The sequence below is a fragment of the Oncorhynchus gorbuscha genome, linkage group LG21 (assembly GCF_021184085.1).
Source record: "Oncorhynchus gorbuscha isolate QuinsamMale2020 ecotype Even-year linkage group LG21, OgorEven_v1.0, whole genome shotgun sequence".
Taxonomy (NCBI): domain Eukaryota; kingdom Metazoa; phylum Chordata; class Actinopteri; order Salmoniformes; family Salmonidae; genus Oncorhynchus; species Oncorhynchus gorbuscha.
The window spans coordinates 25,160,983-25,221,930 of record NC_060193.1 but is presented as its reverse complement, the minus strand read 5'-3'; the positions used below and the strand labels follow the sequence as shown (position 1 = coordinate 25,221,930).

General features: G+C 43.2%; 1 protein-coding gene across 2 annotated transcripts; it reads left to right on the top strand.

Annotated features, from left to right (window-relative positions):
* The first annotated feature begins 4,672 nt into the window (after positions 1-4,672).
* Positions 4,673-36,947, top strand: LOC124008167 (pre-mRNA-splicing factor ATP-dependent RNA helicase DHX15). 2 transcript variants are annotated; one of them, XM_046319234.1, is made up of 14 exons: positions 4,673-4,879; positions 7,021-7,324; positions 8,074-8,267; positions 8,564-8,723; positions 10,744-10,962; positions 17,057-17,224; positions 24,559-24,645; positions 25,121-25,270; positions 25,927-26,035; positions 29,409-29,600; positions 31,235-31,357; positions 32,192-32,382; positions 35,320-35,489; positions 35,906-36,947. In XM_046319234.1, exons 1-14 carry the CDS (start codon positions 4,872-4,874, stop codon positions 36,021-36,023), a joined length of 2,193 nt encoding a protein of 730 aa, XP_046175190.1. In that variant the 5' UTR covers positions 4,673-4,871; the 3' UTR covers positions 36,024-36,947. The 2 variants fall into 2 exon arrangements, with proteins under 2 accessions (XP_046175190.1, XP_046175191.1); XM_046319235.1 differs by lacking the exon at positions 4,673-4,879 and adding an exon at positions 4,910-4,983.
* The last annotated feature ends 24,001 nt before the right edge of the window (positions 36,948-60,948 follow it).

Sequence of the window (60,948 nt, the reverse complement as noted above, 5' to 3'; positions counted from 1 at the left end):
TACAGTGTATTCGGAAAGTATTCAGACCCCTTAGCTGCTTCCACATTTTGTTACGTTACAGCCTTATTCCAAAATGGATGAAGTTGTTTTTTTCTGTCATCAATCTACACGCAATTGATTTTTAGAAATGTTTGCACATTTATTATGAGACTCGAAATTGAGCTCATCCTGTTTCCATTTATCAACCTTGAGATGTTTCTACAACTTTATTGGATTCCACCTGTGGTAAATTCAATTGATTGGACATGATTTGGAAAGATACTACACACCTGTCTATATAAGGTCCCAGAGTTTACAGGGCATGTCAGAGCAAAAACTAAGCCATTAGGTTGAAGGAATTGTCTGTAGAGCTTCGAGACAGGATTGTGTCAAGGTACAGATCTTGGGAAGTGTACAAAAAATAGAGTGGCCAGATGGAAGCCACTCCTCAGTGAAAGGTACATGGCAGCCCGCTTGGAGTTTGCCAAAAGGCAGCTAAAGGACTCTCAGACCATGAAAAACGAGATAATTTGGTCTGAAGAAACCAAGATTGAACTCTGTAGTCTGAATGCCAAGTGTCACGTCTGTAGGAAACCTAGCACCATCCCTACAGTGAAGCATGTTGGTGGCAGCATGCTTTGGGGATGTTTTTCAGTGGCAGGGACTGGGAGACTAGTCAAGATCGAGGGAAACATTAACGGAGCAAAGTATAGAGCGATCCTTGATGAAAACCTGTGCCAGGGCACTCAGGACCTCAGACTGGGCCTAAGGTTCACATTCCAACAGGACAACGGCCCTAATTACACAGCCAAGACAACGCAGGAGTGGCTTCGGGGCAAGTCCCTAAATGTCCTTGAGTAGCACAGACGGAGCCCGGACTAGAACCCGATCAAACATCTCTCAGACCTTAAATTAGCTGTGCAGCGACACTTCCCATTCAACCTGACAGCGCTTGAGAGAATCTGCAGAGAAGAATGGCAGAAACTCTCCAAATACAGGTGTGCCAAGCTTGTAGCGTCATACTCAAGAAGACTCGATGCTGTAATCGCTGAGAAATCAATGATGTCACTCTTGCTACGAGCGATTCCCTGATCCACCTCTATGCAGACGACACCATTCTGTATACTTCTGGCCCTTCCTTGGACACTGTGCTAACTAACCTCCAAACGAGCTTCAATGCCATACAACACTTCTTCCGTGGCCTCCAACTGCTCTTAAACACTAGTAAAACCAAATGCATGCTTGTCAACCGTTCGCTGCCCTCACCCGCCCGCCTGACTAGCATCACCATCCTGGACGGTTCCGACCTAGAATATGTGGACAACTATAAATACCTAGGTGTCTGGCTAGACTGTAAACTCTCCTTCCAGACTCATATTAAACATCTCCAATCCAAAATCAAATCTAGAATTGGCTTTCTATTTCGCAACAAAGCCTCCTTCACTCACGCGGCCAAACTTACCCTAGTAAAATTAACTATCCTACCGATCCTCGACTTCGGCGATGTCATCTACAAAATAGCTTCCAACACTCTACTCAGCAAGCTGGAAGCAGTCTATCACAGTGCCATCCGTTTTGTTACCAAATCACCTTATACCACCCACCACTGCAACCTGTATGCTCTAATCGGCTGGCCCTCGCTACATATTCGTCGCTAGACCCACTGGCTCCAGGTCATCTATAAATCTATGCTAGGTAAAGCTCTGCCTTATCTCCGTTCACTGGTCATGATAACAACATCCACCCGTAGCACACGTTCCAGCAGGTATATCTCACTCACTCATCCCCAAAGCCAACATCTCATTTGGCCGCCTTTCCTTCCAGTTCTCTGCTGCCAGTGACTGGAACAAATTGCAAAAATCGCTGAAGTTTTCTGCTCTTTTGCACACCAGTATCTCTACTTGCACATCATCATCTGCTCATTTATCGCTCCAGTGTTAATCTGCTAAATTGTCATTTTGCTCCTATGGCCTATTTATTGCCTACCTCCTCATGCCTTTTGCACACACTGTATATAGACTTTATTTTCTCTACTGTGTCATTGACTTGTTTATTGTTTACTCCATGTGTAACTCTGTGTTGTTGTCTGTGTCACACTGCTTTGCTTTATCTTGGCCAGGTTGCAGTTGCAAATTAAAACTTGTTCTCAACTAGCCTACCTGGTTAAATAAAGGTGAAATAAAAAATACATAAATTGGCATACAGAGGCCCATTGTCAGCAACCATCACTCCTGTGTTCCAATGGCACGATGTGTTAGCTAATCCAAGTTTATCATTTTAAAAGGCTGATTGATCATTAGAAAACCCTTTTGCAGTTATGTTAGCACAGCTGAAAGCTGTTGTTCTGATTAAAGAAGCAACAAAACTGGCCTTCTTTAGACTAGTTGAGTTTCTGGAGCATCGGCATTTGTGGGTTCGATTACAGGCTCAAAATAGCCAGAAACAAATAACTTTCTTGTGAAACTCGTCAGTCTATTCTTGTTCTGATAAATGAAGGCTATTCCATGTGAGAAATTGCTAATAAGCTGAAGATCTCGTAGAGCGCTGTGTACTACTCCCTTCACAGAACAGCGCAAACTAGCTCTAACCAGAATAGAGTGGGAGGCCCCGGTGCACAACTGAGCAAGAGGGCAAGTACATTAGAGTGTCTAGTTTGAGAAACAGATGCCTCACAAGTCCTCAACTGGCAGTTTCATTAAATAGTACCCGCAAAACACCAGTCTCAATGTCAACAGCGAAGACACGACTCCGGGATATTGGCCTTCTAAGCAGAGTTGCAAAGAAAAAGCCATATCTCAGACTGGCAAATAAAAAGAAAAGATTAAGATGGGCAAAAGAATACAGACACTGGACAGAGTAAGATTGAAAAAAATGTTATGGACAGATTAATCTCAGTTTGAAGTGTTCGGATTAGTGAGATGCAGATAAGATGCTGGAGGCAATGTGATGGTCTGGGGGTCCTTTGGTGGTGGTCAAGTGGGAGATTTGTACAGGGTAAAAGGGATCTTAAAGAAGGAAGGCTGTCACTCCATTTTGCAACGCCGTGCCATACCCTGTGGATGGCTCTTAATTGTAGCCAATTTCCTCCTACAACAGGACAATGACCCAAAGCACAGCTTCAAACTATGCAAGAACTATTTAGGGAAGAAGCAGTCAGTTGGTATTCTGTCTATAATGGGTGGCCATAATAGTCACCGGATCTCAACCCTATTGAGCTGTTGTGGGAGCAGTTTGACCATAAGAAGTGCCCATCAAACCAATCTAACTTGTGGGAAGTGCTTCAGGAAGCATGGGGTGAAATCTCTTCAGATTATCTCAACAAATTGACAACTAGAATGCCAAAGGTCTGCAAGGCTGTAATTTCTGCAAATGGAGGATTCTTTGACGAAAGCAATATTTGAAGGACATTTATTTCAATTAAAAATCGTTATTTATTACCTTGTCAACGTCTTGACTATATTTCCTATTGATTTTGCGACTCATTTCATGTATGTTTTCATGGAAAAAAATAACATTTCGAAGTGACCCCAAACTTTTGAACGGTAGTGTATATAATTTTTTCTAAATGAGAAAATATTAGATCAACTTACTTCAGAATCGTTTTGTTAGTGACTTGCATTTTTTTTATATGAGCGCTATAGCATTTTCAGCTGAGCAAGATTAGCGGCAGCCAGGGAAAGTGGTTTCTGTGATAATACAGGGGGCAGTTACCCAGGGGTGGGAGGGGGGGGGGGGCTAGTTACCCTGTTCAATGTGCACATGGCATTTACCTCCTCTACTTTACTTGTTATTGATTCTATTCTGCGAGGTCAAAGTAAAAAAAATGTGGGTGGATGACTAAACAGCTGTGGTGCAGACTATGAACAAGTTGTAGATCTTGAAAATCTGAAATAATTATTTTAAACAATACCTGTTTACTGTCACTTGGCAATAATAATTATTCATAGCTTATACAGTTACTTGATGTTTCAAGTGCAGCTTTGCAATTCATTCATCTTGATGTTATTGAGAGGTTGTTTCCCTTCAGATTGCATGCTATTGTCCCTTTTCACATTGAAATAACAGGGCTATTCTTTCCTGTGTAGGTGTTGGTCCTCTGTCTGTCAGCAGCTCTGCTTGGCAGACCTATTTCACACACAATTGGACTGTTATTTAATTGCCTGTGAAAGAAAGGGAGAAAAAGACCTGATATTTTAAATTAGCCTTGGATAAAGAGCATCAGTAAAGCTTTGTTATAACGTTGACTTCTCCTTCCCTATCACCATCAATCCCTGGTTACAAGCAATGAGCCATTTGCCATTACAAAGCTTGTTAGGAATGTCCAGGCTGTGTAATTACCTGTGTCAACGGCAATGATTGTCTCCGGTGTCAGCTGATTCGTCACTACATAATCTTATAGGTTGAAACGTTTAAGAAATATCTTGGAAGGTGTATACATTGAAAATGTTGGTCAAATGTTCTTGAAAGATTGACATTGCTTTAAAAAACTCCTTTACACCCAGAATGTGCATAATGCTGTCTTGCAATAACAAACAATTTGACAGCCCTCTTCAAGTACATATTTTTCGTATAATGTTATTTATAAAATGTTTGGCTTTAGGATGAATTCTACAACTGAGTTTCACCATCGGATTCGGTCAATGTTGGTATTGCACATGGACCCTCTTTTTTTTATGTATTAGGGGGAGGCTGAGTTTGGTGCAAGCCACAACATCCCCCAGACAGCTAACAACTGACTCCACGTCCACGGCAGCAACTGTCCTTTACAGTTCCCCGTGGCGCAAATATTTAAGTCGCAATATTTTGCTAATATAGAAACGTTATTTAATGTATCTGGCTCGAAGAAACTCACGCTAAATTGCTGTTTTTCTGTCATTTACGCAGAGATATTAATGATGAGGTAAGTGCTTCCGGTCGCCATACTTGTGGTGCTTAACAATAGCAGCAGCACAGACAGAACAAGGACGGATTTCTAAATATATTTGGCAGAAGTGTGCAGAAATTGTATGGCATCGACCTACTTTTGTTCCTTATTGTGGATAGCTATTCATGTGTAAAACAAAAAATGTCGAAACGACATCGTTTGGGTGATTGTTATTCATCGAGTGAAAATAGAGTCTTCTGATGGGTGTGTATAGGGAATAATAGGGAGAGGATCCTTTGTTTTCGTGTTTGATGGGCACTGCAGTGCAGGAGTTTTTTTTGGGCTACAGCTAACGTCGCTCGCATGCTATCTTGCTAGATAAAATGTAAATGGCGAATGGACAAAACGTCCAGGGACGTGCATGCGGCGGTAAAGCATTCTAGCCTAGTTACGTTAGTTAGCTAGTCTTTTAAATAAACACGCAGTATAAGATAACATAGCTAGGAAGCTCCTAAACCAGGCTAATGTTACAGAACAGAACAGTGCAAAAGATGCATCATACATGCACGTGGGTAGCACCCTGCGCTTGGCCATAAGGTAGGTAGGTAACTTAGCTAGTTAGCATCCAGTCAGTAGTATTGCTAATGCTAACTAGACCGCTATCATGGCAAGTTAATCATGTTAACTAGTTATATTAGCTAACTATATTCTTTGTGTTTTTAAACATAAGTGGCTAGCTGCCATGCTTTAGGTTTGTTTTGGTTGAAACTACCCGAAAAGCCGTTTCTGTCCATTGGGTATGCCAGCAGCATTTACCACCCTGCATCCCACTGCTGGCTGGCTTCTGAAGCTATGCAGGGTTGGTCCCTGGATGGGAGACTAGATGCTGCTGGAAGTGGTGTTGGAGACCCAGTAGGAGGCACCCTTTCCCTGGTCTAAAAAATATCCCAATGCCCCAGGGCAGTGATTGGGGGCGTTAAACGGGTGTCTTGATTATTTTTGGCCACTAAAGATCCCATGGCACTTATTGTAAGAGTAGGGGTGTTAACCCCGGTGTCCTGGCTAAATGCCCAACTTGGCCTTCATAGCATCATGGCCACCAAATCACCCCCAGTTTACAATTGGCTCATTCATCCCCCTCTCCCCTGTAACTATTCCCAAGGTCATTGCTGTAAATGAGAATGGGTTCTCAGTCAACTTACCTGGTAAAATATGGGTTAAAGAAACAACACACTGTTAACTAGCTAAGTCACAGACTTTATACATTTCTATAATCATTTCTATAATCCCTAGCTATATAAAATGTCTCATTTTGTATATCATCTGATGATTCAGTTGTCAGAGGACATCAATATGGTGCTGAAACACATGGCCAACTTTGTCAGAACAAGATTCATTCATTAAGTCCTTCGCTATAATTGGGTACTGAAATGTCAACGTCCTAGGCCCATAAGAAGGGTCACCTGATGTGTGTATGTATGTACCCAAGCCGACATGATGTCCTAGGAAATAGTGTAGTTGCTCATGACACAGGCTACATTGCTAAGACCAGTTTTTGCTTTTTGCCAATTCTTCAAATGGAGTCTTCAACATTGGTCTCATCAAAGAATGAAATCAATACTTTGGTTTCTTTGGTGCAGACATGCATTGTAGCATAATAAAGATCTCGCGTCGCTACATTGCCACAACCCGTTTTAGCCTTTTGCCAGTTCATCAAATGGAGTCTTCAACATTGGTCTCATCAAAGAAGGAAATCCAATACTTTGGTTCTGGGGTCCAGACATGTGTTGTAGCATAATTAAAAGGAAATAAAGATATCACCCATTTGTAAAAGGAAAGTGTTCCCATTTTGACTTGATATTTTAGCCTATTCATTTCTTTATTAATGTGACCTTTGCATGCAACACTTGATTACATCCTTCTGCAGCGTGAAAGGGAAATTCGCAGTAACCTTTTCATGTTATTTGAGGAAAAGGACATGACATAGCCGAGCCGCGGCACATTGTAGAATCTGAGCCGTCCTATTTCTGTGTTGGTTGTTGGGTTCATTCCATTTTGGAATGGTGATGGGAAAAGAGAAGGGAATGGGGCCTGGCCGATATAAAAAAAAATAATAATAAAAAACAATAAGCTTTGTCTCGTCTGTCACACAACTCACATTCATGCCTCGACCACAGGCGAGACCGCGACAGGGACCGCGACGAGCGGTCGAAGGACAGGGACAGAGACCGGGATGCCAAGCTCTCTGGCATGGCCCTGAACCCGGCTGTTGGCAGCGCAGGCCTCTCCCACAAGCAGACGGCCATGCAGCAGCAGATCAACCCGTTCACCAACCTGCCCCACACGCCGCGTTACTACGAGATCCTGAAGAAGAGGCTGCAGCTGCCAGTGTGGGAGTACAAGGAGCGCTTCAACGACATCCTGGGACGCCACCAGAGTTTCGTGCTCGTCGGAGAGACGGGCTCCGGCAAGACCACGCAGGTAAGCAGGACAAGGGGTAGAGGCTTTACATTCATGTGGTGAGACGGAATGCATCTATTAAATGTTCTCCAAGCAATATATCATTGTATTCACGAACAAACAGTAACACAGCCGAGAAAAGCCAACTGATAACTCAATACTGTTTCCTATGAGATGCCTTGATGCCCTCACACACTTTCCCGTTATTTTCAAGTGAATCCTGCTGCTGTGACTCATCTCCTTTCTCCCCATCTTGATTTGTTGAAATGTTAAATGCAGAGTGTGTGTTTCCCTTCCCCGTAGCAAAGAGGTTGGTTGCCACTGACGGGCACTCATCCGAGCACAAGGCTAATCCGGCAGAAGAAACAGTTTCTAACTTTAGGCTGCTCTTAGCAGGTCCCCTCGTCTTTTGAACAGTGAGCGGGGTGATCCCCACCGGGAGTGCCTATCAGCAGAAAGCTGGCAGACTGTCTAATACAAGCTATCATCTCAACTTCTCTGGAGCTCGCAGTTGATTATCAGAGGGTGGAAATGATCGGGGATGGTGGCATGGGGTTTACAGACAGTAACTGGCCGTTTTATTCTTTGCTCTCCAAAACATCCATGCTATCATTAATTTTTTTGACTTAACGTTATCTCCAGTGCCATTTTATAATGCACTTTTGATTGATATTGGTTTGGTTGCTGATTTGTGGAAGGTCAAGGGATTCGAAAAGTGAGTGTGGTTGAGTAACTTCTTCCTCTCACTATCTCCCCCTCTCTCTCCTCAGATCCCCCAGTGGTGTGTGGACATGGTTAAGGGGTTGGGCGGACCTAAGAAGGCAGTGGCCTGTACCCAGCCCAGGAGGGTGGCAGCCATGAGCGTGGCCCAGAGGGTGGCCGACGAGATGGACGTCATGCTGGGTCAGGAGGTCGGTTACTCCATTCGATTCGAGGACTGCAGCTCGGCCAAGACCTTCCTCAAGTAAGTGCCAGTCTCTACTGAAGTTGAAAAGCCAAAGATCCTGTTTTATTTCACTGGGGTTCAGTGGGGCGCTTCGAAGGATATGTTTTCTGTTGAAAAATGTATTGCTATCTGAACATTTGGCATGTTCAGATAGTACCTCCCTATTTTTTGCTGTTAAAAAAAAAAGTTAAGATTTCAAATATTCTTTACAAGAGAGAACTGGCTGATTTGGCAGTACACAGTTAGCAGTTAAATTGTTCGAGGAAAATGTCCACTTTAAAGACTTAGCCGTTGTGTTTCCTCCCTCGGTGCAGGTACATGACAGACGGTATGTTGCTGCGGGAGGCCATGAACGACCCTCTGCTGGAGCGCTACGGCGTCGTCATCCTGGACGAGGCCCACGAGAGAACGCTTGCCACAGACATCCTCATGGGCGTCCTCAAAGAGGTGGTCCGACAGAGGTCAGACCTCAAGGTACACGTCAAATCCTCATACCCCTGGGTGCAATGTACTGAACCTTGCAGGTAGAGGTGTCCTGAACAGAGCTGACCTCAGAGGAGCATGTCAGTTCTATGGTGTGTTTCTATCTAGGTGTTTCCGAACTTTGTGCACCTCTTGAAAGTGATCTGATCCGTGCCAGGTGAATGCAACCCCGGCCTTGCCAAGTTTCCACTCGCCAGTCTACATTCCACAGCATCTCATAGAGTCGTGCCACAGAGTTTCTAAATCCAAAGGTGGGAAAAAAACGTTTTTATGGTTTGAGAAGTCAGTGAAAGAAGTGAACCATTCTTCCTTATTTGTTCATTTTCTCGATTTCTAAAGGCACAAGCCAGTGTCTCAAGTAGCTGAACCTGTCGTTACGACAACCTTGTGAAAGTGACAAACTGACACGTTTTCATTTGAATCAAAAGCAACTTTATATCGGAAGAGTGCGTTTGATTTCATGGCCGCAGTCCGACACAACCTGCAGACCTATGACGTGTTTCTGCGCATGAGCTTAGCTAACTAACGTCACCATGCCAACTAACGTCACTAACCCTAACCCTAACCCATTGTCCACAAGGGATCAGGGATTTCTATTGGAGAAGCAGTTTCTGTTGTGTTCTTTACTGCTTCTCAAAGCCCTGTACCGTCTGATCCTCATGTCTTCTCCTCAGCTCACTCTCCTAGACTCAAATCCTACCTCTGACCTAGTCCTCTATCCTTCATGACAGCCTGCCTCTCTGTGTGCACACACCTGGTTGTGTACACACACACTCAATTATTAACCCCCCCCCCTCCTAAAAAGCCTCAGTGTGGCAGTCTCTCCACGGGCTGACTGCTATGTGTCTATTGAGGAAAAGACAAACGTCAGCCATTCAGCTCAGAAATGCACGGCGAGTCTCCTCTGCGGCAGCACTGAGATTGCTGCCCGGGTCAGCCCATTTAAGAGAATCAGACAGGGATGGGTGGGGGTTCCGTTTTTATAGGCCGAATGTGCCGGACACAATTCTCATAAAACAGATGGGTAATGACTAGTTGTTGTCAGGGACGGCATCAAAGGTTACACACGTGTTCAGGGACTTTTAAATAAGGTCTAGGTTAGTGGCAATGATTGTACCGGCCCTGCTCATGTCCCTCTTCCCAGTCTCCCTCCTCTCCCAAATTTGAAGTGTAATTTGCCTTGATTAAGAGGAATTATAATGTCTTGTTATGCGTAAAGCGAAGTAGCGCATAGACCGTGGACCGAAATATTTGAGAGTGAAAATGGGAGAGCAGAATTTTAATGTGCTTAATGGGCCCTAGGGGAGAACATGGTGTGCCCGCGAGACTTATCCGGGCAGTGAGCGGTGTGATCCTCATGGGTCAGGGGCTCTGTCCTCCTGTGATATGTCCACCATTTTGTTTCCTCTCACTTGGCCAGGGTCTAATCTACACTCTCTTTCTGGCTCACGCCCGCTTCCTATTCTCCTGCATAGAGGGTATCTATTATGTTTCCTATTTCTTAAAAAAAAAAAACGCATTTTGCCTTGTTATTATGGGGTATTTGTGTGTAGATCGATGATCATTATTATTTATTTAGTCCAGGGGTCTGAATACTTTCCCAATGTATGTTCTACGTCCTAGGCCTTATCCATTTCATCAGTCACATGTATTAACTATCACTCTAAACTACCCTGTGGTGAGACTACACCAGACCCTACCATTCGTCAACTTCAAAATACTCCTATCTTAACCTTTATCTACCTACGCTATACTATCGCCGCTGTCCCCTGGTTATATGTAAGCTCCTCTCTTCACAGTATTGCTCCTGCTAAAAGCTGCTGTTTCGGGTTGCCCTTAGACACTGATCTAAGATAATGCTAATCAGAATCTGAACCATGAGGCCAAACTATAATCTAGAACTCTTATCAGTGTCTAGGGGCAACGAAATCCTATAGCATCATATAACCCCATCGGCAGCCATTTTCTCTTCCCAGTCCACCTCTCAACACCCTGTCCTTTGTCTCATCAGGTCATCGTCATGAGCGCCACGCTGGATGCCGGCAAGTTCCAGGTGTACTTTGACAGCTGTCCGCTGCTAACCATCCCGGGACGCACGCACCCGGTAGAGATCTTCTACACGCCGGAACCTGAGAGGGACTACCTGGAGGCAGCCATCCGCACTGTTATCCAGATCCACATGTGTGAAGAGGAGGAGGGCGACTGTCTGCTCTTCCTCACTGGACAAGAGGTAGGCCCTTTTCTGCCACCATTCCAGCTTTTTGCACACGCACAAACGAGATGATCAATGCTTAGATGAAGAGAGGTATTGAATGCATGTGTCCGTTCCTGTTTGGAACATTACCCTGGTAAGAGGGAAAAAAAGACAATGTCCCAGATTTTGCCTGCCCCATGAATCCTTGAAATTTCACTCCTAAAAATGTTGTATACTAATGTGTAATGGAGGGCGAGGTTTATGCCCATAATGATGAATTTGGTCACAGCTGGGCGGGCGCACGCCTGCCTGCCTTCCCCCAGAAACATCTGTCTGCCTCCCAGTTCACGAGTGGGAGAGGCAGCCTGTCTCAGGGCTCAGCAGTGCCACACTATTATTCTCACCATTCTCTCCCTACGTAATGTAACAGTTCGTGTAGCTTATGGTTGTGACATGGGAACTAATTAAGTGAGGTTTGTATGATTGTAACCCTAGACTGAGTTTAAAGGGATACTTGGACATTTTGGCAAGGAAACCCTTTATCTACATCCTCAGTCAGATTAACTTGTGGATACCAATTCTATGTCTGGGCTCCCAAGTGGTGCAGCGGTCAAAGACATTGCATCTCCGTGCAAGAGGCGTGACTACAGTCCCTGGTTCGAATCCAGGGTGAATCATATCCGGCCGTGATTGGGAGTCCCATAGGGAGGCGCCCAATTGGCCCAGCGTCGTCCGGGTTTGGCCGGGGGAAAGGCACTCACTCATTGTAAATAATAATTTGTTCTAAACTGACTTGCCTAGTTAAATGAAAAAAGATGTCTCTGTGTCCAGTTTAAATGACGCTAGAGGTAGTTTTGCGAGCCAAGGCTAACTAGCAATAGCACAATGACTGGAAGTCTATGGGAACAGTTAGTTAGAAATTGCGCTAACGCTACTTAGCAACTTCCTTCAAACTGCATGCAGAGAAATAGAAATGGTATGCACAAGTTCGTCTGACTCTGGGGAAGTAGGCTAGAAAATCTCTTAAGTATCCTTCGTGATCGAGCGTGAATGTTAATGTGCCTAGAGCTTCTCATTTTGAATGTATGGATTCCCTTACGTTAGCGCCACGTCATCATCCAGCGTAGCCATCATAAAAATAAATCATATCTGCCGAGGGCTCACCCAGTCAGATAATATGGCAGCCTATTCATTAACGGCAGTCATTTGTCATTCATCGGCAGGACGGCACTACCGCGCATCTACATCCGTTTTTATTTGCAGATGCCGGATCGATGCCTGGTTCGTTATGGTCGGGATAAAGTCACAGAGGAGCATTGTATTTGAAGTGGTATCCTTCAAGGGGCTGGTAGATTAGATTAGTGGTGTTCCAGCCACTCAGACAGCCAGGGAACAGCAATGGCCTCCCCTCGTTGAATGTGCAGAGGAGAAGAGAATATTTGCGGGAAATGCGTTAAACATTGATACGTCTCTTGCTGAGTATCCACCCCCATTGCCACCTCCCCTATAGCTCAATAACGCAGAACGCGTCAGGGTGTCAAGCTGCCGAGGCAAAGCAAGCAGTGCAGTCAGCGAGCACTCCCACGGTGAGTTCATTAACACTTTCCTAATTGGGTTAAAGAAGTCAATGTGAGGTAGCTCTGGAGGAGATGGGTGTTAAAATGGTGCCTCCCCGGAGCGCATCTCAACCTTTCGTCGTCCCGCAACTTTGATGTTGACTAATGATCGGGTACGCAGATCTGCAACGTAGTTCTGTCTTTGAGGTAAAGCTGTTTTCATTTATGACAAATGAAAAGCGAAGTATTTGGGGGAGATTGTCTGTTTTTTAATGGTTCGCGGCAGGGACAAACTCAAACTCCCCCAAAAAGAGAGGCAAAACTTATCACAGCTGCCTCGCCCTGATAAGTCCCACCATTTAAGCTGCCCCCTCAGCGGTTCACTTCAAAACGTAAAGATACGCCCGGGCCTCTGCTAATTAAGTGGACCGAGGCGAGTGCCTAATTGAGTCTGGTTAGGTGCCTGGTGCTCCACCGCATCGCTCCTGGGGTCGCGTGGGCCGGCTGGTGTGCAGGTTCTCACAGTTGGCTGGCCTCCCCGCTGTGCACGCGCTCCATTTCTCTTCGGGCACTGGCACACCAGCTCAATCCCGGCGCCTTGGCAACGGCGTCCACTTTTCATGACAGCTGCTGCATCCAGAGGGTTGATGGTCTATTAATACCCAGGCTAATTTTACCAATCTATTCATTACTCTTTTCCACTCTAACTTGTCAACGTGTTGATTACATGGCCATCGGTGGGATGGATTTGACTTGTGTAGTGAGTGAACACAGCAGGGAAAAATTGGGCTAGGAATGCATTACTGTCTGCAAACAAAGTCCACAAACACACAGAGAGATCCTAGCTGAGGCTCCCTATGTTTTTGTGTTTTACTCAATCGGGGCAAAGCCTTGCCAGTTCTTACCCTGAGTAAAGTAAATGCCACGTAAAGAGTAAACGCTCCAGGTCAAAGGAGAGCATCTGTTCTACTGGGTATCTCTAGGTTGCAGTCAGTGTCACATTGTGGCTTTGGTATGACTATCAAATATGGTTCCCATAATTTCAGAATACACCAAGCACCTATACCCCTTCCTGCCCCAGCCCCCGTCTCCTTCGCACTCCAATAAAACATTTATTTTAATCTGTAAGTGCTAATTGTCACGTGACCCCGAAACAAACTATAGAAGGAGCTGCACAGTTCCCTAGGGCCTGAAGGTGGAGCAACAGCACAGGCTGTGACCGTTTACATGTTGGTGTTCTTGTTTAAAAGGAAGATAGCAGAATTAGGTTTCTTTTAAACATTCTGATTGGTTTCATCCTTCCAACTAAAAGTCCCAATACGACATATCAATTTTAAGCGTTTCGGAAAAGTGATGTCAAGAGAACACACAACAGGAGTGTCGACATAAGTCGGTAAAGACCCACATCATAGAGTCGTCATTGTTTTTGAAAAAATATTTTTGGCACTCTGAATAAAGCCAACTTATCATCTGACCATATCCTGTGATTTCTTTATTCTATATCAGATAAAAATGTTTTTTTTAATCACTTTTACAGCACACAGGCTTTTAGCATTGCCCCTTTTCCAGCCCTATTACCTACCCACGAACAGCTTTGAAACATCAAAGTATTCAGATCCCTTCACTTTTTCCACATTTTGTTGCGTTACAGCCGTGTTCTAAAATGAAAGTAAAACATTATCCTCATCAATCTGCGCACCCCATGAAACAGGTTTTTAGAAATGTTTGCAAATGTGTAAAAAACCTTTGCTCTGAGACTCAAAATTGAGCTCTGGTGCATCCAGTTTCCATTGATTCTTGAGATGTTTCTACAACTTGGAGTCCACCTGTGGTAAATTAAATTGATTGGACATGATTTGGAAAGGCATATACCTGTCTATAAAAGGTCCCACAGTTGACTGTGCATGTCAGAGCAAAAACCAAACCATGAGGTTGAAGGAATTGTCCGTAGAGCTCCGAGACAGGATTGTGTCGAGGCCCAGATCTGGGGAAGGCTACCAATATTTTTTTGCAGGTCCCCATGAACACAGTGGCCTCCATCATTCTTAAATGGAAGAAGTTTGGAACCACCAAGACTCTTTGGAACCACCAAACTGGGCAATCGGGGGCCTTGGTCAGGGAGGTGACCAGGAACCCAATGGTCACTCTGACAGAGTTTCTGTGGAGAACCTTCCAGAAGGACAACCATCTTTGAAACACTCCACCATTCAGGCCTTTATTGTAGAGTGGCCAGATGGAAGCCACTCCTCAGTAAAAGGCACATGACAGCCCACTTGGAGTTTGCCAAAAGGTAGCTAAAGGACTCTCAGACTATGAGAAACCAGATTCTCTAGTCTGGTGAAAGATTGAACTCTTTGGCCTGAATGCCAAGCGTCACGTCTGGAGGAAACCTATCACCGTCCCTACGGTGAAGCATGGTGGTGGCAGCACCATGCTGTGGGGATGTTTTTCAGCTGCAGTGACTGGGAGACTAATTAGGATTGAGGGAAAGGTGAACGAAGCAAAGTACAGAGAGATCCTTGATGAAAACCTGCTCCAGATCGCTCAGTACCTCAGACTGGGGCCATGGTTCACCTTCCAACAGGACAACAACCCTATGCACACAGCCAAGACAACAAAGCAGTGGCTTTGGGACAAGTCTCAATGTCCTTGAGGTGCCCAGCCAGAGCCCGGACTTGAACCCGATCGAACATCTTTGGAGAGACCTAAAAATAGCTTTGCAGCGAAGCTCCCCATCCAACCTGGCAGAGCTTGAGAGAATCTGCAGAGAAGAATGGGAGAAACTCCCCAAATACAGGTGTGCCAAGCTTGTAGCGTCATACCCAAGAAGACTCAAGGCTGTAATCGCTGCCAAAGGTGCTTCAACAAAGTACTGAGTAAAGGGTCTGAATACCTATGTAAATGTGCTATTTTACCAGATTTTTTTGCTGCTTTGTCATTATGGGGTATTGTGTGTAGATTTGATAAGGGGGAAAAACAATTAATTCCATTTTAGAATACGGCTGTAACTTAACAAAATGTAGAATAAGTCAAGGTGTCTGAATACTTTACGAATGCACTGTATTAGCAGTTCAGCACATCAGCATTTATTGTACTGTTACACAAAATCAAAATGAACCTTTACTATCATATCTACTATAGTAGACATTGAACATCTATAACCAAACTGTTGTTGGGTGATGGTAGCTATAGCTAGCCACATGCTAACCTGAGTACTAACGTTACTAGCAGTCTTCCATTTCCTAATAATTGCTCCCACAGTTGATTTCTTCAAACCAAGCTGATTCAGTCTTCCCAGCCTGGTGCAGGTCTACAATTTTGTTTCTGGTGTCCTTTGACAGCTCTTTGGTCTTGGCCATAGTGGAGTTTGGAGTGTGACTGTTTGAGGTTGTGGACAGATGTCTTTTATACTGATAACAAGTTCAAACAGGTGCCATTAATACAGGTTATGAGTGGAGGACAGAGGAGCCTCTTAAAGAAGAAGTTACAGGTGTGTGAGAGCCAGAAGTCTTGCTTGTTTGTAGGTGACCAAATACTTATTTTCCACCATAATTTGCAAATAAATTCATGAAAAATCCTACAATGTGATTTTCTGGATTTTTTTCTCTCTCATTTTGTCTGTCATAGTTGAAGTGTTCCTATGATGGAAATTACAGGCCTCTCATCTTTTTAAGTGGGAGAACTTGCACAATTGGTGGCTGACTAAATACTTTTTTGCCCCACTGTATATATATATATCTGGTGCAACCTTTCCTTTAAGTATGAACATGAAAATGCAGTGGCTATCGCTTCAGTACGTTTTCTGGACTTTTCATAGCTAACATTGTCCAATGTCTGGAGATAGGGGGGGGGGCAAATGTGGTGTTTAGTGTAGATATTCCAGGAGTCATAGACACCTATCAGGCTATATAGTATTATGTAGGCTGTATATAAGCTTGTCACTTAGGGTTCTCGTGGGCATGGTCGATTGCAAAGTAATCGTCTTAATTATTCATGGGCCGTTTACCGATTTGATATGTTGCATTTGCTAACGTCACATTATGGCAGTCCGTACCATGTTGGTTTATTATATTCAGGCTGCCGAGTTCAGTCGGAGTCCTAGCCTTTTGTCGTCTGTCATGTTTTCCTATTCCCCTGGTTGTTAAGTTTCTCTGTCTGGGAGCCCACTGGCTCTATAATGTTCAGCTCCACTAAACTGATCTGCCATGATTTGCCGCTGGTTATGCATCAGTGCAGCATTCTCATTTCACATTTCTCCTACAATATTGCGGTATGGAATAATGAACCGTGTGTGTCTGTGTTCTCCTGATTGCTGCATTTGACAACACAGCCATGGGGAGCTCAACCAAGCACGCGGCAGTCCAGGTTTAATTTCCTCAGTCAGATGGAGAGATGGGCAGAACAAATGTTCTCCTTCTAACCCCTCCTCTCCTCTTCAGACCTTTATCTCCCCATTGTCTCTCAAGGTGCTATTCAAACCACGCCCCAGGTTACAGTGTGCCCAAATGCTTGCTCCTCGTCAGCCACCCTTCACCTGCCTGCCCATTTTGAACTTTTTCCGCTTCATCTTTCAGGAAATCGACGAGGCCTGCAAGCGCATCAAGAGGGACATCGACGACCTGGGACACGACGCGGGTGACATCAAAATCATCCCGTTGTACTCGACGCTGCCGCCCCAGCAGCAGCAAAGGATCTTTGAGCCGCCACCACCCCGCAAGCCCAACGGAGCCATCGGGAGGAAGGTAAACGCCACTCGATTCACTCCTCAGCAGCACAGGGCATCCCAGCAACTCAATATCTCCCTTCCATAGAGGGAGGGGAGGAAGTGAAAGTGGGAGAAAGTGAGAGGGCTAAAGGAAGCGAGAATTGGAGAGTGGCAGAGAGACGGGAAGTAGGTGGGTGGATATGGAGAGGGAGGAGTGGGAGGGGGGGTTAGAAAAACTGTTTTCCCGCTTCAGCTTTGGTGCAGGACTGACTCACACAACATATGCTGCTTTTGTCAGCATATGATTCCCTGCTCTAAAATATAACTGGGGTATTACTCACTCCCTCCATGCCTGAGGAACGCACTGAAGCCACAGTCTTTTAATCTCTTGCACTCCTCTATTGGTTTTGCACAGCCTCTCTCTCAGAGAACAGAGGCCACAATCATCTGGTCTTCTCAGTGCCAGGGAAAGGCAGCATGCATTCCCGGAACTTTGCTCATCTACAAAAGAATGTGTGAACATTCCCCTCTTCTTGTTCCCTTGTCCTGAACTGGTCCCACAGAGCAATGTACGGCCCTTCGACTTCATGTTCCATTATTAATACGGGCCGCAAACCTGTCCAGCGTTTTGTTTATGGCTCGGTGTTCAAACGAGCGCACTATAATCACAGCAGTGGAACCACCTGGACGGCCACGCTGTTGGCAAGGAATCTGATGGAATATCAAAACCCTGTCACACCGCCAGTAATTTGCGAACATTTGCCCCAACATCTGACTGGGATTTGATGAATGACTCATTGTGTGCTGCCTACCCAATTGAGGCTGATTTGGCTGTCATTGGAGCCCCGAAAGATTATTGATGACTTATTTGGAATAATGAAGTCACCGCCTGATAATTTTTATATATACAGTGCATTTGGAAAGTATTCAGACCCCTTCACTTTTTCCACATTTTGTTACATTAAAGCCTTGTTCTAAAATTGGTTTAATTGTTTTTTTTCTCCTCTCATCAATCTACACACAATACCCCATATTTATTTTGCAAATGTATTCAAAATAAAAAACTGATATCACATTTACATTAGTATTCAGACCCTTTACTCAGTACTTTGTTGAAGCACCTTTGGCAGCGATTACAGCCTGGAGTCTTCTTGGGTATGACCCTTTAACCAAGGGACCCTTCATCCAACCTGTATTTGGGGAGTTTCTCCCATTCCTCTCTGCAAATACTCTCAAGCTCTGTCAGGTTGGATGGGGAGCATTTGCTGCACGGCTATTTTCAGGTTTCTCCAGAGATGTTCGATCGGGTTCAAGTCCGGGCTCTGCCTGGACCACGCAAGGACATTCAGAGACTTGTCCTAAAGCCACTCCTTCGTTGTCTTGGCTGTGTGCTTATGGTCATTGTCCTGTTGAACCTTGGCCCCAGTCTGAGGTCCTGAGCGCTCTGGAGCAGGTTTTCATCAAGGATCTCTCTGTTCTTTGCTACGTTCATCTTTCCCTCAATCCTGACTAGTCTCCCGGTCCCTGCCACTGAAAAACATCCCCACAGCACCATGCTTCACTGTAGGTATGGTGCCAGGTTTCCTCAAGACGTGACTCTTGGCATTCAGGCCAAAGAGTTCAATCTTGGTTTCATCAGCCCAGAGAAATTTGTTTCTCATCGTTTGAGGGTCTTTAGTAGGCTGTCATGTGCCTTTTACTGAGGAGTGGCTTCTATCTCGCCACTCTACCATAATGGCCTGATTGGTGGAGTGCTGCAGAGATGGTTGTCCTCCAGGAAGGTTCTCCCATCTCCACAGAGGAACCCGATAGCTCTGTCAGAGTGACTCTTGGGTTCACTTCCCTGACCAAGGCCCTTCTCTCCCGATTGCTCAGTTTGGCCGTGCGGCCAGCACTAGGAAGAGTCTTGGTGGTTCCAAACTTCTTCCAATTAAGAATGATGGAACCCACTGTGTTCTTGGGGACCTTCAATGCTACAGACATTTTTTGGTAGCCTTCCCCAGATCTGTGCCTCGACACAATCCTGTCTCGGAGCTCTTCGAACTATTCCTTCAACCTCATGGCTTGGTTTTTGCTCTGAAATGCACAGTCAACTGTGGGAACTTATATAGACAGGTGTGCCTTTCCAAGTCACGTACAATCAATTGAATTTACCACAGGTTGTGTCCAATCAAGTTATAAAAACATCACAAGGATGATCAATGGAAACAGGAAGCACCTGAGCTCAATTTCGAGTCTCAAAGCAAAGGGTCTGAATACTTATGTAAATAAGGTATTTTTGTGTTTTGTTTTTAATACATTTGCAAACATTTCTAAAAACTTGTTTTCACTTTGTCGTTATGGGGTGGTGTGTGTAGATTTCTGAGGGGAAAAAACATATTTAATCAGTTTTAGAATAAGGCTGTAACGTAACAAAATGTGGAAAAAGTTGAGGGGTCTGAGTACTTTCCGAAGGCAAGTCTAGGAAGGATGCTGTCATCACGTTCCTTTCTACCGCTGCGGTTTGACCCACAGCATTTTGACAGGCCCGTCTTTTCCTGCTGTTCAAGACAAGTCGGATGAAATGCTTGCTCCGGCCTTCCTCGCTCACCTTCCCGGTGTGACGTTATTTTATCTCTCTCCTCCACGTGTGTGTGTTTTGTGTAAAGGAGGCTCAACAGTTTGGCCTAAGCCAGGGCCTGGGATCTTTCCAAAGTTCAAACATCATCCCTGTGTTTGCTTGCGCTGTTCAAAGGGATGTTGACATGAAAGAAGGACACAGGCAGCACAGGGAGTGGTTTGGATGCCACCTCCACATCTTAGCAGATTGGGACGGGGTGTTTTGGATGGTTGGGAGAATTGGTAGGTGGCTGTAAACTTGCATTTAATAATTCTTTGAACAAATAACCTGTTCCCAATATGCACTCTCAGCAGTGCCAGACTCCTCCCTGGTGTTTACAGTCTCAACTGTCTCAACAGCGTGCTACCTCTCAGGTAGTTTTTTCTTCATGTTGTCCCCCATACCTGGCCCGAAGGGACTGTCACATGGAGGTGAGCTGTTGTCGGTGTCTGAACTTACATTGCAAAAGGGGAGAGTGAGGCTAGAATGACCGTGTAGGTCGCAATGATCATTGAACAACATATGACTTGCTTTCACTCAATGTCCAGGTTGATGAATATCATCAATTCTGGTCTTTCGCTAAGCTTAATTGGTCAAGGGGGCTTGAATGTAGCAGTGGCAGCCAATGGCATTTGTCTTGAATGGACAAAAGCATGCACAGAGTGAGTTTGGCCTTCTGTTGTCAGTCTGACGCCGTCAGTGGTGAGCCTGAGCTGAGGTGAGATGTCACCCAAGCAAGTCCAAGGAGAGGCAATGAAAGAATTAAGGCTCCCGTCCTCTGCTGTCCCGCATGCTAATGGCTGCATTAAGCACTCCCTCCATTAACATAACTTGCTTGCCCGTCATGTCTCCCCAGAAAAGCCACTGATCTCCCATTTTTAGAACATTTTAATGATTTAGTGTTGGCGCTTCAATTCACTGTGATTACTAGCAAAGACTTTAATCCCCCCCTCTCCCTTTCAAAGTATCATCATTATGCGCTTTTGACAAATGGGCTCTTGTTTAGCGTTAGGTTTGTTTTCTATCATCCTCACGTGTGTGGATATCCCTTCAATAGTCAGCGACGCACGCCCGCTGGGATCCATTCCAGTAAGTCACTGATGTGGCAGGGCCCAAATTGTTCGAGGCGCCCTCCATTTTTACCAATCAAGGGAAGGTTTTATTTTTCAACAGGCGGTTCCTCCCAGAGGGTTGGAGTGAAAGATGGCCCCTGTTAGCCACAGTGCTCACCCCCTGCAGGTTAATAACCCAGAAATAATGCGCAGAGATGATGCTCTAATGATATTACTGATGAAAAGTCTGGAACGCTCAATACAGCTGACAGACAGACAGGAAGGAGCCGCACTGTGCTTCTCTGTGTAACAGGCCCCAGCCTCCAGACGCATTCTGAATCAATGCAGTCAATGAGAGGCTCTCCTATATGGTTATGGAATGTGAGCAGACAGGCTAGCTGCTGTGGCAGCTGCTAAAGCACTGACTTACTCTTCCCTGACGTACAGGTCCTTGGCCTAAACTGGTGGGAGACATCCCATTAAACCTTTCACAGCTCCCTTTGAACAGGACACGAAGTGCTCCTTGCCACCCGTTCCTTTTGAGGAAATGTTGGCCGACATTTCTGTAGCTCAGTTGGTAGAGCATGGCGCTTGTAACGCCAGGGTAGTGGGTTCGATTCCCGGGACCACCCATACGTAGAATGTATGCACACATGACTGTAAGTCGCTTTGGATAAAAGCGTCTGCTAAATGGCATATATTATTATATATTATATAAAAGCGTCTGCTAAATGGCATATATTATTATATTATTATTGTTGTTTTCCAGAGATGATGGCCCAACCTGCCGGTCCATGCTAGGCTAGCCAACTTTGTTCAAGATTGCTTATCAGCTGGGTCATTGACTCAAAGAAGACGCAATTTCTCCACACCTACGGGTCACTGAATATGGCTAGGTGTTCTTAATGTCTTGAACTCTTTGCCAAGCAATTGGCTTTGGTTTAATTACAGTTTTGCTCTAGTTGTCAGCATGTAATTTTGTTTCAAAAGGTGGTTGAGTCCTCCTAGTTCAAAGAGATCCCCTCAGACGTATTGTGAAGTGATACCTGCCACCGTTGATTCTTGCAATGCACCTCTAGTGTTCAATCCGATCAAGATGTACATCCCTCCCGAGGGGGAGGTGTAAACTAATCGAAGTGACCGTTGGCTTGGCCAGGCTGCCTTCTGACAGGTTTAAAATGGGTCGTCTTTGGCTGCTGCCTCTCTCCTCAGCATGAATAGAAAGCAGAATGCTTCTACTACTAATGGCAGAATTACACAAGGCCAGGGGCTGGGCCCCCAAAAAATGTCCAAGACATTAATAACTAAACAGTCAGGCATTCTCTGGCTGGAGAGAAATCCTCGCTTAAAAGGTAGGATTTTGAAAAGCCTTTAAGGCTCACAGCTTTAGACAGCCACACGAAACGGAGCTACGCAGGATGGGCGGCAAGTGCTCAGAATCTGTTTTGGACCCATATCGATGGATAATAACTCACAGAAGTATTTTTGTACCGGCCAATGTTTGATCAAGAGATGTGAAAGCATTAACGAAATGCATTCACATACAAGCCACATGTACACTAACAAATGAAGTACATGATTGGCAGATTTGTTAGAGGAAAGTGATGCTGTCTTTTTCCTTGGGAGAATGTTTCTCACGCCTGTCATTCGTTGTAAGGAAGTGTCTGTTCAATGCTTTTGGAGATTTAATGTAAATGGGCAACTTTCATTATTAGCATCTTTCCTGTGCTTGTAGTTGAACTGGTATTACTTTTCCATATGAAAGAAGTGGCAGTGCACAGAATATGCAATGAAGCAATTTTATTACCACCCCCCCTACATTATGCTGAGACATTGGAGTGGGAGTGGAAGTTCCCAGTACAGCAGGTTTCTGCCTGTCTGACTCCAGTCTCCAGTGCCATGGTGCACTACATAGTTTGAAGGGTTCTGGGGCCAATCAGGCTCTATAGTTACATAACGGGAACACCCCCCCCAGCGGCGGTCAAGGCTCGCGTGAGAGCAGCTGCAGATCTGCCTTCCTCCCCTCCTCTCCTGTTTGTGTAAACGCTGACAGAGAGAGACCCATAGGGTGATGTGACTCATTTGATTTCAGAGCTCCGATTCAGCTGTCATTGCTCATAGGCAGCCTTGCTATAGGGGATAATTGTAATAGAAAAAGATCTGGGACTGGGAAACGTGCAACTCCACAGCAGCATTCCCCGTTTGCGTTGATACCACAACCCAAACGGCTTTTCATTTGTTATTTCTCTTCCTTCTCTCCCCTCCCTTACGCAGTATTTGTCTGCACCCTATTACATTTTAGGGAAAATAAATGTTGCAGCCGGGCCCTGATGCTTTGATCAACCGACGCACCCTTCTGACAGCTGAGGAGTGGGCTTTTTTTCCTCCTCGTCTCCCCTCTGATTCTTCTAAGTATTACTATGTGTTACCTCGGAGGAATTTCTCCTAAAGAAACCCAGCTGTAATATTTCTACCATTATACTTGGAAATGGGGAATCATTTGAAAAGAAAACCCCCTCCTTGGCTTTGAAGCAGTTGAAAACAAATCTCTGTTCTCATCACCTGCTCTAGTTTAGAGCCTCATTTTGCCGTGACTCATTTTTTGTGACTCTAAACATAATTGCCGCAATCCTCCGAGCTTATTAATTTTAATGCAACTTCGCTTCTATTTCGAGGTGGGTTTTGAGCACATCTCTGATTGCCGGAGTGAGTGATTTTAATTTGGTGGGCGCTCTCTTGCTGCTACACGACGCCTGCACCTTGGGGCGCATGAAACATCCGCATGTTGCTTTGTTTGTTGAAGGCGACAGGCTCCATTACTCAGAAAGCAAGTCAGAATTTGATTTCCTTTCATTTTTTCACAGCAACTTTCATTTTAATCTAAACCAAATTCCTCCAGTCTTGTCAGACTATAATCTCGGAGGATGAACGTCAACGTACACAGTGATTCTGAAAGAACTGCATTGTAAATGCAGGCCACCCGCTGGAAAAGGAACTATTACATCAATTATTTGTTGTAATTTTGAAGACCTGTGGGAGGAGCTTTTTGTAAGAGAGAAGATGACATCTCGTGGAGACTGGTAGCGTGCTGCGAGCTGACGGCGGCACCCCCTCCAAAAAGAGCAGTGGTAATACATGTGGAAGGGACACTCAGCGGCGAGGCAGCCCGCTGCAGTTTGCAGACGCCTCATTCGACTTGATTGCAACAACTGTTGCAGTACTCCCCTGTTGGGTCCTATTAGACAGTGTGTCTGCGATGGGCTATGGAAGTGTCTGCAGAACTTAATTCATTCAGATGTTGATGCGTGCTCGCTGTAGAAGTGTAGGGACTTGAGTGTTGAGCAGTGTCTCCACTAAAGGGGGATTTGTATGGGGCCACAAATGAACTATTGGTCATTTTTCCCTTTATTAAAACATTTGCTCCGTCTCGCTCTCATACTAAGATTATTTGACCTCCCCCAATGGCAGTAGGTTTTGACCTATGACCTAATAATTTCCCTCACATATTCAACACCTTATGACTAGACTCTGTGTCAGAATTCATGAATATGTGAATGACTGAATTATTAACCTATCAAATGACCAAATACCGGAATGAGGGAGTGAGTGAGTGATTGAATAGTGCCATTCCATTACAGGGCCTCGACCCATGTTACTCTCCCTTTCCCACAACACCTCCCTAACGACTGACTCTAAACCCAGCTGTACCCATTTCCGCAGGTCGTGGTTTCGACAAACATCGCTGAGACATCCCTGACCATTGACGGTGTGGTGTTTGTAATTGATCCCGGATTTGCCAAGCAAAAGGTTTGCCACTGTCCTTCCTCCCCTGCGTCACCCCCATCCACCCCTCCTTAGCCTAATCTTCTCCGATCATCTGCCTCTGTTGCCTGAAAGTCCCCAGATAAACAGAGCAGCGCCGCACCTGACAGCGGCAGAGATGGAAAAGCCTGTTATTTATTCCTCTGACATTTCTCTAGCCCAGAGCCAAGTCATACACGTGGCTCAATCAGAGATGATTTATTTTCCCGGTTGGATTGTGTGTGCATGTGTGTTTGTGCTTGTGTGTGTATGTGATTTGGGAATATGTGTGTTAGTGCCTCTTCTGTATGTGTGAAACTCAATTTCCCCCTGTAACCTACATATAAATGCTGGTCTATTTCTCAACCATGATGCCCCCTATGCCTCATCCCTTTTGTAAATGATTGTGTACCTGTGTTTGTGAAAAGAGTGATTTGAATCCTCTCAATACCTCACCTGTCCCCCTTGCTGTTCCTTCCAGGTGTATAACCCTCGTATCAGAGTGGAGTCCCTCCTGGTGACAGCCATCAGCAAAGCCTCGGCCCAGCAGAGGGCGGGGCGCGCCGGGAGGACACGCCCAGGGAAGTGCTTCCGCCTCTACACAGAGAAGGCCTACAAGACCGAGATGCAGGTTAGTAGTGGTACTGCTATAAGAATTATATTAGTCCCAGATGAATTGTCTATAACCGATTTGATTATTTGAAGCTGCTTAGGAATGCTAATGTCCCCAGGTCGAGATACCTACACCTTACATTATTTCCAGAGAGTGTACAGAGCATCGTCGTTCATTGCTTACTTGTATCCGTGATTCTTATAAGTGCAGTGCACTCATACCTCTAGACTATACAGAGAAAAGGCATATGAGGCTTAATTATACCTGTACACTGAAAATAAACATCTCCATTTCCCAGCTATCCAGTATTTCCACTTAGAACACAAGTCTCCTATTCCTTATTCAGCCCTTTTCACTCTGACAGCTGGATTCCCCACCAATCACCCACAGCCCTTTTTAATAACCTGCGCCAGTGACACGGACCCCCCCCCCCCCCCCTGTGACAAATGAACACGTGAAAGACCCAGTCCTCCACCTTAACAGGGTAATTCTTTCACGTCACACCGACTGGCAGAGGGCATTTTAAAACAAGTTAAATAGCCCTTCAAGCGGCCCTAGACTTCTATTTTCTGTTCACTTTGACGCACAAGTGCGTGTAACGAGATAATCGGCACCCTTACTAATTTGTTTTGATTTGAAACCGTCTCCTCCGGTTTCCCTTTCTTCTGTCACAGGACAACACATATCCAGAGATTTTGAGGTCCAACCTGGGTTCGGTCGTGCTGCAGCTCAAGAAGCTAGGTATCGACGACTTGGTCCATTTCGACTTCATGGACCCACCAGGTAAGAACTCTTTTATTGCATTTTGACAAAAGGGATAGATATTTTTGTTGTGTTAATATCTTGTTTTTGTGTTACTAGGGGACCTATTCAGTCAATCTCAGTCAAGGCTAAATTTAATTTCTTTCTGCACAGTGTGTGTACACAGTGTGATTGTATATGCTGCTGAGTTTTTCTTTGTTTCACAGTGTAAATCACATAGCCAAACATTACTTCTTTTTTAACTTAATGTTCTTGACTTATCCTGGAAACCCAGTTACGGAGATTGATTGAATAGGGCCTCAAGTTGTAAAGTTTGGGTTTTGATAGATAACACCATGGTGAATTTCTGTCTCATTTCAATCACAGCATCATCTGTTAAGGGCTAATGAATAGACATGGACGAGGAAACATCTCAGGTCCACAAAAACATTTTTGTTGAACTGAAAATGTTTGATGTATGACACCCAATCTGGTTCAGCTATGAGCTTAGAAAAATGAAAAAGAGGAAATGTGGAGTGTTTGTAGAGTCGAAAATAATTGTTCTGTCTTGGAAGTTGAGCATAATGGCCACATTGGACCTTGTGGTTCTTTGCTCCTTTGCCGGAATAGGTAGTTAAACTGCACTGTCAAAACAAGTCTGTTTCTATCCGCCAAGGGTGGACATGGTGTAGTGACTAGGGAGGAGTAGTTTGGCTGGTCAGTCGATGTGTGTTTTGGCTGTCGCCTCTCCAGGCACCCCCCTATTCCCCCTGTTCATCTGCACTGGGCTGGAGCCTGGCCAAAACACACAAGAGGTGCCTTGTCTCGTCCCAATGTCACTTACTTCTCTTCCCAGCAGCCCCGGAGCCAACTCACCATGCGTGTGTTCTTACTCTCCCCAAGGAGAACTGCCCCCCCACCCCCCTCGGACTCTCTGTCCATAGCCTCAACCCCAGACCCACCCACCACCTTAATACAGTTTTCATCTCACCTCCGAGATTAAACCCATCTCTCCCCATCCACGGCGCCAAACACCATTTTGAGAATGAAATTGGTTACATCAATAGCCCCGGTATCACCTTGGCTATTGCCTTCTCTTTATATTCCGCCGGTGAAACGTGACTGACCTATTCCCCCAACCTCTGCCACCTACCCCCTTCAGTTCTCTCCCACAACTATACGTCTCCTAGCACTTAAGGGTTAGCCCCCCGCCTGGTCCACTCAAGCCTTGTCCATTTAGTCTAACTGGGAATGAGGGGAAGGAATGATTACCTTATTCATCCACTTAGAAAAAAAAAGGCTGTACCTGGAAGTTCTACACTCTGTCAGTGGAGGCACTGGGTCCGTCTAACTAGCTGCTTAGCGCCCCGGGAACACGAGCTGATTGGACTAGAAAGATGAATAGCCGGAGTATGCTGTGCCCTCGCTCCAACGCACTTCAAAGCTTCTCCTCCAAGAAAAGTCTTTGTATCTTGCCGGCGCACAGGTCAATTTGACATGCGGTGCAGAAGAACCACTCCCAGGATGGCTATGCCAGAGTTTTGGGTTCAGCCAAGTGGATCTCTGGAACTGGTTAAAGAGAGCAATGGATGTGGGTCTCCAGGTAGAGGGGCATGATTAGAACATGTTTGGCTCCTTAGCCCAGCGTTTCCCAAACTAGGCATCGCCTGATTTTGAAAAAATGGGCTCGTGAGAGAAACTCTGAAATACTGACCCAACGCTCTAAACGCCAGGCCAGAGCGCTAGTCCCAATTTGTAATAGACTGGCATAGCCCCAATTCAAAAAGTAAATATTGGGCTGTAAAAAAAAATTGGGATCACAAATGGGGTTGCGGACCAAAAAAGGTTTGGGAACCTCTGCCTTAGCCTGTAGCCATTTGGATTGTCCACACACCGTCATCTGACTGATGAGGCCAGACAACCCAATGAATAAAATGTCAGCTCCTCTAAGGGCTTGAGAGATGGAATGCTTCCTTGAGACGATTGAAAAACTCTGCTGCTATGATGGTGGGGGGATAAGTCCCATCAGCCATTTGTTTTAATTTATCATCAATTTGGGCACATTAAAAGGATTTAATCACGACTTGGGTTTGTGCTGCTGTCATTAAGGCAAGTGGGGACACTGTCATTGAGCTGCTGCTCTCTTCTGTGGCTGTATGCAATGAAACGGTGCAGGCAGGGTGATACCTTGGAGTGGGCAAGGATTGGAGAGGTCCATATATTTTAAGGTTAACCAAAGAACCCAGGCATGGAGACCATTGGCTTTTAGTTTGTGTTGCATTTGAGTTAGGCCTGAATCTTAATGGAGAACCTTGGTTTCCACCCTGTAACCAGGGAGCACACGAGCGGCCAGTCTATTTCTCTGTCAACCTGCCTCGCTCCACGCTCAATAAGCACAGTGGCAGTGGAGTGAAGCGGCTCACCAAATCACATAAAGTCCCAGAGAAATCAGTAGCGATTTACAGGAAGGACCAGCCTTAGGTGGGATTCATTTGCCTCTTGACATTTGCAGAGTAGTACATTTCAAAGCCAATGTGAGTTTAATGTACCTTTCAGCCTTTAGTCCCATTGATTTGGCCCTTGGTTAATATATTGGATTCTCATGTATTGAGGTGGTCAATAGTTTATTTCTGATGAGGTGCATCATGTATAGATTGCATTTCCACACTTGTGCATCATGTTACAGATACTGCAAAATCAGATTTTCCTCCAAAAGGAGTGTGTCTGCCACAAGCCATTGATAAAGTAATGTGGCTAGATCTCACTTTTCTATAACAAAAGTAGGTTTGATGCCCCGAATCGATTTGTTCGTCATAAGAAAATACCTGCTTGTATTTTGAAAAAGGCTTTTTTTGATTCCTTGTTTGAGAGAAATTAAAGTGAACAACATGGCCCTCAGCTGAAGCCGAAGCTAATTTTCAGTTGACATGCAACTGGTCATTAGGCTTCAGTTTTCCCGAGCCGAAGGTCAATAATTGCATCTTGGGGAAAATCTTTTAACCAAACGTGGGAGCCCTGTTTTGATGCATTAAGTGAAGGGTTCCCCTGTAATTGCATTAGAGTTGTTTTGAATCAGCGGAGCAGAAGATGAAAAATGAGCCTCCCGATTATAGTTTCCGTTCGGGGTAACCGGCCATCACATATAGAGGTGCTTGTTTTAATCTCCCCTTGTGTTCTTTCCATCTTCCTCTGCGGTTTCTTTTTTCACTTTCCTCCTATGCCATCCCTTGCGCTTCCTGTGCTTCTCTTCAATTTCTTATTTAAACCTTTCTTTATTTAAACCTTATTTATCCAGGTTACTCTCATTTGATATAAAATCAAATTTTTGTGTGAAAAGACCTGGTCCAGGATGGCAGCGGTTGACAATAGTACAAATATTTTCTTACCCTCGTCTCCCTCTCTCGTCTCCCTCTAGCACCGGAAACCCTGATGCGGGCCTTGGAGCTGCTCAACTACGTGGCGGCGCTCAACGATGACGGAGACTTGACGGAGCTAGGCTCCATGATGGCCGAGTTCCCCCTAGACCCGCAGCTAGCCAAGATGGTGATTGCCTCCTGCGAGTTCAACTGCTCCAATGAGATCCTGTCCATCACAGCCATGCTGTCAGGTAATACTCAGGGAGAAAAGTGTGGTATGCCCATCACAAGCCACCGTCATTATTGTGCACACTAATTTTCCTGTGAAAGTTGTATGTTCTTGACAAATTTGCCCTTCATCCTCCACAAATGATGGATTCAGTGCCCTGCATCTGCAATTTGTTTTCTCTTAGTTGTCCAGACGATGATCCCTTCACCCTTGACCCCTTTCTTGTTTAGTCTATTTCACCAGACAGGTTTTTGGAGATAATTAGATGATATGTTTAAAGTCATGAACTTGCCTAGTTAAGTAAAATAAAAAAGTCATGAACTTCTCCTGAAACTCAAGACTTTAATGTGATTGTGTCTGCAGACACAACATGAAGACCCCACTCTATCTAGCCTTTGATATGCAGTTGTTGACATTAGATTTGTCTGTCTGGTGTCTAGAGCTGGTCCGAGCATTTCACACCTGGTTCGTTAGAAAAACATATTTGTCCGGGAAAGAACATAAAACCATGCCTCTGTCTTTGTAGCAATGACATCACTCTAGTACTGATGGAGTTCTAAAAAAGAGCTGTGTATAGGGGGTGTAATCTGAACTCCATCTCTGCAACTGTGAATTTCAATAACGATGTTGATGAATGTGATTTGACTTGCGGCTGATAGCAAATTTAATCTCTAATGGGCCTTAACTTTGCACACGACCCCATTGAGCACAGTGAGGAAGAAAGAGTAGAGCAGAAGGAGTTGGTGGTGTCAGTCAGTTAATATTTGTCAGGCAGGAAAAATGCGTGTCTACAGTAAATTAATGAGTTTATAGTCTGAGCAGCACCAATGTGCTGCGGCAGTAATTGCACTTTAGGCTTGCCAAAGCAGAGTGCTGCTCATTGAGATGAATCCGATGCTTTTGAACAGAGGGAAAGGGAATTTAACTAGCTGTTTGGACAGGCTGCACATCTATAACTGGTGTGTCAAGGAACCCGGTTTTCTGCTGAGTTCATTACCGAGTCAGCAGTGGATACTAGGCATCGCATCGCCCAGGCAACCAAGTGTAGGGATTCAAATCGATAAACACTCAGCTTTCACCCGTTAAGCCCACGATGGAGCATGTTTTAACGTTAGGCTGCTCACAACAAGTTTTGGGAAGGCGGGAGGTGTTTGATGCAGCCTTTTGATGTACAAGTGCTTTTCCGCGTGGATGCAAGACCATGGGTTTCCCTCTAAAGTGCTCAGGCAAAGATTGAGTGGTTAAGAGGACACTTTCTTTGGTGTCCCTCTGCACCACCGCTTAAAGAGTTTATGAGTCAGATGCAGGCTAGCCTCATAAATGCCCTTTACCCAAACAGTTTGAGTAAAGGTACTATTTTGGGGGTTGGAGCCCCTTTCTATGCCCCTCTCATACCCTGGCTGAGGTTAGGTCTTACAGTATGCAGCTCGTAAAACATCTAACCTCAATCCTGCGCAAAGCAGGAGAAAGCCAACCCTCCTTTGCCTTCTCCCACCCCCATTCACCCCCTTCTTCCGACACGCACCTGTGGCAATGTTCTGCCCCGTGAAGTGCTCTCTCTGGCCTCTCTGACCCGAGGCCTTGTTCTTCTCTGTGGGAATTGCTTAACTCATCCCTATGGGCGGCTGTGTTGGGGCCCATACCAACCTTGTTTAGTCCCACAGTGCTTCGTACGACCCACGGAGGCTAGGAAGGCGGCCGACGAGTCCAAGATGCGTTTCGCCCACATTGACGGAGACCACCTGACCCTCCTCAATGTCTACCACGCCTTCAAACAGAGTACGTGTCCCACAGAATGTCCATTGAGCATGCTTTATTAGAATTCAGGACTAGGCTTAATCTGTGTCCGGCAAGACAACCTTAATGTCACCTAACATACAGTGCCTTTTTGTCAACGATCTACACAAAATGTTTGTGAAAGATAAAACACTATCTTGATTCCATAAGTATTCAACCCCCTGAGTCTGAACATGTTAGAATCACATTTGGCAGCAATTACAGCTGTGACTCTTTCTGGGGAAGTCTAAGAGCTTTGCACACCTGGATTGTGCAACATTTGCACATTATTCTTTAAAAAAATATATTATTCAAGCTCTTGTCAAATTGGTAGGTAATCATTGCTTGCCAGAGATTTTCAAGACAATTTTAAGTCAAAACTGTAACTAGGAACATTAAATGTTGTCTTGGTAAGCAGGTCCCGTGTATATTTGGCCTTGTGTGCTAAGGTGTTGTCCTGCTAAAAGGTGAATTTGTCTCTCAATGTTTGTTGGAAAGCAGACTGAAACAGGTTTTCCTGTAGAATTTTCCCTCTGATTAGCTCTATTCCATTTATTTTTATCATAAACTCCCTAGTCCTTGCAGATGACAAGCATACCCATAACATGATGCAGCCTTCACCATGCTTGAAAATATGAAGTGCTACTCATGTGTTGTGTTGGATATGCTCCAATCATAACGCTTTGTATTCAGGACAAAAAGTTAATTTCTTTGTCAAATGTTTTTTAGTTTTACTTTAGTTTAAAATTTGGGCTTTAACACAACAAAATATGGAAAAAATTAAGTGATTTGAATACTTTCTGAAGGCACTGTAAATCTATATCTTACCTCTCACAGACCATGAGTCGACACAGTGGTGCTACGACAACTTTGTGAACTACAGGTCGCTGATGTCGGCCGACAACGTGCGCCAGCAGCTGTCCCGGATCATGGACCGCTTCAGCCTGCCCCGCCGCAGCACAGAGTTCACCAGCAGAGACTACTACATCAACATTCGCAGAGCGCTGGTCACAGGATTCTTCATGCAGGTCAGTGCTCACTGGCCAAACAAGAGAAAGGAAGGGCCCAGAGGGTTCTGTCTCGGAATGTGTTGTCATGCTCTATGGCGCCATATTGTCCCCCAACAACACAGCACTTGGTTTTGACCTTTGGGTAGTTGGCTAGTCCCTTGTATATGTTCCAAAAATGTCACAGGCCAGAGTAGAGTATGTGGATTAGTCAGTTAACCCTAGTCAGTGTTTTAAAATTGGAAAATAGCACTGTACCACTGACTTATGTTTAGATAACCCATCTTCAATATAAGCTTGTTAGCTTGTCAAACTAATGCCATCCCTTAAAGTAGCAATCAGCAGTTGAAACAATAATAAAGCGTACTCCAAGCCTCTGTTTCAGTAAAAAGCTGAGGGATGGGGCTGGAGAAATGTAACCGCTCTCAACTTCATGCACAGAGCTATGGATGCAAGGGCTGATCTAAAAATGATAGTTTTAACCATGTTTTGAGGCTATAGTTTTAAATGTACTTTAACAAACATTGGCGTAAAACTTATATTTTGGATTCTGATGGGGTACGACAGTTGAACTAAATTCACGAGACAGAAGTTAAATTCTTTGTAGCAACTGCAGATTGCCCCTTTAAGACTGAAGTAAGATGCAGCGCTGCTTTTGTGCTTCACCTTGGTGGTGTTTTCTCGATACTCACCATGTCTGTTTAGTTAACAGGTGTTTACACTGTTGCTTAAAACACAACACGTCAAGATGCTTATTGTAATGGATCGCCTCCCCTAAGTGTGCGCACACAGGCACTACCAGTTAAACACATAATAAGAATTCAAGGCAATTTGCTGCCTGCTAAGGGAAAATAAATGACATTTTGTTGAAAGTCCATTTCTGGGGGAACCTGAAAACAAGGTACCTGACAAGTTGAATTACGCCGTTAATATAACAATATTTGTCAACATTAACCTTTTATCGCAAAGACACATTTGTAGCTCATTGCAGTTCAGAGGCGTTTGAGCGCACATCTTTGTTTGGAGAGGTCTTTATTGAGACTGATTGATTGGCCTCGTTAATCACAGCAGCCATCGTCTGCATATTGAAGTACCCCGAACGGAAACCAAAAATGAACCGCCCTCCTTAACTTGGCAAATTCTGCTGAAGTTAAAACGCCTAAAGCCCAGAGCTGCCTCTTCTTCCCCTTTTCTCTGTAATTGATTGTGTTCATTGTACTTTAAGATTATACACTACATTCCAAGGGGTCAGTCTAGTTCATACCTGAATATGCCGATTCGGCTGCGGGGATTATAGATAGTTTTTTTTACCATGTTAAATCGACTCAGGATAAAAATTTTAAAAAACATGAGTGCCTGATCAGTAAACCTTTGATACTGTGTTTCTGTGCGTGTATGGTAGGGATGTAACGTTTGATATGCATTGGTCCCTGGATCAAATGTTTAAGATTTGAGTGCATCGGTCTGTGGGACCTCAAACCGATCCAAATGTTGCATGCATCGGTCAGAAAATAGATTCAAACGTTATGAATCGCCGGTTCACTAAAACGTTTTGCTCATATGACTTTTTTCTACCTTCTGAAAATACCGACTGATACGTCCTCTTCATCAGTGTCAAACTAAGCATGTAACTGTGTCGAAGGTCATTGATCTACAAGTCATTTTTCATGCTGAAACACCCCAGGCAATATCAGTAGCCGAGTCAAACTGCTCACTGTGCTGCCTCGTGCGCAGACCAACAAGACGTAGGCGGACTATTCCTGACCTTGCACATTTGCGCGGCACCTTCAGCATTCAAATGCTTGTAAACTGGCTTGCACAATATTAGGCTTTATTAGTTGAGTGAAGACCAATGTAATTTGATAGGTTATTGTGCAGTTGAAAAATGTGTTTTACCGGAATAAAAGTAAGCTACCGGAGACAACTTTCATCTGGCTATAGTCTATACCTGCTGATCGGGGCTTATAGTGGAGTTTTTTTAAACGATTGTTCAGGTTCCCCATCAGCAATTGTTTTGGTTGTTTTGCTTTAAATAATCCGTGTATATGGTCAGTTTTAGATATACAGGGTCCAGTTGATAATTACATAACGACCAAAACCATTCGTTTTGAGACGGGGTGAAATCCAAAGTTGTGCTATTTATTAATTGCCATAGATAATTATTTGATACATTACTAGCTAAAACATGTTTAATTCAGATCAAAAGAGAAAATCATACATTGCCCCCCAATCTGACAGTGGCTCAGGTGACTACATACACCATAGACATATATTGTACATAATTTAGACACACAAGTCAGCTCAGCAGATTTGAATTGAAAATGGAAAATGAATGTTTATGCAACAGATGTTAGAGCATCGAACCGTATCCCACCGAACCGCATCGATTCATTCCTCTAATCAAACCGAATTGCACCAAATAATTTCAAACTAAAACGTATGGTTTCTGTATCGTATCGGAGCCCATGTATCTAGATACACATCGAATCGTCTTGAAAGAGAAAGATGCATATCCCTCGTGTATAGACTTTAAATTAGTTGATACTGTATGCATTAGTGAGATTTTGTTAAATGTCATTTATGCATTTATACGGAGACTTGATTACACACAGGTGGATTGTATTTATCATCATTAGTCATTTAGGTCAACATTGGATCATTCAGAGATCCTCACTGAACATCTGGAGAGAGTTTGCTGCACTGAAAGTAAAGGGGCTGAATAATTTCGCACGCCCAATTTTTCTGTTTTTGATTTGTTAAAAAAGTTTGTAATATCCAATAAATGTCGTTCCACTTCATGATTGTGTCCCACTTGTTGTTGATTCTTCACAAAAAAAGACAGTTTTATATCTTTATGTTTGAAGCCTGAAATGTGGCAAAAGGTCGCAAAGTTCAAGGGGGCCGAATACTTTCGCAAGGCACTGTATCTAGCCTACTGTCTCTGTATGTGATTGACAGGTAGCCCATTTGGAGCGTACAGGCCACTACCTGACTGTGAAGGACAACCAGGTGGTCCAGCTGCACCCCTCCACTGTGCTGGACCACAAGCCGGAGTGGGTGATGTACAATGAGTTTGTGCTGACCACCAAAAACTACATCCGCACCTGCACTGACATCAAACCAGAGTGGTAAGCTCACTGCCTGCCTAGCCCCAGGTCCATCTTGTCTAGTGCGTGTGCTCCTGACTATAGTCGGTCCTCGCCTAGATTCTTCTAGGCGTCTGTGAATGTGCTTGCCTGCAGTCAAACCCGCCTGCTCCTAGATCCATATTCCAGAGAGAGAGACTACAGCTTCTAGTGTTCATGTTTCCTGCTAGACTGGTGAGAATGTGAGTGGCGTGTGTAAAAAAAAAAAGCAGTCAGCCCGCTCCTTATGTGTCTGTGGGACTGTGCGCGTTGTTGGTTTACATGTCTGCACCGATCTCTCTCTCTCTCTCTCTTTCTCTCTCTCTTCTCTCTCGGAGAGAAAGCCTTCCTTCTAGTTCTCAAATACACACACACAATCCAGACACATTTCATGACTGTTTATTTGTGTCCTTTCCCAGGCTGGTGAAAATCGCCCCGCAGTACTATGAGATGGGAAACTTCCCCAACTGTGAAGCCAAGAGACAGTTGGAGCGCATCGTAGCTAAACTCTCAACCAAGGAATACTCTCAGTACTAACACAAGTGTGTATGAGAACAATACCAGCACGAAGGGCATCTGAACTCTTTATCTGAGCACTCTTCATTTTCTTCAAAAGCCTTTTCTTCTCATTGGTTCATAATGTATTCTTTTCATACTTTTTGTTTGGGTCTTCCTTATTTTGACCACCTGTAGTCATTTGTGATTAACAGGTGGTTGGCACTGCGGCCGATCCGGGTAGGAGTTAGCGGTCAACACAGTTACTACCATTGACCATGGTAAAGCATGACCATTTATGTAGATGTTGACATTCCTTTTTAGAAAGTGTGAACTCTTACTGAAATGTACTTAGGTAGAGACATTCCATGCTAATTCATTGAACCAACTTTGACTTCAATTTAAGGAAAAATACCAGCGTGGACGGTTTAGCACCCACCGTCTTGCTTGTATAGCTACCAGACTTTGGTGTTATGTTAGGGGGAGGGGCTCAATAGGTTGAAATGTTAAAAACGTGATTGTCTTGTGTTTTATATATTGATTTTGAGGTTGGAATAATACTGTGAAAATGATAATGCCCTTTTAGTGTAAGAGCTGTTTGAAAAGAGCCTGACATTTCAGTCTGTTTTGATTGGATGGACATTTGTAAATTAGTTGATAGACCAATAAGAAAGAGTTCCAAACCTCTGCCAATAACAGCTAGTTTTCCGTTTTCCCCTCGCCACTCAGACCACTTCCAGACAGTCCAAGCTAAGTTCTTGCTTGAGAAATTGCTTTCTTTTTGACCATTTTAATTGAAAACTATCACAGTAAGGTACTTATTTAACAAGAAAGGTTTGATATTGATATACAAACAGACGCATAGGGCCTTTAATGTATGTTAATGGACACAAGGGAGATGTGCAGACTGGGAAATCACCTGGTCATCCACTTTAAATAACATGAATAAACTGTAATAATTTGTAATGAAGGTCTTGGCATTTTTTTGGGCTTTTCAAGCTTGGCCTTGGAAGTCAATTAGTTATTTTTTTGTGCATATAGATATGTACTCTGCATACTGAACAAAAATATAAATGCAACATTTTTTTTTTTTTTTAACCTTTATTTAACTGGGCAAGTCAGTTAAGAACAAATTCTTATTTTCAATGACTGCATAGGAACAGTGGGTTAACTGCCTGTTCAGGGGCAGAACGACAGATTTGTACCCAGTCAGCTCGGGGGTTTGAACTTGCAACCTTCCAGTTACTAGTCCAACGCTCTAACCACTAGGCTACCCTGCCGCTCCATTCAATAATTTCAAAGAATTCATATAAGGAAAGCAGTCAATTTAAATAAATGAATTAGGTCCTAATCTATGGATTTCACATGACTGGGAATACAGATATGCATCTGTTGGTCACAGATACTTTTGTATATATAGTGTACATTTTACATTTACATTTAAGTCATTTAGCAGACGCTCTTATCCAGAGCGACTTACAAATTGGTATGTTGACATACCTTCAAATGAGTGGATTTGGTTATTTCAGCCACGCCCATAACTGACAGGTCAACTGCAAGTGCTGTTATTGTGAAGTGGAAACTACTAGGAGCAACAACTGCTCAGCCACGAAGTAGTAGGCCACACAAGCTCACAGAATGGGACTGCTGAGTGATGAAGCATGTAGCGCATAAAAATCATCTGTCCTCAGTTGCAACACTCACTACCAGGTTCCAAACGGCCTCTGGAAGCAGCGTCAGCATAAGAACTGTTTGTCGGGAGCTTCATGGGGTTTCTGCACACAAGCCTACGATCACCATGCGCAATGCCAAGCGCGGCTGGAGTGGCGTAAAGCTCGCCGCCATTGGACTCTGGAAAAGCGTTCTCTGGGGTGATGAATCATGCTTCACCATATGGCAGTCCAACGGACGAATCTGAGTTTGGCAGATTGGGAAATCTTAACGCTACAGCATACAATGACATTCTAGACGATTCTGTTATTCCAACTTTGTGGCAACAGTTTGGGGAAGGCCTTCATTGGCCTGCACAGAGCCCTGACCTCAACCCCATCAAACTCCTTTGGGATGAATTGGAACGCAGACTGCGAGCCAGGCCTATTTGCCCAACATCAGTGCACGACCTCACTAATGCTCGTGGCTGAATGGAAGCAAGTCCCTGCATCAGTGTTCCAACATCTAGTGAAAAGCCTTCAAAGAAGAGTAGATGCTGTTATAGCAGCAAAGGGGGGGAACAACTCCATATTGCCCATGATTTTGGAATGAGATGTTCTACGAGCAGATGTCCACATACTTTTTGGTCAGAAAACCAGTCTGTATCTGGTGTGACCACCATTCGTCTCAGTATCTGTTGTCCGTAGCATCTGCCTGCTCATACCATAACCCCACCGCCACCATGGAGCACTCTGTTCACAATGTTGACGTCAGCAAACCACTCGCCCACACGACACCATACATGTGGTCTGCGGTTGTGAGGCCGGTTGGACGTACTGTTAAATTCTCTGAAACTACGTTGGAGGTGGCTTATGGTAATGAAATGAACCTTCAATTCTCTGGCAACAGCTCTGGTGGACATTCCTGCAGTCAGCATGCCAATTGCGCGCTCCCTCAACTTGAGATGTCTGTGGGATTTGACAAAACTGCATATTTTAGAATGGCCTTTTATTATATGTTACACCTGTCAGGTGGATGGATTATCTTGGCAAAGGATGTTCACTAACAGGGATGTAAACAAATTTGTGCACAGAAATTTGAGAGAAATAAGCTTTGTGCATATGGAACATTTCTGGAATATTTTATTTCAGCTTATGAAACATGGGACCAATGCGTTTTTAAAATATTTTTGTTCAGTGAATATCAGCCAATAACTTAGTCTGCCCATTTCAGGAAAATTCCAGATATCACTTTTAGTCAAAGTAATCATAGATGAGTTAATTACAAATGTTTGAGGGTTAAAAAGATGTGTAAATCTCTTTGCCTGCATCTGTTGGTGTGGTAGGGACTATAGTTGCATAAAATCGCTCAAGCTTTTGTCAAGCCACTGATGAGGCTGCAGAATAATTTGAAACCGGACCCAATAACATTCTAAACGTTCTTCAGTCCACTTCCTAATTTGTCATTGGGATTGGACAGCTAGTTCTTATCAAACTTTGAACAAAGGAATTTAATATTTATTTGCTTCTATAGCCAAGAAAGTTTGATGAGCCCTGGAGAAGTTTCTTAGAGAGCTCCCCTGTCATCCGATGGGTCAGCAGCCCAAATGAAACACATCGCTGTGTGAGGCGGTGCGTGAAGCCACAGGAAATTGGACGCAAGGACTCCTTAGAGATGAGAGCCTTGAAGACAGGGCTGTTCCCCAGGCTCAGGTCAGCCCAGGTCCCAAAGAAGACTAGCCCAACTGGTGGAGCATCTTGGGTCCTTCCACCCCTCAAGGCTCCCTCGTGGCTGCTTTGGGTTGAGGGGGTTTCGCAGTGTGTGTCCAAGGCAGTTTCAGCTGGCCATAAAATCTCTATATTATTCAGAGTTAAAGCCTCCTGACAGTTATATGAACTCTGGCGTTTTAGTCCCTCTATGGTAGATCATGCCTTAAGAAAAATGTCAATGGCTGTGAGATTTAGAGATTTAGTGCTTATTCCCTAAAATATGGTGCTTTATGCACTCTGACCGTTGTGGGTGAATTCTGTTGGTTTTTCCCTGTTGTGACATTTCTCTTTTTTCCCCTCTTTCTCTACCTCATTGTATATTCTCAGTAAGGCTATGAAGGGTCCAGTTCATCTCACCTGAATGGCAGCCTGTGTCTAGGACACCTCTGCCATTGCAGGTACTTTATGTCCATTTCTTTTAAAAATGGCTGCCCCTGTGTTGCTGGGCAAAAACTGAAGCATTTGCAGCAGCACGGTTCATGTTTCTGCAGCTGACTACGTGGGCGAGAACGCAGTTTGCCACGGAACCCAAGGGGTCTTTTTTGTTTTTAGCTCCGTGATGATCCATTAGTCTTACATGAGGACCAAAAAATTTTTTCTCCACCTATGGCGTAATATATCTCACCCGTGTGCCTGAGAAGTGTTGAGTCTTATGCTAAGAGACACGACTGAGGAAGACGAACTTCAAAAGCGACCCTTAACTTAGCATTTGCCCCCTGATTGAAGTTTCAAAGGCAAGTCAGCCAAGTGGGGAGGGGAAGTTTAAGTGTTTTCAGAGCGGTCTTTAGTAGCGAGAGGAGAGGGAGGAGGGGAATGTAGCAGCCTATACTACTGAGGGAGTATTAAGGCTATGGTTTGTGCAGTATGCAAAGTCAGGAGATTAGTATGTTTATTTTATACTTCCAGGCTGTTGGGAGGCAAGTTTTTCAGCCCAAGTTTTTAAATCGACTCCTTTTTGCACAGGAACATGAATGTGACCACGAGATGGTGCCAGGGAGATTAGCACCCCTAACTGAAGCCAACGGAAAACCCATAGGTTTGAGCTGATTGGGATATTGTCGTGCTCAATATCTCCAATCCACCCATTCTGTCATACATAATTACAAAAGAAAAATCACTCCTTTTTTTTGGGTGGGGGGGGGGGTTTATATGTTGGCTAATGACACACAGTGAAAGCATAACATATATTTAACTAAATGTCCTTCTTTAGACCCATCCACCATATATCCTTTGGAATTACGACAGCCGTCTGCACTGACAACGTTTGCTGCGTTAGTGTCTCCATCTGTCGGAAGAGAATGGTGTGTAGTACAGTTCATTTCAGTGGCATGGTGAAATGTGTGTTATGTAAACATAATGTCCTCTGTGTCTTAATTGTACTTAAATAGTTTACAACATGGACCGTCCACATACTAGCTGATATTTCCCCATTTTTAAAAGCCATTCTTTTATGCCTAAGCAGTTATGATTGAAGTTTAGTAATCTCATGCTTCAGTATAAAGGAGTTGTATAATTTCAGCAAATGCATTCTATTTTAGAGGAACCTTTAGTCCTGGGTGATAAAAGGCCATGGATACATTATTATGTCGAGGAAGGAGATTGCCTGAACCAGAGACCTGCTGACATGGTCATTCTCAGCCTTTGCTGATGTGCCCCCCTTTGAATGTGACAGAGGACAACACAAGGGACCATTCAACAGTGGTCTGCGAACATAACTTACCAAAACCACAAATTCTGAGACAAAAGGACGAGAAAATGGCTAGCCAACCGGCACACAAATCACCACTTTGTATGGGAACGACTGCATCTCTGGACCACCCATGGGGCAATGGATGGAGGCCTCATCAGTTTGGGAGGGGGTTTCCACCATCTAACCCATCTAGCCCCCTACCATCCTGCACCAGACTTTCCAACCAATACGAGCCCAGACAGGTGTCTTATCTCCATCACGCAGCACAAGAGCAGCCAATCTCACAGGAAGATGGCGACTGGAATGTGACAAATCCATCTGTCCTGGTTTGAATTTGTATGCTAATTTGAAGTAATAGCCTCTCTGGTGACAGTGCAACGGAACAATTCAATCATGCCATCTCTGACAGTCGCTTGCCAGCCCTTTATGTGATATGGTATATATGCATGAACCACCGGGTTAGGCTTGATAGATTGGCTATATAGGGGGAGGTGGGTGGTAGTCTGCATGTTTAAAATTGAGCTGCCAATTGGAAATTAATCTCGCCCCCCAACTAGAGGGATCTATGCAGAAACATGCTGGCAGGAAATGAAAAACAATATTTGCATCATTTGTGACTTCATCTATTTCCTCAAGCTCAGTAGATAGATATCCTGACATATTACCTAACCAGTTCACTGGTGTGGTCCCCTTATGGAAAAAAAATGGAAATTATTAAAATATACCAGTATTTGAAATGGCACACATGATTGTCACAGTGGATTATTACTACCTGTCAATGCGATTTCTCTGAAAAACAAATAGTCCCCTAGAATTAGACATAATAAGAAAGGGAGATCACAGAAAGCAAAGATTCAGTACATTGCAATGGACCCTGAAGGGTAGCGTGTGCCGTAATACATTTGTTTTTAAAGAGCTTGCTCAGACTATTGTGATTTCTCTCGCTGTGCAGCTCCCCTCCGCTGTGTAAATGCATGGTGCTCTGCAATCTTTAAATTAATCTACAGTAGAGGACAGATTATGGTAGATTATGACAGACATAAAGCACAAACCACGCACCCCCCCAGTGTTCATATGGCGTGCGTCACCCCCCCACTCTCTATACTTTCATCTAGGCCTCTTTACTCTTACTACTTAATTGGTTAACCTATTTTTTTTTCTACCCATAGAAACTAGGTTTAGGCTATTTACAGTCATTCTATAAGGCAGTACCACACTTGGGAATTCTAACTAAAGACCTTAATAGGAAAGGTCATTTGCAATCACTAGTCCAGGGAAATATAAGAGGAATGTGTAGGAGAAATTATAGTGGAAACATGACACTAATGATCCTTGGTGGTAAATCCCAATTAAGACAATTTGATCATATTTAATTGACAAATTAAATACAATTACAGTATGCATTCTGATGTGAAATTTGCATGATACATGAATTCCCTATTGGCCACATTAACTGTGACACATTAAACATGTGTTTTTCTTATCTTCCTCCAAACCAAGTGACCATGCTGAAATCTGATTGCTGTATGAAAAGCCTTTTACAGTGAACACAGTTTCTCCTTCCATGTTAATACCATCAGTGTCCATTTCATTTTTACATGACTCTAGCCAGTGAAGTGTATGACAAGTTGTGTGTGAATGAAAATGCACAACATTGAGCGACTCAACCAAAATTCAAAAAGGTCACAGCTGATGCGTGACAAACACACGTCAAATCAAACGAGGAGGAGAGCAAAGAGAGATACAGGGAGAGAATGAAAGGCTCTGGCTGCTTTGTGGTCCTCAGCAACAAGTCACGATAAACAGGCGAAAGACAGCCCTCCAAACAAGCTCTGTTGGTGGACCTAGTTGAAGTGAGTCGAGAATACAGGCAAGAGAATCAGCCTTGTTTGATGAGCAACGTTTGTTATCTTTTAATGCAGTGATTCTCTACTGTTGGGTTGTGAGGTTTTGAATGGCTCCAGGTGTCTGGGGAAAAAAATATATTTATATTTTTTGGGGGTTGAGAAATACTCCCGTCTGAATTTAAATAACTAAACCCAGGTAGAAAGTGATTCACTAATTTAAATGGCATTCTTTTATGCTATTAGCAGCGCTATTTAGCGGATTTGGTCAATTTGATGGTCTCAAAATAGTGATCTTATTAATGTTCTTAATGAAGAATATGGGCAAAATGTAATTATTTCCTATTTTCCTTTGTCATATAATTGCTACTTCTATCAATATAGCATTAAAAATACTTTTCAGATATTGGGTCGCGAGGCGAAACCATTTGGGAACCACTGCTTTAATCTCAACAACCCAAAAACCAAACTTTGTGTGAGCGCTGGCCTCCGGGAAGATACATGATTTGCATTTGGAGAAAAAACGTAGATGTTTGGCCAAGTGCGAGTGCAGGAACCAGGGTGGACTCTCTTTGCTAGCTGACACACCCCCTCTGACATTTTTCTGGGTCAATATGACATCTTGCTGTTATGTCTCTTCTCCTGCACATGTACACTCCCCTACCTATTTAATTGGACAGTGAAGCTAAAACTTTACATTTAGCTCTGCTCCAGCATTTTGGATTTGAGATCAAATGTTTTATATTAGGCGATAGTACAGAATGTCACCTTTTATTTGAGGGTATTTTCATACATTCCATTCGGAAAGTATTCAGACCCCTTGACCTCTTGTATTTTTTTCTTTTTTTCTTTCACTGTCCACATTATGTTACAGCCATATTCAAAAATGTATTCAATTAACCCCCCCCCTAAATCTATATACAATACCCCATAATGACAAAGCAAAAACTGTTTTTTTTTTAGAATTTTTTGCAAATTAAAAATAAGGGAAATATTACATTTACATAAGTATTCAGACACTTTACTCAGTACTTTGATAGTCTTGAGTCTTCTTGGGTATGACACTATAACCTTGGCACGCCTGTATTTTCTTTTTTTAAACCCTTTATTTAACTAGGCAAGTCAGTTAAGAACAAATTCTTATTTTCAATGACGGTTTAGGAACAGTGGGTTAACTGCCTGTTCAGGGGCAGAACGACAGATTTGTACCTTGTCAGCTCGGGGGTTTGAACTTGCAACCTTCCGGTTACTAGTCCAACACTCTAACCACTAGTTTCTCCCATTCTTCTGTATCAGGTTGGATGGGGAGCTCTCAAGCTGTATCAGGTTGGATGGGGAGCGTCGCTGCACAGCCATTTTCAGGTCTCTCCAGAGATGTTAGATCGGGTTCAAGTCCGGGCTCTGGCTGGCCCACTCAAGGACATAGATAGTTATCCCAACGCCAGTCCTGCGTTGTCTTGGCTGTGTGCTTAGGGTTGTTGTCCTGCTGGAAGCTGATTCTTTGCCCCAGTATGAGGCGCTGATTGCTCTGGAGCAGGTTTTCATCAAGGATCTCTCTGTACTTTCTGTTCATCTTTCCTTCGATGCTGACTAGTCTCCCAGTCCCTGCTGCTGAAAAACATCCCCAAAGCATGATGCTGTCACCACCATGCTTCACCGTACGGATGGTGCCAGGTTTCCTCCAGATGCGATGCTTGGCATTCAGGCCAAAGAGTTCAATCTTGGTTTCATCAGACCAGGGAATCTTGTTTCTCATCGTTTGAGAGTCTTTAGGTGCCTTTTGGCAAACTCCAAGGGGGCTGTCACGTGCGTCTTACTGAGGAGTGGCTTCCCTCTGGCCACTCTACCATAAAGGCCTGACTGGTGTAGTGCTGCAGAGATGGTTGTCCTTCTGGAAGTTTCTCCCATCTCCACAGAGGAACTGAAGTTCTGTCAGAGGTCCTTCTCCCCCAATTCGGTCGGGCGGCCAGCTCTAGGAAGAGTCTTGGTGGTTCCAAACTTCTTCCATTTAAGAATGATGGAGGCTACTGTGTTCTTGGGAATCTTCAATGCTGCAGAAATGTTTTGGTAGTCTTTTTTGTGCCTCGACACAATCCTGTCTCGTAGCTCTAAGGAGCATTCCTTAGACCTCATGGCTTGGTTTTTGCTCTGACATGCACTGTCAACTGTGGGACCTTACAGTTGAAGTCGGAAGTTTACATACACCTTAGTCAAATACATTTAAACTCTGTTTTTCACAATTCCTGACATTTAATCATTGTAAAAAAATGTCCCATCTTAGGTCAGTTAGGATCACCACTTTATTTTAAGAATGTGAAAAGTAAGAGTAATAGTAGAGAAGCATTTATTTCAGATTTGATTTCTTTCGTTACATTCCCAGTGGGTCAGAAGTTGACATACACTCAATTAGTATTTGGTAGCGTTGCCTTTAAATTGTTTAACTTGGGTCAAGCATTTCGGGGTAGCCTTCCACCAAGCTTCCCACAATAAGTTGGGTGAATTTTGGCCCATTTCTCCCGACAGAGCTGGTGTAACTAAGTCAGGTTTGTAGACCTCCTTGCTCACACACACCTTTTCAGTTCTTCCCACACATTTTCTATAGGATTGAGGTCAGGGCTTTGTGATGGCCACTCCAATACCTTTACTTTGTTGTCCTTAAGCCATTTTGCCACAATTTTGGAAGTATGCTTGGGGTCATTGTCCATTTGGAAGAGCCATTTGCGACCAAGCTTTAACTTCCTGACTGATGTCTTGAGATGTTGCTTCAATGTATCCACATAATTTTCCTCCCTCATGATGCCATCTATTTTGTGAAGTGCACCAGTCCCTCCTACAGCAAATCAGCCCCACAACATGATGCTGCCACCCCCTTGCGTCACGGTTGGGATGGTGTTCTTCCGCTTGCAGCCTCCCCCTTTTTCCTCCAAACATAAGGATGATCATTATGGCCAAACAGTTATATATTTGTTTCATCAGACCAGAAGACATTTCCCCAAAAAGTATGATCTTTGTCCCCATGTGCAGTTGCAAACTGTAGTCTGGCTTTTTTATGGCGGTTTTGGAGCAGTAGCTTCTTCCTTGCTGAGTGGCCTTTCAGGTTATGTCAATATAGGACTCTTTTTAATGTGGATATAGATACTTTTCTACCTGATTCCTCCAGCATCTTCACAAGGTCCTTTGCTGTTGTTCTGGTAATGAGTTGCACTTTTCGCACCAAAGTTCCTTCATCTCTAGGAGACAGAATGCGTCTCCTTCCTGAGTGGTATGACAGCTGCGTGGTCCCATGGTGCTTATACTTGCATACTATTGTTTGTACAGATTAACGTGGTACCTTCAGGCGTTTGGAAATTGCTCCCAAGGATGAACCAGACTTGTGGTGTTCTGCAATTGTTTTTCTGTTTTCTGACGTCTTGGCTGATTTCTTTAGATTTTCCTATGTTGTCAAGCAAAGAGGCACTGAGTTTGAAGGTAGGCCTTGTACATCCACAGGTACACCTCCAATTGACTCAAATGATGTCAATTAGCCTATCAGCAGCTTCTAAAGCCATGACATAATTTTCTGGAATTTCCCAAGCTGTTTAAAGGCAGTCAATTTGTAATAATCTTTTGACCCACTGGAATTATGATACAGTGAAATAATCTGTGTGTAAACAATTGTTGGAAAAATGACTTGTCATGCACAAAGTAGATGTCCTAACTGACTTGCCAAAACTATAGTTTGTTAGCAAGAAATTTGTTGAGTGGTTGAAAAACAAGTTTTAATTACTCCAACCTAAGCGTATATAAACTTCCGACTTCAACTGTATATAGACAGGTGTGTGTCTTCCCAAATCATGTCCAATCAATTGAATTTACCATAGGTGGACTCCAATTAATTATGGGGTATTGTGTGTTGATTACTGAATTTAAAAAATATATATCTTTTACCGTTTAGATATTAAAGCACTTTATGTATCAAGTCCCCCATTTGAAGGTGTCTTAAGTATTTGGACAAATTCACTTAGTGTATTACGTTTAGTCAAAGGTTTAGTGTTTGGTCCCACATTCCTAGCACGCGATGACTGCATCATGCTTGTGACTCAACAAACTTGTTGGATGCATTTGCAGTTGGTTTTGGTTGTGTTGTGCCGAGTAACTCTCACTCATCATTATTCACGATTCATTCATGAATTACCTTAATTTATGTAGACATGTTTAGAGACATTCTATTCTTATTTAAAATAAAAGTGACTCCAAAAATGACACCATACATGATTTACTATTCATTTCTATTGTGTACAACAAACCGAAACGACCAAAGCAAACTGCAAATGCATCCAATAAGTTTAGTCACAAGCTTGAGGTAGTAATTGCTAGCTTGGAATATGGGAACAAATAGATTTTGACTAAATGTAATACACTAAGTTAATTTGTCTAAATTATACTGAGCATACAAAACATTAGGAACACCTTTCTGATATTGAGTTGCACACCCCATAAATGTTTATTGAAATGTATGCCATTGCCGTGTCCAGTTTAGTGGATCCATGTCTGTGAAATGTTAAGTTGTCTTTTGTGTATTGTCCAAAAACCAAAATCTTCCAATGTTTTTAAAATACATGGGCTGCATGCTGGACTCCCCTTTGGAGAGAGGCTGATACTGCTTGAGTGTACAAAACACTAAAAACACCTTCATCATATTGAGTTGCACCCCTGCCCCCTACCTCTTTTGCCCTCAGAACAGCCTCAATTTGTCTGGGTATGGCCTCTACAAGGTGTTGAAATTGTTCCATAGGGATGCTGGCCCATGTAGACTCCAATGCTTCCCACAGTTGTGTCAAGTTGGCTGGATGTCCTTTGCGGACCATTCTTGATACACACAAGAAACTGTTGAGCGTGGGAAAAACCCAGCAGTGTTGCAGTTCTTGACAGAAACCAGTACGCCTGGCACCTACTACCATACCCCGTTGAAATGTACTTAAATATTGTGCCTTTCCCATTCACCCTCTGTTAAGGCACATATACACAATCCATGTCTCAAGACTTAAAAAAAAATCCTTTCTGTCTCCTCCCCTTCATCGACACTGATTGAAGTGGACTTAACAAGTGACATCAATAATGGATAATAGGTTTTACCTGGATTCACGTGGTGTGTCACAGAAAGAGCAAGTGTTCTTAATGTTTTGTGTAGAACACCATTAAATGCCGGGACTGGACACACAAAGTGCATTCATTTCTAAACGGTCAAAGAGATGTATAGAAATACATATAAAAAAAGGTGACATTATGTACTGTTGCCTGAAACATTTGATCTCAAATCCAAAATGCTGGACTATAGTGCCAAGTTAAAAGTAATAGCGTCACTGTCCAAGTAAATAAGTAGGGGAGAGTACATGTGAATCCCTGACATACAATGCAGTATTAGCTTGACCAATCAATGGCTTCCCAATGATGAAATGCAGAGCAAATTCCCATGTAGACATTTTAGAAGTATGGTCAATGAACCACATACTGTAGATGTTGTACTTTTCCCTATTATGCACACAACAACAGGTAGGCTATGTGTACCATATAAATGGTATGGCACTAATGCTATCTATGGGTACTAGACTTGATTTCACTACATTCAAAAAATATACATTTCAGTTATTTCAGTCTCTGTATGAAAGAGTACCTGATGGAGCCTAGTTTCTTAGGCAACATGTTGGAGAAAAGCCCCCATGAGGTAACTCGGCTGGCTACCTGTTGAAGTTTATGCCATGTCACCACCAGCACAACGTCTGACTGCGAGGCAACAATTGCAAATAAGTTTGCAAAACGCTGGTTCAATTATTGTGCTGACAGTCCATTGACTGTCGTCAGGGAATGAAAACCAAAAAAAACGAGCTTGCTAGAATCTTGGTCCAGTGAAGGTGTCCTGCATCCCCGGTTTTGGGGAGAAGGTGCCCACGTGACGGAGCCAGCAAGCAATACAGCGGTCGTTCGTTTTAATACACAGCGCCAGAGCAGCAAGCCGGGCAGAAACACTCGTCGAGGGAAGAAATAAAACCTTTCCGAACCAAAAATTCTACTCACTCGTCGCGACACAACAGACCATGGACGGTTATGCGCTGACAGAAGATGAGCTGTTTTCCTCCTGCCTCCTGAACCTCACCTGGGAGAATTCTTATGAGCAGGTAGGAACGTGACTCCGCTCTTCCTCGCCGACTCTATGAAAGTATCCATCCTGTCCTTTGCCGCGAGCAGGTGCATGCTTTAGGATGTATTCAAACCCATTGAGAAGCGCAGCAGTGAATAGCTCGTAGTCTATCTAGGCTGCTATGTATCATTTTAATAACCTAGGTAGACATAAATGAAGTTGAGGAAATCGTGCAAAGCAATTGAACCATGTCTGGCAAATGCAACGTGATGATGGCGACAATTCAGTTAAAGGGGCAATCAGCAGTTGCTACATACATTTTTTGAATGATAAATGAATTAAATATGTACCCATTTTGATTCTTGAAGAATATAACTTAGAAGTGCCTCATGAGCTTAGTTCAACGGTCGTACCCCATTAAAAAACCAACATATAAACTTGTTTTATTACAATGTTTGAAAACAAAGTAAATATTTTAAAAATTATAGCCTCAAAACATGGTTAAAACTAGAATGTTATCATGGATGGTCAGCCCTTGCACCCATATCCCTATGAACTTGAGTGGTTACATTTCTCCAGCCCCATCCTTGAAACATGGGCGGGAAAAGCTTTAATATTATTTGAACTCCTGATACCCACTTTAAGAAGAGTGGTCTTTATTTAAATGTAGCTTAATTCTTATGGTGGCGTCACACTATGCTATTTTACTGCACTATGGCTACATCAGGGTGATTTATTGCTATTATAAATTGGTTACCAACGTAATTAGAGCGGTAAAAATTAAATGTTTTGTCATACCCGTGCTATATGGTCTGATATACCACGGCGGTCAGACAATCAGTATTCAGGGCTCGAACCATCCAGTTTATAATATCATACATAACATAATATAAAATTTCAATAATTATAGGCCTACTATAGTTTAAATACAAACTCGCTGCAATATTTTACCAATTTGACTTTCCATTACATCAAAATGCCTCTGTCCCACTCAACATAGTTTTAAATTTCCATCTTCAGGCATTGTGAACTTTTTTACTTGTGATATGCTGATATGCTGATAGAATTGAAATGCATCGTCTAAGTGCCTGCCCTATACTCTCCAGGAAACAGCAACCCCCATAACTCAGATAGGCTACCATTCTAAAGTTACACAGCTTTGGGCAAGGGATCAAACAACTACTGCACGCCCTCGAAATCAATAATGAATTAACCCAATAGAGAGAATAAATCTTATGCCAGAAGTCCTATCAATAAATCAGAACCAACAGGAACACAACATTGCTTTGAAGGAACTCTAATTTGATATTTGATATCCAATGGCTGCGTGCTCCATAGTTAAACTACATTTTGCATTAAAAGCATAAGTGAGTCAGGGCCTCCCGAGTGGCGCAGTGGTCTAAGGAACTGCATCGCAGTGCTAGCTGTGCCACTAGAGATTCTGTGTTCGGGTCCAGGCTCTGTCAAAGCCGGCCACGACCGGGAGACCCATGGGGCGGCGTCGTCCAGGTTAGGGGAGGGTTTGGCCGGCAGGTATGTCCTTGTCCCATCGTGCATTAGCAACTCCTGTGGCGGCCGGGTGCAGTGCACGCTGACATGGTGTACGGTGTTTCCTTCGACACATTGGTGCGGCTGGCTTCTGGGTTAAGTGGGCATTGTGTCAAGAAGCAGTGCGGCTTGGTTGGGTTGTGTTTCGGAGGCTGCACGGCTCTCAACCTTCGCCTCTACCGAGTCTCATAGCTGCAACTCACGTACGGACAAGACTGTAACTACCAATTGGATGCAATGCGTGAGGCAATTTGAAGTGATATACAAGTTATTGGTTTTCAAACAAAGCTACCTGATGATGAGCAGTATTGCCATGTTTTCATCCTGCAGCACTAGGCCTACAACTGCTTCTACAGAACAGCCGTATGGTCTCTGGAGATAATTACCTTCATATTTTTTTTTAGCCCAATCATTCGGCTTTAAAAACTAATGTTGAGGTATGAAATCTGTCTTCATCGAATTCCAAGGATTGTAATTTGCGAATGTGTGAGTTATAATCATCTCCCTAACAAGAATGGGGGTGAATGTATTTGCCGTGAGTGTTATGAGGGCTCACAACTATTTAGCAAATCGTTCCGCTTGATTGATGCCAAAATAAAGGGTAGGTTTCTTGAATTCCTTGATTTAAATTGACTTGGATGGCGTCTCCTGGGTTAAGGACACATTTCTTGGAAAGGTTGCTTTATGTGATTCTATTCAGGTCAGTTGCAATCCTGTTGCAGGAGAACACATTGAAACAATAAAACACTTGCTGTTTAGCATGGAGAACCGTTTTGAATTACAAGCAATTGCGAATTAAAGTGGATTAGGTGCTTAAACCAGGCTTTTAATTGGCAATGCTTAAAAAAATCATTTCGCAAAAGTATTTAGGCAGGGAAAACAAAAGGCATCCCAAACATTATTCATGTCATTGTGAATGCCATATAATTGTGCCACCATTAAGACTTTGCCGATTGCATAGCCGAAACCCAAGCAAAAACTCTCAATCCACATGTGCAAATGAGTGGGGCAACAGAAACTAAGCGATGTAATTAAAAACTCTCAGCCACATAATTTCACACATTTACCATACAGATCATACAAAGTACCAGTGTGCTTACTACTACATATGGGCTGCATATACAGTGCATTCGGAAGGTATTCAGACCCCTTCCCTTTTTCCACATTTTGTTACGTTACAGCCGTTATTCTAAAATGGATTAAAAAAAAGGTTTCTCATCAATCTACACACAATACCCCATAATGACAAAGTGAAAACAGATTTTTAGACATTTTGAAAAACGGATACCTTATTTGCATAAGTATTCAGACCATTTGCAATGAGACTCGATATTGGGCTCAGGTGCATCCTGTTTCCATTGATCATCCTTGAGATGTTTCTACAACTTGATTGGAGTCCACCTGTGGTAAATTCAATTGATTGGGCATGACTTGGAAAGGCACACACCCGTCTATATAAGGCCCCACAGTTGACAGTGCATGTCAGATCAAAAACCAAACCATGAGGTTGAAGGAATTGTCCATATAGCTCAGAGATGGGATTGTGTCGAGGCACAGATCTGGGGAAGGGTACCAAAAACGTGTGTTTCTTGACTGATTCCATTTTATTAATGATGTTTGTTTCCCAAGCCTATTTCACTTCCTCAGTAACCAGAATGAATCTAAGATCATTTTCGAAATGTGGAATTAATTTTGACGTTTTTGCTGAGGATGTTTTAGTTGTGCAATTTTACATTAACTAAAGTGGTTGGTGCTGTGTTTCTCAAGTTCAGAAATATGTTGTCTCATTTAAACAAAGTCAGACCTTCTGGGCAGGTCTGTCTCACTGTCTATGCTATTGTATAGAGCGCAATCACTGCAGCTGTTCACCCAATGTTAAGTGGGTGAAATGTACATGGTCAAATCAAAACCAAACCTTCCAAACTCCATTTTAGAAGAGACTGACTTTATGACCAAAATGATCCTATTTGCACTTTGTAGCCAATTTTGACACTAGAATTACTGTTTCGAATCGATGCCACATAGCCTGTTTTCAAAGGGATTTAGAAAGTTGGCTATCCTACATTTTACTATGTACATTTCTTTTTAATCTGTGTGCATATTTCAAGACATGGCATATGGGGTGTGGTGAGAGACCAAATGGGTTGGACCGTACTTTTCCCATTAATCGTTTTGACAAAACGTTTTACTTGAAAATCAAATGATCCTCCATCGTTAAGACAGTGGATGAATCAAATGCTTTATTAAAATATTTGTAAAAATGTGGGCTACAGAGAGAAACAAAATTGCACAATTTGAAGCCGTATGACATAAATTATTACAAGCACAAAAAATATCCAAAGGATAAAGAATGAGGAAGAAAATGTTATTATGAGAACCAAATAGACTGGTATGGAGGCTGTGGGAATATGTACAGTGCCTTCAGAAAGTATTCACACCTCGTGATGTTATCCAAATTTTGTTGTGTTACATCCTGAATATAAAATGGATTAATAAATTGAACATTTGATTTTTTGGGGGTCACTGGCCTGCACATATTACCCCATAAGTTATGTCAAAGTGGAATTATGTTTTTTGTCATTTTTACATATGAATTAAAAATGAAAAATAATTTGTCAATAAAGTATTCAACCCCTTTGTTATGGCAAGCCTAAATAAGTTCAGGAGTAAACATTTGCTTGACGAGTCGCATTATAAGTTGCATGGACTCACTGTGTGTGCAATAATGGTGTTTAACATGATTTTTGAATGTCTACCTCATGTCTGTACCACACATGTACAATTATCTGTATGGTCCCTCAGTCAAGCAGTGAATTTCAAACAGAAATTCAAAGACCAGGGAGGTTTTCCAAAGCCTTGCAAAGAAGAGCATCTATTGGTAGATGGGTAAAAAAAAGCAGACATTGAATATCCCTTTGAGCATTGTGTAGTTATTAATTACACGTTTGATGGTGTATCAATACACCCAGTCTCTACAAAGATACATATTTTATAACTATCTTGTCGGAGAGAAAGAAAACCGCTCAGAAATTTTACCATTATGACTGTTGACTTTAAAATGGTGACGTTAAAACAGTTACAGAGTTTAATGGTTGTGATAAGAGAACTGAGGATGGATCAACCTTGTACTTACTCCACAGTACTAATCTAATTGACATAGTGAAAAAATGAATCCTGTACAGCAATAAGGCACTAAAGTAAAACTGCAAAATTAACTTTATCTTGAAAAAAAAGCATTATGTTTGGGGCAAATCCAATACAACACGTCACTGAGTACCACTCTCCATAATTTCAAGCATGGTGGTGGCTGCATCGTGTTATGGGTATGCTTGTCATCGGTAAGGACTACAGAGTTTTTTTAAATGTTGAAAGGGAATAGAGATAAGCTAAATCTTAGAGGATTACCTGTTCAGTCTGCTTTCCAACAGACACTGGGAGACAAATTCACCTTTCAGCAGTACCACAGGAGGTTGGTGGCACTTTAATTTGGCTCGTGGTAATGGCTGGACCGGAATGAGTACAATGGTATCAAATGCATAAAACACATGGTTTCCATGTGTTTGATGCCATTCCCTTCGCGCCATTCCAGACATTAAGAGACGTCCTCCCCTCAGCAGCCTCCTGTGAGCAGGACAACAATCTAAAAACACAAGGCCATACACTGGAGTTGCTTACCAAGACGACATTGAATGTTCCTGAGTGACCTAGTTACAGTTTTGATTTTAATCAGCTTAAATCTATGGCAAGAGTTGAAAAATGACTGTCTAGCAATGATAAACCACCAGCTTGACAGAGTAAAAAAAAGAAAAGCTCTTAGAGTTACTCAGAAAGACTCACAGCTGTAATCGCTGCCAAAGGTGATTATAACATGTATTGATTTTGGGTTAAGTACTTATGTAATCAAGATGATATATTAGTGTTCTATTATTTCTAACGTTTGTACAAAAATAAAAATAAAAAATGTAATAAAAAAATCCACTTATTACAGATTATTTTGTGTAAATCCATTTTAATCCCACTTTGTAACACACATTGTTTTGGTAAAAAGTCAAGGGGGTGTGAATACTTTCTGAAGGCACTTTAGGTCTGAGCAAGTATGATGTCAAAAATGTTTGTTGAAATGCATGTACGTCTGAGTTTGTGTTTTTGTCTACACTTTTTTCATCTTTTTACTTCATGTTGAAGGTTGGGTATTAAGTCCCAGCCATTGTCGTGTCCAGTTTAGTGGATCCAATGTCTGTGAAATGTTAAGTTGTCTATTGTGTATTTTTAATTGTTTATATATATATGTGTGTGTGTGTGTGTGTGTGTGTGTGTGTGTGTGTGTGTGTGTGTGTGTGTGTGTGTGTGTGTGTGTGTGTGTGTGTGTGTGTGTGTGTGTGTGTGTGTGTGTGTGTGTGTGTGTGTGTGTGTGTGTGTGTGTGTGTGTGTATGTATGTATGTATGTGCATGCTGATACTGCCTGGGTCTACAAAACATTATGAACAGCCTCAATTCATCGGGGCATGGACACTACAAAGTGTCTAAAGCGTTCCATAAGGATCCTGGCCCATGTTGACTCTTCCCACTGTCGTGTCAAGTTGGATGGATGTCCTTTGGGTGGTGGACCATTCTTGATTCACACGGGAAACTGTTGATCGTGAAAAACGCAGCAGCGTTTCAGTTCTGGACACAAACCGGTGTGCCTGGCTCTTACTACCACACTGTTCAAAGGCACTTAAATATTTTCTCTCTGAAGGGCATATACACAATCCATGTCTCAAATGTTTCAAGGCTTGAAAATCCTTGTTTAACCTGTCTTCTCCGCTTCATCTACACCAGGGGTGTCGAACTCATTCCATGGAGGGCCGAGTGTATATAGGTTTTTGTTATTTCCTTTCAATTCAGACCTAGACAACCAGGTGTAGGGAATTGCTTACTAATGAGTGACCTTAATTCATCAATCAAGTACAAGGGAGGAGCGAAAACCCTCAGCCACTTGGCCATCCGTGGAATGAGACCTGTGATCTATACTGATTTGAAGTGGATTTAACAAGGGACATCAATAAGGGATCATAGCTTTCACCTGGATTCACCTGGTCAGTTCATGTCATGGAAAGAGCAGGTGTTCTTAATGTTTTGTACAATCAGTGTATATTTCTACACCAAGGTTGGAATAATACTGTGAAAAGGATGATAATGCCCTTTTTTTTAGTGTAAGTGCTGTTTGAAAAGCCCCCCCTGAAATCTCAGCCTGTTTTGATGGGATTGAGTTTTGGCCTGCTGGTGACATGGAACAGACTGTGGGAGGTACACAGTACTGCATAGAGACATGACTACGTGGAACTCTATTCCACATCAAGTAACTCATGCAAGCAGTTTTACCAACCCCAGATAAAAATACACCTTATGGAACAGCGAAGCAACACAAACACAGAAACATGCATTCCCCTCCACTGATCTATGCATTGTCACTTTAATAACTCTACCTACACTTATATTTTTTATTTATTTAACTAGGCAAGTCCGTTAACAACCAATTCTTATTTTCAATGACGGCCCAGGTTAACTGCCTTGTTCAAGGGTACAACAACAGATTTTTATCTTGTCAGCTCAGGGATTTCATCTGGCAACCTTTCGGTTACTAGTCCAACGCTCTAACCACTAGGCTACCTGCCGCCCTACATGTACATACTACCTCAACCAACCGGTGCCCCCGCACATTGACTCTGTACCGGCACCCCCCGGTATATATTGTTCTTTTTTTACTGCTGCTCTTTAATTACTTTTATCTCTTATTCTTATCTGTATTTCTTTGAAACTGCACTGTTGGTTAGGGGCTGGTAAGTAAGCATTCCATTGTAAGGTCTACCTACGCCTGTTGTATTCGGCACATGTGACTAATAAAATGTGATTTGATTTGGCGATAACATACGCACTATACACACGTACACATGGATTTTGTGTTGTAGATATGTGGTGAAATCTGTTGTGAATGTATTGTAATGTTTTTAAAATTGTGTAACTGCCTTAATTTTGCTGGACCCCACGAAGAGTAATTGCTAATGGGGATCCATAATAAATACTAACACAAATAACCAGGTGGTAAATTAGTTAATAGACCAATAAGAAAGAGAGTTACAAACCTCTCTGCCAATAACCGCTTGTTTTCAGTCTTCCCCTCCCCACTCAGACCACTCCCAGACCGTCCTAGCAAAATTCTTGCTTGAGAATTGCTACATTTGCTAAGAAGCTATTATTTTCTTATTTTTGACCATTTTAATTGAAAACAATCACAGTAAGGGATTTAATTGTTACCCAGATATGATTTGATATTGAGACGAACACATTGCCTCTCGCTTCCCAGCTCCTGGTGTAGTGGTGTGGGGGTAAATAAATAAATAAATCAAGGAAATGTTGACACATTCTGTCCTTGTGGCTAGATTATCCACTCATGCTTGAGTACTGGGTAAAGGCTCTACATTATTCAGTCTGAGACACGGAGGCCTGGGGAAAACTGTGGAATCGCTGGCTCCTGCCGGGGGTTAGAGAGTGGGTGTGTGTAGGGTAGGCTATTTGTGTGTGTCTGTTGCGGTGGGGTGACTGCCTCCAATTCTAAAAGCGCAGACAGCGAGACCACTGAGCTGCACGAGGAAAAAGGGTTGACATGTCCACTTAATTTACCAAATCAACTCGATGGTCCCTGTGTCTATCTATGTGAAGAGAAAGCAGCACACATGTCTCCCTTTGTCTGGGGTCTTCTTCAGACAGCTGTCCAAGGTGCTGAAAGTTTCATCAGACATTTGCGCTGCATGCCTTTAAAAATTCCAGACTCGGTCGCTGTTTGGCCCCCCTCGCTCTTCAAAAGCGATGTATTCAGTTTGTCTTGACAAAGCACACAAGCACTCTCTGCCTGGGCTGTAAAGCGTGATGCCTACCATTCAGAGGCTTCAAAAAGCTGCAGGTACCACATCCCCGGTCTCAGAGTAGTTTCTGAGGACTCATGCATTTTTTAGCTTGTTTCCCCTTCAGCATATTGTATCACAGGTGGGTTCAGGTTGGGTTGCTACACTGCAGTTGAGTTAAATGAAAATGCCACCTTATTCACTCCATGCAAAGGTTCACCGTACATTTGTACTGTGCAGCGTGTATCGGATGATTATCTAGGGGCGGGGGCGTATGGGAAAGGATCTATAGGTTTGACAGTTAGTATTTGATTCCCATAGTGCTAACACTGCTGGAAGATTGCAGATAGACAGAGCAGACCCTCTTATCGTATATGATATAGTTGAAATATCATAGCGAAGCTGCTGTGAATTTCTTCCTACATTCGGTACATGGCATGAAAAAAAAAAGATATCCCACAAAAATATTTTTGTTTCACTTTTGAATGTCTGTTCAAACTGTGCATGCTTTCCCTCCATTATTGCGATGCATTGCCTAGCAATTTAGCTAGAACTGTCCCTGCTAATATGACCACTTTAATGAAATTGTCTTACTACTAGATTGTAAGTTAGCAGACCCATTTCTGTCAATAAGTATAGTGCTTTCCCAGTATCTCTCCTTTGATATAAGCCCACAGGAATACGGCACGTTAGTGGTTTAATGAGCTAACCGCTTCTTTACTTTGCAACATATTGCCATGATATGGATGGATAATTATCTCATCAGACTTAATGAAAGTGACGCTACTTACTCAACACTGACCTGCTAAATGACTGTCTGCCTTTAATACCTCGCTATGTGTAGGGAACATCGTTTGCCTGAACACGTAAACAAGTATCGCTGAAGATCTTTTACAAGATATTGCTGACAACCCTGGCAGTGCAACAGAACCCAGAGAAGAACATGTAGCTGATAACTTACCTGCTTTAATTGGTCTGCAAAGATCAAATGAAATGACTAGCCTGTTTCTTCTAGCCTGTTTCTTCCCAAACATGGTTTTCAAAGAGAATTTGGGTTAGTTTCCCAGTAAGGGGTTTCTGTTTGTTTACACTTCTATGTACATAAGAAATGTGTTATTGTAGTTGTTCGTTGATATAGCCTAGTTATCTCGCAGTTCTGCTGATGATTATCATGTAAATTCAATGTTTGTTTTCGTACTCTGAGGTGGAATCTAAAGTGACTTATGTTGTACTCATTGTCAATGGCGCTCGGACCATTGGTAAATATGTGGCGAGAAATGCTGCCTGACACTCGTGATACAGTGATATTCTGTGCAATGTCGAGATGAAAGGAAATTCAGCTGAAGGTAGGTAAGGCTTGCTTGCTCTCTCACTGGGAAGTAAGCAAGCAAACATTGAGCTGTGTATCTGAAGTGTTGGCAATTTCACCTGAAAAGGAGGGCCTCTGTGTCAGCACTGAGCCTCTGAGCTTTTGATTGTGCTTGCAGGGCTGTAAACAAGTGTTTACCCATCTCTCTCTCTCTCTCTCTCTCTCTCTCTCTCTCTCTCTGATTATCTCAACTGCCGATTAATTGCTTTTCTTAACCTCTGCAAACGTGTTCCTACACCGCCCAGGAGCCCACCGCACATGCTCACACGGACCCCTGGCCTCTCTCTGCCACAGCAGAAAAAAACAAAACACACCACCCTCCTATCTCTCACCGCCTCGCAATTACTGACCTTCATCCTTTCATTTCGCCCAGGTTATTACCTATTGTCATTATCAGTTTAGTTGGTTTGTTTATTCGGTTACTTTGCTCACTGCGGCAGCTGGGTTGAATTTCATAGGAGGTGGGCTGGGTGCTCAAGCACCTAGGCTGGGTGTGTTTGAAAAGTTGTATTAATTTCTAGGCCCGTTTCTAGACCGGATGGAATGAGCTTGGTGGGCGCGGGTTCGCACATAAATGTATTCACTGTCATAAAACGCGCCGGCTGCAGGGTCACTGGGAGAGGCGGTGGATTATTACATTGCCACTTCTTGAACTGTCCTTATTCTGTGATTAAATAGATTTTGGCCTTGAGTTCTGCTGCCCAAGCACTTTCTCTCTTTTTCATCTTTCTTCCTCCGTGAGCTTTTTTCTTCTTCCACTTTGCCTTTCAAACATGCATGTGCATCGTGCGCACCCCTGATAGGACTGCTCCCCTGCTGTGGGTGGGAGGGAGGCTGCGCCGTGGCGACGGCTCGCCTCCCCAGACCTCAGACTTTTTTAGGACATCCTGGAAGCACGTCCGACCGCTGCCCATCTCAATGATTTATGCGCTGCATTTGAAATGTGGACCACCTGCTTTGAGATTGGACCGCGCTGTCTCAAAGTCATCTAGTGGAGGACGGAGAGTTAGTTTGAAAGTAGAAGAAAAGTTGGAATTTGTATTTTTGTATGAGACTCAGTGCTGCTGAGCCCATCCATTTGTCTGTTTACTTTGTGTGGGAGTTGATGTCATGCTATAATCAGATGTAAAAGGCTTGTTAGCCGAGAGTTTCTGCCTGAGCTGTTGGAACTTTCTTTATCTGGCAGGAGATTCCAGTCCATAGCTTGGAACCTATTTTTGGCCCTGGTTTCACACCAACTGCATATAAGACCCATAGAGTAAAAATGGCTAGTATGTATCATATGATGATCCAAGAGCAGAACAGTAGTGATGGTGGAGATAAAAATCGATACAGTTACATATCACAATATTATTTTGGATGATATTATATCGATACTCCAAGTATAGTGTTCATTATAAATGGTTTAAACACTGTTTCCCATGATTAATTGTTTATGGTTCATTGAACAAGCAACATGCACCTGTGGAACTGTCGTTAAGACACTAACAGCTTACAGACGGTAGGCAATTAATGTCACAGTTACGAAAACTTACAACACTAAAGAGGCCTTTCTACTGACTCCAACACTAAAAGAAAGATGCCCAGGGTCCAAATCAAATCAAATTGTATTTGTCACATACACATGGTTAGCAGATGTTAATGCAAGTGTAACGAAATGCTTGTGCTTTCAGTTCTGACCATGCAGTAATATCTAACAAGTAATCTAACCTAACGATTTCACAACAACTACCTTATACACACAAGTGTAAAGGAATGAATAAAAATATGTACATAAAAATATATGAATGAGCGATGGCCAAACGGCATAGGCAAGATGCAGTAGATGGTATAGAGTATAGTATATACATATGAGATGTGTAATGTAGGGTATGTAAACATTATATAAAGTGGCTAGTGATACAATTATTACATCAATTTTTCATTATTAAAGTGGCTAGAGATATGAGTCAGTATGTTGGCAGCAGCCACTCAATGTTAGTGATGGCTGTTTAACAGTCTGATGGCCTTGAGATAGAAGCTGTTTTTCAGTCTCTCGGTCCCAGCTTTGATGCACCTGTACTGACCTCGCCTTCTGGATGATAATGGGGTGAAC

What these genes read in the sequence shown, in the direction of transcription:
- LOC124008167 (XM_046319234.1), top strand. An exon ending in GCTCCGGCAAGACCACGCAG is followed by an intron (nt 7,325 to 8,073) that starts GTAAGCAGGACA and finishes CTCTCTCCTCAG; the next exon opens with ATCCCCCAGTGGTGTGTGGA. An exon ending in TCACAGGATTCTTCATGCAG is followed by an intron (nt 32,383 to 35,319) that starts GTCAGTGCTCAC and finishes TGTGATTGACAG; the next exon opens with GTAGCCCATTTGGAGCGTAC.